At 45.3% G+C, this 72,089-nt stretch overlaps 2 pseudogenes; one reads left to right on the top strand and one right to left on the bottom strand.

Annotated features, from left to right (window-relative positions):
* The first annotated feature begins 9,112 nt into the window (after positions 1–9,112).
* Positions 9,113–10,189, top strand: LOC114589421 (HUWE1-associated protein modifying stress responses 1 pseudogene; annotated as a pseudogene).
* A 48,296-nt stretch (positions 10,190–58,485) lies between these two features.
* On the bottom strand, positions 58,486–59,123 carry LOC144326212 (uncharacterized; annotated as a pseudogene).
* Positions 59,124–72,089: the final 12,966 nt, after the last annotated feature.

The following is a 72,089-nucleotide window of genomic DNA, read 5'->3' as shown; positions in this document are numbered from 1 at the left end:
TGCTGGGTTTTGTTTTTTTTGTTTTGTGTCTTTGATCTTGTGATTTACATTGAAATTGTTCAGTTTGGTTTTGTATTTTTGAATGTTTTATTTATTGTTTACCGAGCCTCTTGGGCTTGCTGATCAGAAGGTCAGAGGTTCGAATCCCCGTGACTGAGTGAGCTCCCATTGCTCGGTCCCTGCTCCTGCCAACCTAGCAGTTTGAAAGCACGTCAAAGTGCAAGTAGATAAATAGGTACCGCTCTGGCAGGAAGGTAAACGGTGTTTCCGTGCATTGCTCTGGTTCGCCAGAAGCGGCTTAGTCATGCTGGCCACACGACCCAGAAGCTGTACACCGGCTCCCTCGGCCAATAAAGTGAGATGAGCGCCGCAACCCCAGAGTCGTCCGTGACTGGACTTAACTGCCAGGGGTCCTTTACCTTTACCTTTTTTACTGTTATTATGGATTTTTTAAATGTTGTAAGCCACCTTGAGCATGCTTTTAACTGTGGAAACGTGGAATAAAAATAAAATTATGCATGCATGTATATCCAAAATCCCACTGCTTTTCAGAGCCCCAGATTGCTAAAACTTACAGAGAGTAACTTTACTCAGTGGAAAAGATTGGAAGTGACTCTCAGAATGAGAGGGGTTATCACTTGCATTAAACAAGATAAACCTACAGATGATGCAGCATTAATAAGCAGATGGGATCAGCAGGATGATGTAGCACTATCTATTATTATGGATTGTTATTATCAGACTCTCAGCTGGTTAATGCTAAGGGAAGCATGCAAATTAAAGATTGAGTCCAAGAAGAAGTGTAACAGTCATGTGACACAGTTTCTAGCTTTTATCGAGAAGTTGGAACTAGCAAAATTTCAATCGAACTAAAAGTTTGTTATTTTTGGGGGGGGGTCACCAAAAGTTTGAGACATTTGCCACTCTCATGGATGACAAGCTAAAGTCAACTCTACTTGATGTCATTAGTCATTTGAGAGAGGAATGTGCTGAAAGCAGAGCAGTCTTTCCACCAGGACTGATGAACCCAATGGCTCAAACTATGTGCACCACCCTTCAGAGAAGAGTCAAGGCTCCATTTTAAAGAGTTACTTGGTAAGGCAGAGAGACGCAGCTGAAAGTCACACCCAGTGAACTTCATGGCTAAGAAGGGGATATGAAGGCTGGTCTTTCTCAGGTCCTAGTCCAACACTCTAAACTACTCTCAGTACAGTGGTACCTCAGGTTACATACGCTTCAGGTTACATACTCCGCTAACCCAGAAATAGTGCTTCAGGTTAAGAACTTTGCTTCAGGTTGAGAACAGAAATCGTGCTCCAGCGGTGTGGCAGCAGCAGGAGGCCCCATTAGCTAAAGTGGTGCTTCAGGTTAAGAACAGTTTCAGGTTAAGAACAGACCTCCGGAACGAATTACGTACTTAACCCGAGGTACCACTGTACACGACTCTCTTGTTTTCAATATGGTCTCTTATCTCATTTCCTCTCTTTTTTCTCTTAGTGAAAACAAATGGTTAAACACAACACTTTGTCTTCTTCACCTGACCCTCTTTTTGTGAACCAGATCTTCACTGGCATAAAAAGTGTTGATATTGCATGGATGGAAGTTTGCCTACAGGGACTACTGAGCTTTTTATTCTTCTTTTTTAGAAATGCAAATAAGAAATTTAAAAGCGATAAGAGGAGAGATGGAGAATAAGAAGCTCCACAGAAAGTATTTACTGCATCTGATATTAAAGCTGTCCTCTCAACACCACTTGAGAAATTAGAGGACAGATACTTTTTTAAAAAAAACCAAACCAAACCAACAACAACCCTAGAGCATAAGATTATAAGGGTGATTGAAGAAAAATGGAAAGAAAGTGAAAACAGACTAGGCAAATTGATAAAGGGGTGGTGGGGGAAAACTGGTGAATTAAAGGAGACAGCAAAAAAAATATTTATTTCTTTTAAAGGAAACAGAATGTTCTGAAATGGAAACATAAATCCAAACTACTGTAATGTCTTAAAAACATTAGAAAAACAATAGAAAAGTATAGCCACACGGAAGAAGAATAGAACAGCATGAGCACTGAGAAGATATAAATAATATCAAGGACAAAGTGGAAGTTTTAGATTTTGCCAGAAGGACCTGTGGTTTCAAATTGCATAGTACAGCTGAAGGGGCTGACGGAGAGGGTTTGACAGGCTGTCTGCAGTTGCTCCTCCAAGACGGTGCAGGACAGGATCAAGAGTGTGGTGCTGGAACAGAAGACGCTTTTGGAATACATCCCAGATACACTCAAAGAAATGAACTCTCTAGAGATAGTGGAACAGACTCCCTTGGAAAATGGTGGACTCTCCTTCCCTGGAAGTTTTTAAGCAGAGGTCAGATGACTGTGATTCTTGCATTGCAGGGGGGTTGGACTAGATGACCCTTGGGGGATCCTTTCAACCAATTTGATAATTCTTGCTGCAGCCAACATCTATGTCAAAAGCTCTTTAGAGCACAAGTTTCATGCTGTCCATCCACATTTTCAACAATGACAGTGGTGAGGAGGCCTGAATAGGTGATTTAATTATTTTGGACATTTTTTGGGATACCTGGGATACCATAATCCTTAAAAGGGTTCTTTTCCTCCATAAAAATAAGGAGCTGCCACTTCTGCAAGGGTTCCAATCCTGGCTGCCATGTTTATGTGTGTGGATTGCTCAGTTCTGGTCCTGCCTCATTCTGGCCCCACTCCCTTTCAGTGCCAAAAATGGCACGTGGATGTGCACTCGCACATGACTCAAACATTATTAAAGATTATTATGTGGCTATGTTAGATATTTGAGAGAATGGATACAAAGTCCAGAAATAGCTCCAAAGCTAGAATTATCAGACTATGATACATTTAGTGGGACTGTAATCGCAAAGGCTGATCAATTATCTAAAGCAACTCATGCATTAGCAACAATTTTAACGCGGAATTTTTTAATATAACAATACATTAAGTCCTGACTTTTCATCCCTGATAGCTGTCTAGTACAGGGGTTGGCAAACTATGGCCCAGGGGCCGGATGCGGCCCTCAGCTCATAAATCCGGCCAACAGAACCTGCAGCCCGCTTGGTCAGTCCCTGCTCACTGTGGATGCATTGCCGTGCGGGGACTGACTTCCGCGATGCTGACATGGCTTCTGGGTGGGTGGCGATGGTGGTGTGGCTTTTTATTGGCTGCAGGAAGCTCCTGCAGCCAATCTGAAGCTGTGACATTTGGATTTGCGCGCAGGGGAGGTGACGGCGTGGAGCAGAGCGGAGGCAGCGCTGCTGCCCCCAGCACCTGAGCGGTGCTTTCCCCATGGCGACAGTGTGCGCTTGGCAAGGGCCCCTGGCTTCCCCTTGGCTTCCTCTTCCTCCAACGCCTCTTCTTCCTCCTCTGCCATTGCTGCTCCTGCTGCTGCTTCTCCTCCTCCTCCCTGACACTGCTGTACCGGCCGTGGCCCCTTTCCGGGCAGGCGGGATATGAGGAAGAAAGAGATGCTGCCACCATGCAGGCTTGGGCCTCAGGTGGGGGGCTGTTCTCAGTCTCCCCACAGCAAAGTGGAGCATGAAAAGCAAAGGCGATGATCATTGCAAGAAGATTTGTGTGGCGCTTGCATGGAGCCTGCCATTATACACGCACACCGAGACCTTGCCACAATATTGCTGGGACCGTTGCATGGTGCACACTTACCCATGAGTTGTTGCGCTGGTGGGATGTGATGTCAACTTAACTTTTACGCAGAGGGCAGGACCGCTGGAATGAATGGACCTGGGTTAGGCATGGCCACTCATGTCAATGGGTTTACAGGGGAGCGACTTCCGTGTAAATACGCATTTTTAAAAAACTAAAGTCCAGCCCCTGACAGTGTTTGAGGGACAGTGAACCAGCCCCCTGTTTAAAAAGTTTGAGGACCCCTGGTCTAGTATAATAAAGAATTTGATAATACAAAATTGCTAAGAAATATGCAATAATGGGAGCAATATGGACTGACTGAAATTAGACCATTACTGAACAAAGGTATTGTAAAAACGAATTACCATATTAAAAATGAAATGGAAAACAGACAAATTACCATTTCTGCAGTACCTTCATATGTGACATATTAATAGCCAATTGTTGAGAAAGTACTGTATGCATTTCTTAGTAATTCCCCCAAAGTTGAAATTTTAAGCGCTGATAAAGCCACAAGGAGTTCCAGGAGAAATATACAAGCAACAGCCGATTTATGCATCTCCAGCTGATGCATGATTGAGCACAGTACCAAACCTGGAAGTAACCTGAAAAAGTCACTAAAAGGGTGGAATGGGGTAGAATGAAATTCTTTATGCGGGCCCTGCTGACGCATGTGGGGAACATAACAAGGATTGCCTGTATACCATTGTGAGTTTGGGGGTGGGTAGGCTGTATGCCTGAATCTCCTCTAATTCCTGGACTGAACACAGTTGCTGGAATAGCCAGACAAGTTCATTGGTATTGGCCCCCTAGGTATGGGTCATACAAGTAATGAAAGAAGCATGGGCCACCCTCCCTCAATTGTCTGGCAGTTAGAAAGATAAATGCCAGAGCTGAGGTGTGTGAGCTAGAATCTAGAAGTAGGCGGAAGCCAAATTTCTTCTGAGATCCAACACTGTGGCCATGAGAGAAGCAAGACCCTCTTGGGGTGTTAATGCCGTGAGCCCCTCCATTGTAGGCCCAGGTTGTACATATGTGTAAATAATCAATATATCTGAAAGACACCACTGTCTCTGCTGTGCCTCTGAGGAAACCGAACTCAGGCTAAGCACCTGGAGCTCTGGAATCACAACCTTCTTGGCTGTGAGTCTTGGGAGACCTGCTCCCCGACTTCCAGGGCTCTTCCTCAAGGCCTAGGAGGCAGGGCCCTGACTGACTGCAGCTCTGAAAGCTGAGGCAGCTGAACAGACTTTTGGGCTGGGGTATTGTTTAGCTGTTTTGAATTATGGTGCTGGAGGAGACTCTTGAGAGTCCCATGGACTGCAAGAAGATCAAACCTCTCCATTCTGAAGGAAATCAGCCCTGAGTGCTCACTGGAAGGACAGATCCTGAAGCTGAGGCTCCAATACTTTGGCCACCTCATGAGAAGAGAAGACTCCCTGGAGAAGACACTGATGTTGGGAAAGATGGAGGGCACAAGGAGAAGGGGACGACAGAGGACGAGATGGTTGGACAGTGTTCTCGAAGCTACCAGCATGAGTTTGACTAAACTGCGGGAAGCAGTGGAAGACAGGAGTGCCTGGCGTGCTCTGGTCCATGGGGTCATGAAGAGTCGGACACAACTAAACGACTAAACAACATTGTTTAGCTGGTTTGGGTGTTGTTGTTTTTTTTTTAATTATGACCTCAATTGTCTTAAATGTTTTAAAATGTTTTTAACATGTATGTTTCTAAATTTGGGGTTTTTGTGGGAAGTGCCTGGGAAGAGAGGAGTTGGGGAGAGCTGAGACCCCCTGATCACAGTGATTCATGGTAGTGTGAGGTATGGCGTGGGAGGTGGGGCTGGCCAGGTAAGAAGCACGCGGCTCAGGCAGTTGGTGACTGTGCTGTATGCCAGCTCCTCCTTGAACCAAAGGAATTACAGTTGTCCTATCGGTCAGCTTTCAGGTCTGCTGCGGTTGTTGCTGAATGCCAGGTTGACTCTGAGTGAGACCTCCCTCATGCATGATCTCATTGTGGAAGAAGAGGCCAATCTCATCTGTATCACTGAGGCCTGGGTGTTGGGATAACAACAACAACAGCAGCAGCAACAACAGCAATTTATGTGGGCAACATCCACACTTAATGACAGTACAGTGTGATTGCAACTTGCATAGGAAGCACACATATGTAAAATTGTGCATAGCCCAGTTTCCTGCTGGAAGGTGGGGGGACTGTATCTCTGCTGGTGGAGGATGAAGAAATCTGGCTCCCTAGGCTGCAAAATGAGCAGGTAAGTGGTGGAGGCAGACAGAAGAAGAATAAACCTGGTTCCCTTGGCTGCAGAAGGGAGGAAAGAGGCAGGCAGAAGCTGCAGCTCCTTTCCAGCTTTTTTCTTTTGCCTGCATCTCTCTCTCACTCGCTCCACCTGCCTCTGATGCCTCTCCATTCAACTTGCGGGCTTCCTCTGTCTGCCTCCCTCCTCCCTTCTGCCTTAGTCTCTCCCCCTTGTTCTCTGAAAACATCGCTGGAAAGCTGGTGGTGCTACCGGAGCTGAGCACGTATAATTGAATTTGTGAAAGTAAAATACACCTAAGGCGCAAACATACTGCATTTTACACATTCCCTGGCCATGGCCCCCAATCAAATCATGTTGGGACCAAATCCGAATAGAAATCAGGAAAGCCATGGAGTATGAACTGCCAACAGACTCTTCAGTAATATTATTTGGTTGATTTGAAGATCCAGCACCAGAGGATGATCAAAAAATGTTTAGTCACCTTCTTACAGTCACTTATCCAAGTATGCATTATGCTTGGGAAAATGCTGAACTCTCCGAAATTAGCAGACGAGGATCTTTCACAGGTGATGAAATGAATACACATGATTAGTTTTAGGGAAAGTGAGAAACAAGATGATGATAGATTCCAATGAAAAATGGAGTCATGGTTTCAAATTCTGATTGAAGTTTATTGTTACGACTTGTTTTAATTAATAATTTTTTTTTAAAAGGTGCAAAGAAAATGGAGTCAGTCATACTATCGGAATGAAATGATGCAAGAGGCATTTTGTAATTATCAGTCTTATATAAGATTGCCACTGAGTTTTGTATCACAACAAACATTATTTGAAAACCAACAGGCGAATTTAATATGTATTTCAAACAGTTATTCTTCCTCTTTTGTACATATTAGTAAACAGCAACAACAAAAAGAGTGTGTCTCTTGATTTCTGCAGTGCTCTTACTGTCAGAAAGTTCTTTCTAAGCTTAGTCAGGATTTCCTTTCTTGTAATATGAATCTGCCGGCTTGCTGGCTCCACCCCCTGGAGTGGCAGAAAACAAGATTGCTCTATCTTCCATGGGATGGTGAAGCACTGTCCTGTCCCACAGGAACTGGGCTGCAAAAGCACCATAGCCAATGTCAAAGTTTGTCTCAGTTTTGCCCCCTTCTCATGTACAGGAACATTTTCGCTTTGTGTCGACCTAAAGTTTGTAGTACAGTGGTACCTCGGGTTACATACGCTTCAGGTTACATATGCTTCAGGTTACAGACTCTGCTAACCCAGAAATAGTACCTCGGGTTAAGAACTTTGCTTCAGGATGAGAACAGAAATCGTGCAGCGGTGACACAGCGGCAGCGGGAGGCCCCATTAGCTAAAGTGGTGCTTCAGGTTAAGAACAGTTTCAGGTTAAGAACGGACCTCCAGAACGAATTAAGTACTTAAGCTGAGGTACCCTGTGTAGTAATGCAGCAAAAGTCCAGCTTGCTTCCATGCCCACCTGCAAGGCCACACCAGCTGCTTTGCTTATTTGTGCTCCAGTAAACAAACAACCATTCACACACAAGCACAAAGAGATTTGATACATGTTTGCAAAAGCTTCAGTGTCTCCAGTAAACATTAACTTACTAGGTTGCCAAATTTACAAGTTGGCCCCAATGCTTCTGCCTGTTAGAGTTGCCAGCTTACCAAAATCATGTTAAAAATTCAAACTGCATTTTAACTCTGACAATTCGGCAGTGTATGGTAGCTGCCCCTACCTTTCATAAATAGTATCTGTTCCTACCTTTCCTTTATGATCACCACCTGCCCAAAATGGGTTTGGGAGGGGTGATACATCAGACAGTCGTTTTATTTATTGTCTTTCTAATCTTAATGCTTATTAATCTTTCCAATCATCTATTGCAACAATGATATATGAGAGTGCTGTAACTATTGCTATTTTTTTATTTCACTGAAATTTGCAAAATAAAAATTGTATTAATCTCCCCCCCCCCCCCATGCTCCAATTTTTTTAGGAGAGTGCTTTGAGCAGGCCTCATTGGTGGTTATTAAGCAGAGATTGAAAGTCAGCATTAGCAATCCGAAGCTGTAGGTTCAAAGTGAGAAGCAAATAGGCACTCATGGGGTAGTTGTGCATGCTCAATTAAAAAATACAAGAGAGGACAGGTGTGGGCTTTTCATTTTGTTTTGAGAAGATAAAGACAAGGCTTTGAGCACAACTCTTCCATCCTGTGGTTTCCAGCTTGACTGCCTCTAGAAGAGTTTGGATTTGGATTTGATATCCCGCTTTATCACTCCCCTTCAGGAGTCTCAAAGCGGCTAACATTCTCCTTTCCCTTCCTCCCCCACAACAAACACTCTGTGAGATGAGGGGGCTGAGAGACTTCAAAGAAGTGTGACTGGCCCAAGGTCACCCAGCAGCTGCAGGGAAGCGAACCCGGTTCACCAGATTACGAGACTACCGCTCTTAACCACTACACCACACTAGCTGTGGAGGCACAGCATAACCACCATGGATCAATCCTGGAAAAGGAGAATAACCATCTCCATATTCATTTATTGCTGCACTTTGCTACTGGCTTGCAACCCAGGGTCAACTGCCATCAGCAGTGGCTACCATCTATATTGGTTTGGTGCCAAGCCACGCAACCACTTTCCATTCCTCAGGTTTATCTCTTCCATTTGCATAAAGCTAACAACAACCTTTCCCTGTGCCAGAGCAAATAAATCTTCTTTCGTGCCTTTCTTGTTCACCTGCTGCTGACATTCATAATCCAGGAGCTGCAGCCGCCTTGAAGAGCTCGCCTGAGGTTGCCTAAGGTGAAGAACAAGGCGGAACCCCACCCCATTCTATGTCGATAAGAACGTCAAGTTCATAAGAACATCAGAAAAGCCTGCTGCATCAGCATGGAGTTTGCATAGTGGCCAACCAGGTGCCCGTGGGAAACCTGCAAGCAGGGTTGAGCACAAGAGCCGCCTCTCCTCCTGTGGTTTCCAGCAGCTGGTATAGAGTGTGGTCAGGGGCAGCAGAGCAGCTAGATGCTCCTTGGCCTGGTTATTATGGGTTGCTAATGCCGTTGTCAGTGGTAGCAGACGTGGGAGGCACTGGATGTAGGTAGCTGAGCGGGACATGCAACTGAACCAGAGAGACATGTGGGCAGTTGAGATGAGGAGACGATGGAGAAGAAGGGGACCAAGGAGGAAGGAGATGCAGAGATCCAGGACCTGCATGGGCCCAAAAGCTGGTTCAGCAAGTGGCAGTGGCAGTACTTGGCCAAATCTGAGGCTGAGACTGAGCAGGTTGATGGGGCAGGGCCACTCAGGCTGCAGGACGGCAGTGAGACTGCTGCTGCCGCCACCCAAGACCAAGCAGTAGAAACTCTTGCACCTCTTGCAGAACTCTGCCACAGCCCTACCAGGACTGTGTGTGACAGCAGCCAGGCCCTGTGGGTCCCATTCCAGCGCCAACTTGCCCTCCACACTGAGGGGGCCCAGTGTTGTGTGACGTCATATGCACAACATGCACAATCTTGGGGGAGTGTGTGTGCAAACCAGAGACTCCTGCAGAGATCCCCATTGTACACTGCCAGCAGTGAGAAGATCACCCTCTGTGCTTCCCTTCCCCATTGTACACTGCCAACAGGAGAGCGCTGGCGCATGGGTGGCGGGGGATGGGGAGTACAGGCTGCATGTTTGCAGGTGGGAGGCCTACCTTTTTGGGGCCGCCTCAATATCGGGGGGCTTGGCCGCCTGCCCACAAATATTGAGGGGTCCAAAGCCCTTCCCACCCCCTATAGTTGGCATCCCTGTCCAGAATGCAGCCACTGCTGTCACCAATCTCTACAAAGAAAGTATGGATGTTCATCAGTGGAATTTCGATGTAGGGATCCATATTAGGTTAATATGTCAAGGATGTGTTGGCTTGGGTTAAAAAGTGCAGAAGAACTATTCACAGAGAATACTTAATTAAGTATTCCTATGAGGGAAGGTGTCCCCTCGACAAAACTCCAGAACTCCCCCAAGACTGGCTGTAGTATTCCCTAAGTGAGTTAATTCTGCTGTGCATATGGACTGGCATCCTCTCTGAGCTCCTCTGTGGAGATGGACTTGCAGCTTCTCTGAGAAGCCATAGCTCTCCATGGTATTAATAGTGCAATGACAAGTATAAGTATTTGCATGAGTACCCCAAACTCTCCCACTCAGCAACTGGTATCCAGAAGCATTGCTGCCTCCAACTATGTAGGCAGAGCATAGCCATTGTGGCTAGTAGCTATCAATAGCTCTCCTCCATGAATTTGTCCAATCCCTTTTTAAAGCCATCCAGGTTGGAGGTCATCACTGCCTCCTATGAGAGTGAGTTCTACACTTTGTGCTGTGTGAAGAAGGCCTTTATTTTATCTGCCCTGAATCTTCCCACATTCAGCTCCATTGGACATCCATGACTTCTTAGCGTCATGAGAGAAGGGAGGAAAGCTTTTCTCTACCTACTTTCTCCAGGCCATGCATAATTTTATAAAATTCTGCTATGCTGCCTCTTTGCTCTTTGGGCATTGAAATGGAGCCTTCAACTCAAGGACCAGTGCGCCAAGAAGCTTCAGGATGCCCCAGGGAAGGCCAAAGGCGGATTCTGCACCACATAGTTGCAGGTGATGGGGCTGGATCCAAACAGCTGAGAGGGCGACATGGCCAGCAGGAAGAGGCTCCAAGTGTTTCAAGACAGATGTTGGCAGGGCTGCTGATTGGGAGGGAGGAGGTGAGTCATAGTTATCCTGTGACCCATAAATCCTCTCAGTAGGCACTACTGCGGTTTGGTCAAACATGGGTGTGCTGCAAAACAGTTTCATCATAACGACACTTGGCAAACACCCACCAAAATGGGTGGGTAGTTGTAGTTATCCTCCAACATTTCTGGAGTTATTTCAATGATTGGGACATACATGATATGTAATCCATCATGCTATCACATTCACCAGCCCTAGGCATCTCAGCACCAAGCTTGAATCTGCCAGGTTTGCAAACACCTGGGAAGAAGCTTCTTTATTTGATTCTGCCTACCACTTTGCCAAACACAGAACATGGAGGCTCGCTTTGATGTGCACATCTTAGGTGGGGCAAATTTGCTACTGGAGATTTTCCTATTTAAGAACATAAGAACACAAGAATAAGCCTGCTGGATTAGGCCAATGGCCCAGCATCCTCTACTCATAGTGACCAGATAGATGTCCCAATGGGAGATCTGCAAGCTGGATTCAAGCACAAGGACCCTCTCCAGTCCTGAATTTTCCAGTAACTGGTATTCAGAAGCATTGCAGCTTCTGACCACAGAGGCAGATAATAGCCATCCTGGCTAGTAGCCATAGGTAGTCCTCTCCTCCTCCATGAATTTGTCCAGTCATATTTTAAAGCCATCTAGGTTGGTGGCCAGTGGCCTGTGGGAAACCTGCAAGCAAGATTCAAGCAAAATATCACTCTCCTCTCCTGTGGTTTTCTTAAGGCCATGAGCAGAACCTGCTGGATCAGGTCAGTGGCCCATGTAGTCCACCATCCTGTTCTCACAGTGGCCAACTAGATGCCTGTAGGAAACCAACAAGCAGGATCCAAGCACAAGAGCAACTCTCTCCTCCTACAGTTTCCAAAAACTAGTATCAGGGAATATTGCTGCCTCTCACTGCAACAGCAAAGCATACAGTAACTTTATCCTCCATGAATTTACCCAATCCTCTTTTAAAGCCATCTAGGTTGGTGGACATCACTGCCTCTCATGGGAGCGAGTTCCCAAGTTTATTGTTGTTTAGTCATTTAGTTGTGTCCGACTCTTTTTGACCCCATGGACCAGAGCACGCCAGGCACTCCTGTCTTCCACTGCCTCCCGCTGTTTGGTCAAACTCATGCTGGTAGCTTCGAGAACACTATCCAACCATCTCATCTTCTGTCGTCCCCTTCTCCTTGTGCCCTCCATCTTTCCCAACATCAGGGTCTTTTCCAGGGAGTCTTCTCTTCTCATGAGGTGGCCAAAGTATTGGAGCCTCAGCTTCAGCATCTGTCCTTCCAGTGAGCACTCAGGGCTGATTTCCTTAAAAATGGAGAGGTTTGATCTTCTTGCAATCCATGGGACTCTCAAGAGTCTCCTCCAGCACCATAATTCAAAAGTATCAATTCTTTGGCGATCAGCCTTCTTTATGGTCCAGCTCTCACTTCCATACATCACGACTGGGAAAACCATGGCTTTAACTATACGGACCTTTGTTGGCAAGGTGATGTCTCTGCTTTTTAAGATGCTGTCTAGGTTTGTCATCACTTTTCTCCCAAGAAGCAGGCGCTTTTTAATTTCGTGACTGCTGTCATGAAATTAAAGTTTAACTACATGCTTTATGAAGAAGGGCTGCCTCTTATCTGTTCCAAACCTTCCAACATTCAGCTTCACTGGACATCCACAATTTCTAGCCTTATGAGAGAGGGGAAAAAACTTTTCCCAATCCACTTTCTCAATGCCAGGCATCATTCTATAAGCTTCAATCAGTTGCACAAAGACACAAAACTTTAAAAATACACTTTAAAAATCAACAGTGGCAGAGATAACAGGGGGAAAATTAACTATCCCATCTGTCAATCAGGGTCCTTGTAGACACACCTGGGTGCATAGGAGCTAACTCCTAGGGGGCTGAGGTTCCTTCAGCCCCCTAATAAAATATATGAGGGGGCTGGGGCCCCCCAAGTTGATGGGCCTTGCCATTCCAATGGTGTGCACATACCTCATCATGCAGGGCAGGGCTTACCTGCTCTCCACCAATATTTTATTCAAATTGGCACCCTGCCTGGGTGGCAAGAGGTCCCAGGTAAAGGGTCTGGATTAATTTGTTCGTCTTTTTGTTTTGATATCAAAAGAAAACATCTAATTAACACCTGAATCAATTTTTTTAAACTTTCTTTCCCATTTCAAGGTGCAGGGGTAACAGAATTAAAAACTCTATGAAGATGGATAGAACTCAAACTACTGTTCTGGTTCAATGGAACGAAGGGGTCTGGCTTTGTAGCCCTTGGCAGTGAAGTTTCTTGGAAGGAGGACCACGTCATGTACAGGAACCCTACACTTTTTGCAGGGTCACAATAACAGGCAAACTTGCCTCTTTGGGGTACTTCAAGCCACCCCCCCCCTCGTAGATCCACCACCTGCTATTTTTTTCCAGTTACAGAGGCCCTCTGCCCCTGCCCATGGGGCAAACATTATAAACACTGCTCCTGTCAGGTGTTGCAAGAATGGCTGATGCAGAAGGCCAACTTGCCTCAATGCCAAGAAGACAATGTCCTTTAATTTCATACGTCTTGGAGACAAAGTGGGCATTTCTGTTTGAACTAAAGAGACGTTGTGATTTAATTACCCTCCCTGTAAACAAAGGGTTTTTAATACACTGGAGGAAATTGACTTAGCCTGAGCCATTGGCAGATTTATGGGTTTTAATGGAATGCTAGGAGGTTGCTGGCACTTGGGGAATCCTGGTTTGTTATTTCATAATCACTTATTTATGATTTCCACGCTGGGCTGTGCCCCTCTTGTGGTTCGTTCTTTCAGGTCTATTAAGTTGTTACTCCTGTGTGTGTGGTGTTTTTTTCTTCCCTGTTCTCCAAGCCATTGTGAGCCAGACTTCACCCTCACCACTCAGCTTATCCCATCATTGCCACCAGGGGCCTAACCACGGCCCCTATTATTCTATAGACATAAGCGTACCTCCCCTGGGGTTGGGGGAATTATATAGGGGACTTGTTCTAAGCTTTATTGGAACAAGGATTGAGAACAGCTTGTGGGAAGAATTATCATCATCATCATTATTCATGAGAGAGAAAATAAAGGACCTTTTCATGCAGCACAACATTAAAGTGGAACTCAATCTCACAGGAGGCAGCGATGGCCATCAACTTAGATGGCTTTTAAAAAGGATTGGACAAATTCATGGAGGAGAAAGCTATTGATGGCTGCTAGGGTAGCGTGAATGGTTTGGTTGCGGGGGTGCCAGGCTGCAGGAGGCACCACAACAATACTGTTGAACTGAGTGCTAGAGGTGGAGGGGACACACACACCGAATTTTAGCGTTGCACAGAGTACTGCTGAAATTTGAGAGCACCAATTATGTTCTACCTCCACAGTTGGAGGCAGCAATGCTTCTGAATACCAGTTGTTGGAAACCAGAGGAGTGAAGTGTGCTGCTCTTGTTCTCGGGTTCTGCTTGCGGGTTTCTTTTAGGAAACGTGGGCATCCACTGTGAGAAGAGGGTGCTGGACTAGATGGGGCACAGGCCTGATTTAGCAGGTTCTTCATAGAATCATATCATAGTATTGTAGTTGGAAGTGACCCTTAGGGTCATCTACTCCAAACCCCTGCAACGCACAAATTGCAGTTCAAGAATCCCCAACAAGTGGCCATCCAACCTGTGCTTAAAAATCTCCAAGGAAGGTGAAGTGTAGGTGGGATCCTATGAGGCAAGATGCAGTGATAACAGCAAGAACCTTTATTGAACTAAATAACTGGGAAACAGGGGCAAAGCAACTGCTTATATACATTTCTGGAAGCCTGGGCCACTCTCACTCCCAAAATGTTTGGCTGTCTAAACGTCCAAGCTGTGAATCACCACTCAGAGTTCAAGGGCCAATGGCAGAGGCCCAAATCCTGAAATGTTCTGTGATTGGACATCATGTATCGAATCGGAAAACAGAAGCACAGAATTCTTAGTCCAGACTCAAGCTCAGGCCAACACAGACCACTGAATATATAACAGAAGGAGAGTTCACCACCTTCCAAGGGAGTCCCTTCTACAGTTGAACAGCTCTTACTGTCAGGCAGTTCTTCCTGGTGTACAGTTAGAATCTCCTTTATTGTACCTTGAAGCCATTGGTTTGGGTCCTACCCTCCAGAGCAGGAGAAAACAAGCATGCTACATCTTCCATGTGACAGCCCTTCAGACATTTCAGGAATGCAGATGGTGCTGTGGTCCAAACCACCGAGCCATTTGGGCTTGCAAATCATAAGGTCGGCGGTTCGAATCAGCATGATGGGGTGAGTTCCCATTGCTTTGTATCTGTGTGAGTAGATAAATAGGTACCACTGCAGCAGGGAGGTAAATAGCATTTATGTGTGCTCTGACACTCGTCATGGTGTTCCATGCACCAGAAGTGGTTTAGTCATGCTTGCCACATGACCCCAAAAAAAGCTGTTTGTGGACAAATGCCGACTCCCTCAGCCTGAAAGTGGAGACAAATGCCACATTCCATATTCAAATTTGACAGGACTTAAACACCCAGGGGTCCTTTACCTTTTCCTTACCTTCAGATATTTGAAGATGGCTATCATATCTCCTCTCAGTCTCATTTTTTGCAGGCTCAACAGTTCTCCAATCTGTTCTTATGTATGGCTGGATCAAAATGACTTGGAGACTTTAACAAATAGTTTGGGTGGTAAAGAAACACACCCACCCCTTTTGATTATTTTTCAGAACTCCTTGGGGAAAAAGAAAGTCCATATATGGGCAGAAGGTAGCCCGCAGCAGACGCCAGCATAAGAAGATCATGCTGGATTAGGCCAATGGCCAACTAGCCCAGCATCCTGTTCTCATAAGAGTCAACCAAATGCCTGTGGGAAACTTGCAAGCAGGACCCAAGAACAAGAGCACCCTCCTCTCCTGTGGTTTCCAGCAACTGGTATTCAGAAGCATTTGCGGCCTCCAACTGTGTAGACAGGGCAAAGCCATCATGCCTAGTAGCCATGGATAGCTTTCTCCTCCCTGAACTTGTATTTTAAAGCCGCCCAGGTTAGTGACCATCACTCCTGCAGGAGGGAGTTCCACAGTTTAACTCTGCTGCATGGAGAAGTCCTTCCTTTTACCTGTCCTGAATGTTCCAACATCCAGCTTCATGGGATGCCTACAAATTCTAGTGTTTGTGAGCAGAAGAAAAAGCTTTCCTCTATCCACTTTCTCCATGCCATGCATAATTTTGAAACTTTTGCCATTGGTAATGTGCCAACCAGAGTCAGACTGGTTCTGATGGAGATGAGATTTCTTCACAGTGCTCTGATCTTGCACACTCAGGGCTCGCCTCTTCTTGCCCTTTGTTCATCATCCAATCCCATCCAGCCACGGCTGAGCAGCAATCGGTTCCAATCCTGGCTCACAACCTCCCCATCAGCTGCCTTTCCCATGACAAGGCTTCCCATACATCTCATGGTGTTGCTGCCACAATCGCTCCTCCCTCTTTCATTGTTATGCAACTGTTTTTGCTCAGATTTCCCGACCACCATGAAACACTCGCCTGGGAACATTTAGTGCTGTGTCCTCTGATGCTGGCTGTGATGAAGTGGGGGGGGGCACCCAAGAGAACCTCTCATACCCCCTTCATTGCTCAAATGCAATAGCCCTGCAGAGCTGCCAGTGGGTCTTACTCCCCAGAAGCTGCTACCACCACTTACTCTTGTACCTCCAGATGGGAGAGAACCTGGGATGCACCAAAACAATTACTTTTCAAGCTGCATGAAGGCAGCCCACCCTCTTTCCAGGCACATGGGGAATCTAAAGCCTGGCAGTTTGCAATCTTATACGCTTCTGATAAGGGTTGCCACATGTCCTCTTTTTCCAGGAAACGTCCTCTTTTTCATGGGTATGTAAAATGAAAGTTGTCATAGCGATCCTTAGTTAAAAGTAGAAGTCGGCAAATGTGTCCTCTTTTTTGCTCTTCAAAATACCTGTATGGCAACTCTGCTTATTAGAAATAAAAGGTAGAGGGAAAGCAGACAGAGTGTTGAAACAGAACACAAAATAAACCAGAGGTCCGAGGCTCTAAAACTGGATTAGTCCTAGACTAGCCACCACAATATCAGGATTCCAATTTGCTTACAAGTTCACGGAGGAAACCAGATCCCTGAAGTTGGATGGCATCTCAGTTTCTCTCCACCCCACCCATGGGAAGGGTGACCCCTTGTTCTTACTGACCAATGGGCTTCAGAGTTCATTGGTCAGGTAGGCATTCTATGTACCCTTTTTGCATATGAAGGGGCTTGGCAGGAATCATGGAATTGGAATTGTAGTGTTGGAAGGGGCCCCAAGGTCATCCAGTCCAACCCCCTGCAATGCACAAATCACTGCTCAAGAATTCCTGGCAGGTGGCCATCTAGCCTCTGCTTAAAGAAGATACCCGACAGACTGGCTTAGCAAAATCGTGTGGCAGATCAGGGCTTTTATTCATAACAACAATTTCTCTGGCTTTGTTGCAGCTCAGAGACACTCACATTACCATAATTTATGGCCTCTCAGTCAATTTCTGCCCTTTGTCAGCAAGTAGCTCCTGTCATAACACTGCACTTACTAAAAACTATCAGCGATACAGAACTGAATTATTTCCCCCACTCCCCAGAGGATGCACACTGTAGGGCCATGTTCAAGACCCATTCATTACAATTAGAGGGAGATCAAATCATGGCTGAACCATAGAAGAGAATCGCTTAGAGATTCATTCAATAAAGTGTGACAAGGTAAACAGCAGAGTCTTCTGTTAGCCTGCATCTCCACACATCCGAGAGGTGAGGAAAACAGCTTTCGGAAATTTATTTTCCCCAGGTCACTTAAAGAGCCACAATTACTCACACTTATTACACACATCGCAGTCACCGCGTGACAATATTTTAATTGTTATCGCAAAGCCTCGCACTTAAGAGCTCCTAATCAAGGCTATCGGGAGATGGAACAACAGATCCCTGTCCTTAGTCACATTTTCTTCATACTGGAATGATGTATGGCATAGTGGTTAGAGTCTTGGACCAAGACCAGGACCTAGGAGACTAGGGTTCAAATCCCTACTTGGTCACAAAGCTCCCTGACTGTGATCTTGGGCACCAGCCACTGTCTCTCAGCTTAACCTACTTTGCAGGGTTTGTTGTGAGAATAAAATGGGAAGGGGAACTATGTATGCCGCCTTGAGCTTCTCAGAGAAAAGGTGGGAAATAAAGGTAATATATAAATAAAAAATAGTGAAGACAATACCTTATGTATTGTGTCTCCAGGTGCAGCGGATGAACTGTGCGTTCTCCTCTTAAATAAAGCTTAACTTGCAAACGTCTTTCACCACTTTATCTCCTCTTAGAGAATCCTGCTCACAAGCTTCCACTTAGGCTGTTTATAAAGGTTATTTAATAAGCAAATTTACTCAACAAGCAAAGCTTTCTTCCTTTCTTCAGAACACTACCCTGTTTCCCCAAAAATAAGATAGTATCTTATATTAATTTTTCTCCCAAAGATGCGCTAGGTCTTATTTTCCAGGGATGTCTTATTTTTCCATGAAGAAGAATGGTACACATTTATTGCCTAATTGTGAGTCAGCCAGACTCCATCAGGGCAGAGCGAGCAGCAGGCGGCAGCTTATTTTGGCGGCGGCGCGGGCTCTCTGATTTAAAGAGACCTCACACTGCCTGAACAGCTCCGACTGTGCTGCGGCCAATCAGTGAGCTGCGCAATGGCACCCGCCGTTACGGTCCAGAGGAGTCAGACGCCTTATGGTAGCTTCAGGGGCCTTATATTCCTGGGAGGCCTTATGTTTGGGGGATGCCTTATATAACAGTGAGAGGCAAAACTGGAAGTAGGTCTTATTTTCGGGTGATGTCTTACTTTCGGGGAAAGATGGTAGAACTTGCGGACATCCAATAAAGCTGAATGTCGGAAGTGTCAGGGCAGATAAAGGAGAATCCTACTTCACGCTGCACAATGTTAAACTATGGAACTCACTTCCACAGGAGGAGATGATGGCCACCAACTTGGATGGCTTTAAATGAGGACCATATAAATTAATGGAGGCTACTGGTGGCTACTAACCCTGATGGTTATGCTCTGCCTCCATGGTCAGACAGAGTAATGCTTCTGAATACCAGTTGCCACAGGAGGGGAGAGGGCTGCTATTGTGCTTGGATCCTACTTGTGGGTATCCCATGGTGAGAAAAGAATGCTTGACAAGATAGGCCATTGGCCTGATTGGCCATTGTGTTCTTGTGTTCTTATTATCAAAATGTGCACCAGAGCAATTATCAATATTACCGTATTTTTCGCTCTATAAGACGCACCAGACCACAAGACGCACCTAGTTTTTGCAGGAGGAAAACAAGAAAAAAAATAATATTCTGAATCTCAGAAGCCAGAACAGCAAAAGGGATCGCTGTGCAGTGAAAGCAGCAATCCCTCTTGCTGTTCTGACTTCTGGGATAGCTGCGCAGCCTTTATTCACTCCATAAAACGCACACACATTTTCCCTTACTTTTTAGGAGGGAGAAAGTGAGTCTTATAGAGCAAAAAATATGGTATTTTGTTACGTCCCCCCCCCCCCCTATTTAAGAGAGCAACCTCCAGGAATGATTGGAGCCCAGAGTCTTTGAAACGCCCCCCCCCCAATTATCTGATGCTTCTCTCTAATCCTATTGGCCCACCATGAGGTATCTGTATTCACCATCCATCTTTATGTCTCTAATTTAACACTGTCACTAGAGGCTCAGGTAGTCTCTGTGGCTTGGAGAACTTTTTATTCAGCCTTGGCTGCTTTGCCAGCTACAACCCCTTTTAGACAGGGGCAACTTGGCCACTGAACTCCATGCTCTGAACTTCCAGACTGGATTACTGCAATGCGCTCTACATGGAGGTGCCCTTGAAGACAACTTGGAAACCTCAGTTAGCCCAAAATGCAGCAACCAGATTACTGGATGGGTTCCATTTACAATTCCTATAACCCCGGCTTTAAAACATGGTTGCCAGTTCTGGACCCAGTTCAAGGTGCTCATGTTGGTGTTCAAAGCCTTAAATGGCTCAGGCCCCAAATACCCCAAAAGCTGCCTCCCTCCCTGCAGACCGTCCCAGGCACTGAGATCAGCAGAGGGCACCTTCTGGGTAGCCCCCAACCACTTTGAGGCTTGGACGGTAGCCCAGGGGGAGGGTGCATTCTCTGCAGTGGACTCTAAGCTGGGAACTCCCTCCCCAGAGAAGAACACCTGGCACCTTCATTGCACAGCTTTTGGAGGATATTGAAGATGCACTGCTTTGCCCTGGCTTTTGACACTTGGGATGTTTCTCGTTAGGACCCACTTCATTTTTGTGACTGTTAACAACAACAACTTTATTATTTATATGCCACCCATCTGACTGGGCCGCCCTAGCCACTCTGGGAGGCTCCCAACAAAATAGTAAAAACACAATGAAACACCAGCCATTAAAAACTTCCCTATACACGGTTGCCTTCAGTTGTCTTCTAAAAGTCAAATAGTTGTTTATTTCCTTGGCATCCGATGGGAGGGCATTCCACAAGGCAGCCACCACTACTGAGAAGGCCTTCTACGCAGTGGCGTAGCGTGGGTTGTCAGCACTCGGGGCAAGCTCTGAGAGAGAGTGAGTGAGCCAGGTAGGGGCAGAGAGCTGCGAGTGCGAGTGCGCCCCCCAGATGTTGCGCCCGGTGCGGCCGGCCCCCCCTGCACCCCCCACGCTACACCACTGCCTCTACCTGGTTCCCTGTAACTTCACTTCTAATAATAATTTTATTATTTATCATATAATCAGCAACTTATTGGAGATAAGTTATAACAGAACCAAAGAATTGTAGGGTTGGAAGGGTCGACTAGTCCATTCCCCTGCAATGCAGGAATCGTTGCTGAAGAATCTGTAACAGGTGGCCATCCGACCTCTGTTTAAAAACCTCCAAGGAAGGAGAGTCCTCCACCTTCCTAGGTAGTCTGTTCTACTGCTGAATGGTTTTTGCCATCAGAAAGTTCTGCCTAAAGTTGTTTTTAAACTGTTTTAAATATTGTGTTTGATGGGGCTTTTTTTCAAGGGGAACTTGCTGGGACTCAGTTCCAGCACCTTTCAGGTGGGTTCCGGCACCTCTCAGGTGGATGCCATTGTCATTCTAAGAGAACGAGGGAGATGTTCATTGTGAGCTCTGGCACCTTTTTTCCTATAAAAATAGCACTGGTTTGAGTGTTGTGACCCACCCCAGGGACCTTAGGGTGAAGGTTGGTGTGGTCTGGAGAAGTCACTACTCCCTCCCGTCTGTTAGTTCCTAGAAAGTAGGAAGCACTGCTATCATTATCTCAATTTGCTGGACTGTCTCTGCCCGGAATGAACTTGACTCTCATAACAGCAGGGGGATGGCATGAACTACCGTTTATCTTGTGCCCTTTGGACTGGGGCATAGATTTCATAACCCATGAGCTGATGGACCATAAGAGGCTGAATCTCTGGCTCTAAAGCTTTCATAGAGCTGTGTGCTTAGCTGGAGTCTGTGCTAGCTGTAGATTATACAAGAAAACGCAGAAACAGGATTGGACAAAATGGAGGAGGAGAAGGCTATTGATGGCTGCTAGCCACAATGGCTATTCTCTGCCTCCACAGATGGAGGCAGCAATGTGTCTGAATCCCAGTTACTGCAAACTGCAAGAGGGGAGATGGGAGCTGCTCTTGTGCACAAATCCTGCTGCTGGTTAACTGCGAGCATCTGGTTGCCCACTGTGGGAAGAGGATACTGGACTGGGTAGGGCATTGGCCTGATCCAGTGGGCTCTTTTTACATCATTATGAGTAAAACAGGAAAACAATGAAAACAGTCAAATGCATCTTAATCTGAATTATTCCCACCACAACAAATTTTTCTGCACTCTCCCTTCAGTGTCATTGTCCTTCTCAGGCAGATGGCATTGGCAGCTTGTAGTGTTCAGAACTCTTGGTCCTGGGTCCTGGTGGAGGTGCTGTTGGAGACAGAATTGTTGTTGCCTCTCCATCTCTGTTGTTTCAGCTGTAGCCTCTACCCAGCCTGATTTTCATATGATGCTGATTGCCTCCTGGTTATGTAAATCAAGCACTGGGTAGGTAAAGGTGTTAAGCAACCAATTTTCCTCCATTCCCCCCCCTCCAAACCAAAGGCCATAAGAATATAAGACCATAAGAAAATCTTACTGGATCAGGCCAATGACCAATCTAGTCCAGCATCCTCTTCTCACAGCAGCTGGACAGATGCCCCAATGGGAAGCCCACGGGCAGGACCTGAGCAAACAGCCCTCTCCCTTCCTGTGGTTTGCGGCATCTGGTATTCAGAAGCATTGTTGCTGCCAATTGTGAAGGCAGAGCATAGCCATCATGCCTAGTAGCAATTGATAGCCTTCTCCTCCACGAATTTGTCTAATCCTCTTTTAAAGCCATCCAAATTGGTAGCCATCACTGCCTCCTGTGGAAGTGAGTTCCACAGTGTAACTAGCTCCTTTGGGCTCTGTTCTTACATGCATTTGCACATGATGTAGTTGTACCCTCAAAGGCTTATTAAACACCAAGAAGTCTGAGTCCAACAAATTAAACTTCAGCTCACTTGCTTAGGTGACAGTATATTTCAAAATCTAATTTTCTTCTCCTTATTTGTGGAAATCCTTTGTTAAGTTCCTTACTTTGGTGGTTGGAGAGGGAATCTCTGTTTAACACCCTTTGTTAGCTATTGTTTTTATCTTGGCCTCATAGATTCATATACTTGTTGAAGTGTAGGTGGATTCCCACAAGGCAAGACACAGTGATAGTAGCAACAACTTTTATTGAACTAACAGAACTGGACAACAGGGGCAAAGCAACTGCTTATATACATTTCTGAAGACCTCCAAAGCTGCAAATCATAACTTAGAGTTTAACAGCCAATGGCAGTGGTCCAAATCCTGAAATGTTCTGTGATTGGATATCATGTATTGAAAAAGGACACAGGGGCTTGGAATCCTTAGTTCAGACTCAAGCTCAGGCAAACACAAACCACTGAATACATAGCTATTGTAGAGTTGAACGGGATCCAAAGGGTCATCTATTTCAACCCCCAGAAATGCAGGAATTACAGTTAAAGAATCCTTACTGTGGCATCTAATGTTTCAGAGATGAAAACAGTGACATGCTTTGTAACACTCCCTTGTATACTATTAAATATTACTGAAGGCTCTTTACTGTTCCCTGGTTGGAGGCTGACCTAATTTATCCTGACCTGTCCTTGACTGAACTTAAAGGCCAAACGGGGGCATCTAATATTGTTTGAACAGAAGGAATCCTTGAAAAGTAATATATTATCTAGGTACGTGTACTCAGTATCCTATGTATGTTCACTCTGGGAAAAGCCTGTAAGGCTTACACAGTGAGAGCAAGGACTCGTCCACACTTTCTCTTGACCCATGGTTTGATTTTATCGTTGCACACCACCTCAATATCTGAGCAGTGAGATTCTCCAGGCATCCCAGGTGCTTACCCAGAGTTCAGTTTCCTCAGAATGAAGGTCAACAGAGACTGTGGTGACTTTAGGGTATGCAATTTTATTTACACACATATAGAACCTGAGCATAAACTTCACAGCATTAACACCCCAAAAGACCTGACTTCTCTACTACTCACCGCATTGGATCCAGTACAGAGCATGCAGGTCTCTGTGTCTAGCTCAACTCTCTCACATCACCCTGGCTCTTGTTCTCCAGTCTAGCAGCTAGGTGAGGTGTTTGTGTGTTGTGTGTGTGTGGAGGAAATACCCACCCATTAACCTAGAGATCACTATCCCTTAGCCATATCTCTTGTAACCCATCTCATTCTTTTGGGATGTTGATGAGGACACTTAAGTGGCCAACCAAGGCTGCTGTCTTACAAAAGAAACCCATCGGACTAGTTCAGCAAACTCCTATTGGCTGATTCTAGCCTCACTGGATACAGGACCACAATAATTAGAAGAGGTTCAGGGCACCATCCAGATTGATATGCCTCAAACCTAAAATAGCACTTTTGTCCTTCCAGGCTGTGACTTAGGAGGCCAGCAAAGGTCATAGTCTTACAACTGCCTAGGCCAGCAATAGAATCCTACACCAGATTTTACCCCTTACTTGGTATAGGACCTCAATAATTGGGAGGGACCCAGGGCATCATCCAGACTGATTCCCCAAACCTGCAACATTAAAAAACCAGGGGAGATCTAGCCAATCAGGCAGCATGATCACAGTGATCACTGGGCCATACTCCCTCCACCCCCTCCTGCCCTGGAAGTGTGTGATCAAGCACCAGGCCAGAAGAGATTAGGGTTGTTCAGGAGACCCTCCTCAAAGTATTAGCTGGGCTGCATTCCACATCTGCATTCAGGTCTGCCTGCCCTGACTGCTGTCATGTTCCTGGATCACTGTCTCTGTTGCCCTTTATGGAGGGTAGCAGCTGTTTCATTTTGAGGGCTTGTCTGAGAGCATGGACTGGTCTGGCCATCTTCCCAAGGACTTTTTTGTGTGTGATAGACTGCACTCACAATTATTTTGAGTCAGTTTTAACTGGCTCAGAATCCTGTGCCTGAAAAGATCTTATCGGGATGAGGAATGTACATTGCCTGAGACCTGTGATCCTCCCAGCAAGGAGTTCAACAAATGTTTTTTCTGGCTGCTCAGTGCTTCATTTCTGAACCAAAAAGGTTCAGGGACCCAAGGCTGCTTTGAAGCCCTTTTCCAGCCCCATAAAGGGTCTGGAAAGCAAAGTTTATGAGGAAGGGGTGAGGGAGATGGGGGATGACTAGCCTGAAAAAGAGGAGAATGAGAGGTGACTTGATGGCCACCTTCAAATATCTGAAGGGCTGCCACATGGAATATGCAGCAAACTTATTTTCATGTAGCTCCAGGGGAGAGGACTAATGGACTAGTAGTTCAGGACTAATAGCTTTCAAGTTACAAGAAAGGAGATTCTGACTAAACATTAGGAATAATTTTCTGACATTAAGAGCAACTCGACAAAGGAACGGACTCCCTCTGAAGGTGATGGACTAGAGGTTCCTTGGAGGTTTCTAAGCAGAGGTTGGATGGCCATTTGTCAGTGATTCTTTGGTTGTGAGTCCTGCATTAGTTGGACGAGATGCCCCTTGGGTATCTTTCCAAACACTACAGTTCTATGATTTTATAATTCTAAGTAATTGACTTGATTCTTTGGCAGAGAAACTAGTACAGTGGTACCTCGGGTTAAGTACTTAATTCGTTCCGGAGGTCTGTTCTTAACCTGAAACTGTTCTTAACCTGAGGTACCACTTTAGCTAATGGGGCCTCCTGCTGCCACCGCACCGCCACCGCACAATTTCTGTTCTCATCCTGAAGCAAAGTTCTTAACCCGAGGTACTATTTCTGGGTTAGTGGAGTCTGTAACTTGAAGCATCTGTAACCTGAGGTACTACTGTACTGTTACATTTTTATCTCCTCCTTCCTCCAAGATGCTTATGTCAACCATATGCTGTTGATCTCAATGTTTATTTATTCCATTTATATACCACTAAGTAAGGTATTGCATTTCTATTCCTCTCCGCTAAGGCATGCACGGTGGTCCACCACTTAAAACCCTAAGACACAACATCAATAAATAAGTGAAATTAAGCAAAACAACGGAACAGCAGTGCCGTCTCATGCTATTAGAGGTCTCTAAAGGAACTGATGGCATGTGCTCCTTGGCCCAGCTTCTCTCAGCACAATGAGGCTGATGCTGAGGGGAAAAATGAAGTCAGAGAAAATGTATTTAAAAGATTAGAGACAGCGGGCTAATGGATTAAGAAGGAACTATCAGAGCCCCTGTCCATATGTTTTTAACAGATACCATCCCAGACACTATGGTAATAACCGCTTTCACTTCCAGATGCTGTAGCTGCTTTTCAGAGAAATACCAATTTCAACCTGACAGTGTTTGTTTAAGGAAGGCTTCTTTCACTGGGTGCCCTCCAGCTGTCTTGGACTAAAACTCCCATCCACTCCAGCATCATAGGCCATCATGCCTGGGGTTGGTGGGTGTTGTAGCTCAGTGGTAGAGCATCTACCTTGCATGCAAAAAGTCTCAAGTCTGATCCCTGGAATCTCTAGGAGAGAGCCCAGCCTGAAACCCTGGACAGCCACTGCCAACCAGTGTAGACATCACTGAGGTCTGACATAGTATAAGGCAGCTTACTAATATTTGCATCTGTTTTTTGTTCAGAACCATGAGGACTGGTGTCTTTATAAGGAAGGGCCATAGCTAAACCAGCTGTCTCTAATCCTACTTGCAGCTCAGTGGAAGAGCACCTGCCGTGTCTGTAGAAGGTCCCATGTTCTATTCCTGGCATCTGCAGGGAGGGTTGGGAGAGACCCCCTGCCTCAAACCCTGGGTAGCCACATTGGCAACCACCCTAGACCAGCAGCTCCCTAAGTGGGTGGTAGTGCTCCCTGGGAGCAGTGGGGGCACTAAGGGGCAAGGGGGCAACAGGAAGATGCTGGAGGTGTAAATGAGTATCAGACTTTGAAAAGCTGCTATCACTGAATCAAGTTAATCAATTTTCTTGAATTACCGGTAATTGAAGTAAATAGTTTTCACTGGATTTTGAATAGATAAGAGCCACAGAATTGTAGAGTTGGAAGGGACCCTGAGGACCATCAAGTTCAACCCCCTGAAATTCAAGAATAAGCAGCTGTCCCTTACAGGGATCGAACCTGCAACCTTGGCATTATCAGCACCATGCTCTAACCAACCGAGCTACCTGTGCCACTAATTGTTCCTGCTTTGAATGTTATGGTTTTATGGGTCACGAAAACAACAACAACAACAACAACAACAACAACAACAACAACAACAACAATAATGATTTATTTATACCCTGCCCATCTGGCTGGGCCTCCCCAGCCACTCTGGGTGGCTTCCAACAGAATATTAAAAACACAATAAAACATAAAACATCAAACATTAAAAACTTCCCTAAACAGATGTCTTCTAAAATTCGAACAGTTGTTTATTTCCTTGAGGTCTGGAAAGGAATTCTATACTGAATGATGCTTTTTGTGGGTTGTGAGCCTCTGGGGATGAGTTTGTGGAACTAGGTGGCAGTGACCTGAAAAAGTTTGGGAACCACTGGCATAGACCAAGGATCTGTCTCATAATAAGGCAGCATCCTGTATCCTTAACATACTGAAAGCAGCATCCCATATACGTAAAGAGTAGCAGCTGGCAGAAGTCTTATGGTTGGAGGACTTAACTGTCTTAGTCATTTTCTTCCCCTTTCTTCCCCCTCTAAAACATAAGGCAGGGAACTTTCGTTTTAAGCTCTCCTCTCTCCTGGCCTCACTGGTGGCAAGACGTGGGTCTAATCGTTTTAATGTCAGGGAGACGTTTTTACTGCACTGAGTAATATCCCATAAAATGAAGAGCATTGTGTTTCAAGTATTTTTATTGATTCTCAATTGCTGTGCACCCATCTATGCTTTTCTTCTTCTTCATGTTTTAATACAATGGCTGGCCGCGCACCGTTTTCTGAGAGATAGAGGCTCCATGTGTAAGTCGCTCTCCTTTACTGCCATTAAGTTCTCTCTTTGCTTTTGTGGGAGCCTCACAAAGGCATCTGTGACTGTGCAGCTAGTTAATTAACGTGACCCTAAGAGACTTTTAACACCTGGAGACTTCATCATATGACTGGGGAAGAGTTTTTTCCAGAAATTCTGGCAGTACTCAGAACAGCACAAATGTGGAGTGGATAGAAACTTGCAGCAAAAGACGATAAGGAAGACAAAATAAGGACCCACCCCCCTTTCAGTGGTTCCTGTGCTGCCTCCTTCTAATGGGGATTATGTGAGCTCTGTCAATTTCAGTTTCCGTGTTTCCAGTTTTTCCAGTCTCAAATTCAGTTCGCCCTGCACCTAGGCCAGAAAAAACAGTTGCACAAATATAGAATGGGGGACACCTGGCTTGAGAGTTGCACATGTGAAAAGGTCTTTGGGTCTTAGTAGAACACAAGCTTTAGTTTAAGTGACTAAAAATTATTATTATTAACAACAGTAGCAGCAACAACAGTTTGAAAGGGAGGGTTCCGATTCACACAGAAAGAGCTATCCAGAAATACAGTGGACTCTTGGGTTGTGAATGTGATCCGTGCGGGAGGCCCGTTCGCAACCCACAGCACTGTGTCTGCGCACGCACAGGTCACGATTCGGCGCTTATGCGTGAGCGCCAAAACCTGGAAGTAACCCATTCCGGTACTTCTGGGTTCGGCGTGGTGCACAACCCAAAAACGCGCAAGCTGAAGAGTCTGTAACCCAAGGTATGACTGTACACATCAGTAACAGTGCACACAGGTCCCACATTTGCAAATTCAGTTATCCATACTAGGGGTGCTACATGTCCCTAGAAAAACATGGACGTCCTTTTTTGGTGGGGAGAAAAGTATCCCTTGTCTTGTTTGGACTTCAGGTGGGATGCCTTTTTTCATGTATTTGAGCAGGCAGAGGGTTGGTCCAGTGAGAGGAGGAGAGTGAGAGCTGAGTGGGAGTTTGTGCAGGCAGAGGGTGAGTTCATGAGGAAGAGAGCTGAGAGCGAGAGCAAGAGTTATCACGGGATGTGGGCAGAGGGTAGTGTGGGGACGGGAGGAGAAGTTTGAGAGAGTTTTGTGCTTCCTTCAACTTTACAGTTTTGTGTGGGCAGAGGGTAGGTCACAAAGAGCGAGAGAGAGGGTGTGCACGGGCCTGGGCCATCCGATGAAGAGTGGGGGGGGGGGGCAGAGGTGGGGGGGGGTCCAAAGAGAGAGGGGTGTGCACTTTCCACAGGCCTGGTCCATCCAGTCTGGTGGAGAGTTTGCACAGGCAGAGAGGAAGAAGGGCGTCTGGCTAAAGGGCAATATTGGAAGAAAAAGAAATCAGTGAAACCATGTGAAACTATGTGTGCCATTGTAATGGATTGCTCTGAAATTATTTCTGCACCAGGTTAAGTAATTTTTAGCTCCCCAATTCCCCCCCGACCTGCCCCATATTTCCCCCGACTTGTCCTTTATTTTGCCCGACCACAGGTGGCAACCCTGAAGCATACATAAACAACTATACTCAAACCCCACTATACACACAGCAGATTCAGATACTTGACTCTGCCCACTTCCTTGCTTGTTAGTCGGCAGAAGCCGTTTGCAGGCAGAACCCACAAGGAGGGAGGGAGCAAGATCGGGTGAATCAGGGAGCAGGAGAGCTAAGGCAAATCAGTTTTTCAGTTTTGTGCTGTTTTCGCTAATATATATATATTCTTGCACACCTGCCTCTAACATTTTTGGACATATTTTCTTGCTTGAAGAACTGGACTGAACCTAAGAACCTAAGACGAACCTGTTGGATCAGGCCAATGGCCCAGAGCTAGTCCAGCTTCTTGCTCTCACAGTGGGCAGCCAGATGCTTGAAGGAAAGCTTCAAGGAGGACCTGAGTGTGACAGCAACTTTCCCCACCTCCAGATCCCAGTAACTGGTATTCAGGAGAATGGAAGTCAAGCAAAGCTACTCCTCTCCTCCATTAATTTGTCTAATCCTCTTTTAAAGCCACCCAGGTCACTGACCATCAATGCCTTCTGTGGGAGCGAGTGCCAAAGTTTTACTGGAAGCTGCATGAAGAAGTCCTTCTTTTTCTCTGTCCTGAATCCTTCAATATTCAGCTTCATTGGATGTCCACGAGTTCTAGAAAGAGAAAAAGCTTTTTTCTCCATCCACTTTCTCCACACTGTGCATGATTTTTAAAAACTTTTAAACTTCTGTTCTTATGCTCTAATGTATTTGTCCTGTGGCTACTGCACAGAAGCGTTTATTCCTAAAAACACCATTAACAAATCTCCTCAAATGCTTTCCCCTTTCCTTTTTTTAAGGGGTAAAAAGGAAGACTTTCTTTCTCTTTACTGAGAACAGCTGAAGAAAAAGGTAGCTATCTGCAAGGTGGTGAAATTGTAGAGATAAGCATCTTTGATATTGTCAAGTGAATTCAGATTCTTTGGAATGTGCTCCTTTCTGGCTGAGATTCTGCGGGATCCCTGCACCTTTCTTGCCATCCCTTTCCCCAGCTGGAGAAATTTAATTTTCTCTTTAACACTCCTGTCAATGCCTTAAGGAAAATAATCAGAAAGTTAATGGATAATCGAGAACTCCCCAGCCTTTCACAAGCAGGTGAAAATAAAATACCAGTTATTCCTGTCTACAAAAGGGGGAAAGAGACGGACTCTTAACCATTTGAATGATTGTAACTGGCAACTGAGAGAGAGAGAGAGAGAGAGAGAGAGAGAGAGAGACACGCAGGCACGACAAAGGACCCCACTTAAGTGCAGGAGTAAATCAAACTGTAAGAAGCCGGTGCAAAAATATCAGGACAATGAACTATAATCTAAGTGAGGTGTATAAAATGCTAGGAAAGAAACATGATGAAAAATCACCGGCTATTTGGGCCACACTCCATCACAGATAATGAAAGCTTTTCCAGTGCTTGAAGCTGAAATTTACTTTGATAGCTCTGACTATCAGAGAATATATATATATATATATATATATATATATATATATATATATATGAGAGAGAGATTTTCTTTCTTTCAAGCTCCCTCCTTGGAGACAAAAGTGGTATAAATCCTGTCATCGTAGGCCCTTAAAATCTTTCCTGGGCATTAATTGAACCTCATGAAAGTGAAGAAGGCCATATCCATTTCATAGAAGGGAAAGGAGACATGCATAAAAGATTAACTATCTAGTCCAGTGGTTCCCAAACTTTTTTGGGCCATTGCCTTGTTGGTTCCATAAAATCATCCCCAGTGCCCCCTTCCCTAACCTAGAAAAAGCATTATTGAGAACAGTAGTTGCACAACCCACTAAGGAAGGTAATAGCACAATAAAATCCACTGCATTAAAAAAAATTTTTTTATGCGTCCTTACTAACTAAAATGTAAAGTTGAAGGAAGCACAAAATATTTATATGTAACTACTGAAAAAACCTTCGCCTACCACAGACACACAGTAACTAATTTATGAGAAACCCCAATAGCTATTACCAATAATTGGCTACCTTGTGGCAACCCAGAATCGTAAATACAAACAGATGTGACCAAAGAAAACAGCTTTGAAAGCAATAAGAGCAAATACAAAGTGAGGAAGGCGTTTTGATCTAGCCTCTAGCCTGCACAATTATAAATAAGTGAGCAATGCACTTGGAGTGGCCCACCTCCATAGTCCTCCCGTCACTGTCACTCCTTTGCCTCTTAGTGCCCCATAGGTAATGCCTCCCCCCCCCACAGGGCAGTACCACCCACTTTGGGAACCACTGATATAGTCCATAGCCTGGTTCAACCTTTGATTTGAAGTGGGCATGTTGTAAAACTAGCTGAAGAAATCTCACTCTAAAGCTACAATTTCTGATCTTGAGAAAGATGTTTACACAAGGATCTGGCTTCAGTTTGAATTCTAGCACACTTTGATTCCTTGCTATCAACTCGTGTTTTCAAATAGCGTTTCTTTTCCTTATTGCACAGCATCATGGATTTTGTATTCCACAGTTATGTATTTTGTCCAGGAGAACATAGGTTTTGTAGCCTCAAGAAAAATTCTCATGCAACTGTGTTTTGCTCGCAAACATGCTGGTGGCTCAAGTTTGGTTGAAATTGCTGAAACAGCAAAAAGTGAGAATGCAGGTGTTGTGGTAATGCAAAATGCTAATTGCCTGTAAAAATCAGTAGGGTGTAATGGGTAGAGTGTTGGACTAGGAGCTGGGAGTCCAGGGTTCAAATCCCCAGTCAGATATGAAGTTTATTGGTGACTTTGGGTAAGTCACCATTTCTCAGCCTAACCTACCTCACAGGGATGCTGTGAGCATTAAATGAGGAGGGGGAGATCCAAGTATACCGCCCTGAACTCCTTGGGGGGGGGGGAATGTGAGATATAAATACAATAAAATAAAAATAATACCAGATTTTTTTGCATCAGGATTTGGAGTTGACAGAGCTGCCATGTTGTGTTTGAATTTTTCTTCCAAATGATGGGTCCAGTTAAGTTAATATCCTTTGGCTTCATGACTCCATCTTGGACAATGATAGAAAATACAGTAGGTGTAAGCTGGGACCAGTTCCCAGAACTTCTAGAGTTGTGGGAGCTGGTCAGTTTTTTTGTTTGGTTTGGTTTTTAACAGGAGTGGTTAGCTACCCTTTTATTTTATTTTTTTGCTTGAAAAAGCTATGTACTATGACTTTCAAGGTTCCAGAGCAGAGGTTCCCAAACTATTTTAGGCCACTTCCCTCCAGGTTCCATAAACTCATCCTCAGTGCCCCTTACCCTATAAAAAGCATTATTCAGAAGAGTGGTTTTCACTTAGGCAGATGAAAGCACAACCACATTCAAAACAGTGGTGATTAACTGCATATTTATTCAAAATCCAATGCAAACCATTAAGTTTAATTAATTCAGCAAAACTGATGAACTTAATGAATTGATGCCAGCTTCTCAAGGTCTGACAGTTGTTTATCCCTCCAGCACCCCCCCCTGCTATTTCCTTGCCTCTCAGTACCCCCCCCCCCAGGGAATCCCACTGTGGCTTGAACTGCCCACTTTGGGAACCGCTGCTCTAACCAATGCACTGCTCTAACCACTGCCTCTCAACAATCCTGTGCATAATTAGGAACATAAGACAAAGATGTTGGCTGCTGTTATTTTGTTCTAATCTTTTGTCATCTCATTGCTCTACCCTTACATGTTTCTGATTTCAATAGCATGCATTTGCTGTGGCATTTTCGTGTTATTATTTTCCTGTGTCCACAAAAGACTGGTTTTTATTATTCAAACTAAGAAGCATCCTCTTGAGGGCTTTTCTTCCCTGTGAATGCAGAGTGCTTAATGCTTGTGCATGGAGAATTGGGGAGGGGGGAGAGAGAAGAAAGAAAGGTATATCATTCAGGTACATGGGGGGAAATGGTTAATTCCCCTGCCAACTTTGGAATCTCAGAAATAAATTGTTGCAATTGGAGTTTAAACCCTACCTATGAATCCTATTCATTGCACGGAAGTGGAATGTGATTTAGTAGTGCTTAGAATATGATGAAGAATGATTTACAGATGCTGGTTTAAATCTTCTTGTCCTGACATTTGCATCTTTCATCCAGTTCTGGAGGTTTCTGTACAGTGACTGATGACAGAAAGTGTTAAATGCGTTTGGAGGCCCCTTTGTGACATCCTGGGTTTTTATTTGGACTAGGTGTCCTGTAACTGTTGTTTGATTCGCCCACCTCTGCCCAGTGCAAGTTGGAAGGGCATGCCCTTTTTTTCTTCCTGGAGCAATTTAGGCTTTGCTAAGAGTGCATTGCAAACTGTCATGGGCTGGCTGAGTCCAGATGATGCAGCTTGGAGGGCTGGCCAAGGACCTGGGGGAGGGCTCCAGAGCTATAAAACCATAAGAACATAAGAATAGCCTGCTGGATCAGGCCAATGGCCCATCTAGTCCAGCATTCTGTTCTCAGTGCCCCAGTGGGAAACCCACAAGCAGCACATGAACACAAGAACCCTCTCCTCTCCTATCCAGCAACTGGTATCAGAAGCAGGGGCAGCATACCCTATTTCACCGCCTAATGCGGAACGGGACAGTGCTGCCCTGTCTCCCTGCTGCTGAAGCCTCCCTTACCTGGGTCACGCAGCGCCACCTGAGGAGGCTGCTGCAGCTTGCCTTATGGGTGGGCTGGCCCTGTTCAGAAGCATTGCTGCCTCCAACTGTGGAGGGAGAACATACCATCAAGGTTGGTAGCCATCAATAGCCCTCTCTTCCATGGAATAAAGCAATAATGAAACACTTCAGAGCAAATTTGGGGAGGGAGCATAAAAAGAAAGCCTGCAGATTGCTTCCATTTTTACCAGGCGTATGTCTGACAGAATCCAACTTTTCTTGGGTGCAAGTGGGGTGGCATGAATCCATCACCCCAAACTGGTTTATTAGCACCCTCCTAGTTAGGATATGGGGGGGAGGGGAAGGGGAGGATACGGGTGATCTCCTTCACTGCTCTTTGCCACACTGTGCCAAGACCCTGTCTCCAAAGATGTTATTCTGACACTCTTATGGAGTGAGTGAGGCAGGAAAGAAACATTTTCAAATTAGGGAACTGTTCAAGCTATTTTCGATGCTGACAGAAAGACTTCTTTGCACGCAAACTTCTGCCAACCCTGCCAGAGAGGTCCCGCTCAACAAGGCTGAGCTGTCATTCCTACATTGCTGGGCAGGTTGTACCTCCCAACTCTATGATTCTGTGATTCTGCAGTTCTTTAGCTGTGACTTCTGTTGTGCTAGATGGCCACTGGGGTCCCTTCAAACTGGAAGATTAGGGCAGAAGCAGCTATTCATCAGTTATTCATTAAGTTTGCACAACTCAGCCAGAACCTCAGCCCCCTCAGCTGCCATTCTGAGCTTCAAAGGCAGTGGCAGATTTATTAGCCATGCCTTTCCCACAGTTCACCTCCAGCAGGTTATTAGATCTCTTTTTCTTTTCACCTTTCAGAATGGCTATGAGACAGGACAGAACAATTCAGGACTGGGGTGCCAACAGGTTTGAAGAAAGGCCCTGAATACTTTGGGGGTGGGGTTTGCAAAAGAATTTGGTATTACAACACGTTTTCTTTAATTGAAACCACCACCATGGTTATAAAAGAGGCTAGCTCAGTGTGGAAAGGCTGTTCGTAAGTTCCTGCTTTAATCCTCTCTTGGAAGAATTGAGATCCACTTGGCAAAAGCACCAGCATTCTCCATGCACTTAGAGGCCTGTGCCAAAATAATTAGATGGACAAATACAGGACAAGGGATGCCTGGCTTGACAGTAGCACATGTCAAAAGGATCTAGAAGGTCTTAGAAGACTACTAGCTTAACCTGAGGCCACAGTGTGATGCAGCAGCAAAAATTTTTTTATGCGAATATAGGCTGCATCAAGAGAAACCTAGATCAAGGGATGTAATACTACCACTCTCTTCTGCCTTGGTCAGACCGTACCTGGACTACTGCATCCAGTTCTGGGCATCACAGGATATTTGTGACAAGATGATTAAGGGTCTGGAAACCAAGATTTATGTGGTATGATTGAGGGAGTTGAGGATGTTTAGCTTGAAGAGGAGATTGAAAAGTGACATGAGAGCCACATGGGCGCAGCCAAGGGGGGGAGGCAGGGGGGCGGTTATTACCATAGTGAAGGGATCATTCCCTCTCACCTGCTTAGGCAGCCTAAGTAGGGATGGTGCTGTAACTTTTGTCAAAAAAAGAAATTAGATTCGTCTGGCATGACTTGTTTTTGAGAAACCCATGTTGGGTCTTAGGAACCACAGCATCATTTTCTAAGTGCTTGCAGACTGACTGTCTACTTATCTGTTCTATAGCCTTTGTTGGTATTGACGTCAAGCTGACTACCTGGATCTTCTTTTCTTCCCTTTTTGAAGATGAGGACATTTGCCCACCTATAGTCTGCAGGGATTCTCAAAGATTACAGACAGAGGCTCAGATTTACACCTGCAAGCTTCTTTAATACCTTTAGGCGGAGCTGATCAGGCATTGCAGACTTAATTTAAAGTAGCTAAGTGCCCCTTACTGCCTTTTCCCTATCTTGGGCTGCATCTCCTCCTTGCATCATTTATTGTGCTATCACCTGGTTGGGTACTGCTTTACTTTTGGGTGAAGACAGAGGCAAAGTAGGTGTTGAGTAGTTCCGTCTTCTCTTTTGTCACCCAATAGCATTTCTCTGTCTTCTCCATGCAGAGGACCTACCACTTGCTTGTTCTTCCTCCTGCTTCAAACATAGCCAAAGAAACCTTTTAAAAATTAATTTCAACCTCTCTTGCAAGCCTGAGCTCATTCTGAGCTTTGGCCTGACATTTACCCTGCGACTGTTTACCACTCGTGTATACTCCTCCTTTGTGATTTCCCCTTTCTTCCATTTCTTATACATGCTATTCTTAATAATTGTATGCCTTGCCATGTAGAGTCCCTTGTTCCTAGGAAGGGGGAAGACTGGAGCTCATTTTTGTTTTAATTTGCACTCCCACATGGATTTTGCTTTGCATCATGCCTGGACACAATGGAGATGAATTGGGCGTTTGCTCTTTTCTAAATCATCAATCTTGGAAGAGAGTCTACAATGTGCTTCTCCCTCCTCCATCTCATCACCATCTCACACTTGGCTGGAAGGCCAAGGGAACTATCACTTGAAATCTCACTGCAGCGGGAACACACTGGCGTGCATTTAAGGAACTTGAAACAACATAGGAAGATCAGAAGAGCCTGGCTGGGTCAGGACAGTGGTTTTCCAGGTCCAGCATCCTGTTCTCACAGTGGCCAACCAGGTTTCTTTGCGAAACCTGCAAGCAGGATTCGAGCACAAAGCACTTTCCTCTCCTTTGGTTTCCAGAAGCATTGCTGCCTCCAATAGTCAGTGGCAGGCCTTGAGGTCTCAAATTTCAGTGGCACCCTGTGTGGCACCAAAATGTAATTCCTGCATTGCAGGGGGTTGCACTAGATGACACTCATGGCCCCTTCCAACTCTACAATTCTATGATTTTAGGCTGGCGCCCTCTGTCGTCTAGGAGAGGTACTCCATCTCCTTTCTCATTTTGATTGCCCTTTTCAGCAGCTTTTCCTGTTCAACAATCTTGTTTTTTATGATTGTAGTAACCAGAACTGTACATAGCTTCACAAGTTTGTGTAAGAGCATTACAATGCTGGCAGCATTATCTTCCTAATATTTTCCAGCTGCCACACACTGAGCCAATGTTTTTGTTTATGACCACTACCCCGAAACATTTTATTTTATTTTATTTTATTTTTGCAAGTGTCAGTGTGGCACCACTAGGGCAATGGGTAGAAATGGATGGGAATGAGGAAGGCAAAGACTTGGCTGGAAACAGGGATGATCCCGTTTGCATTTAAAGGGAAACATGCCTATTTTGCACTTTCTAAAACAATTTGAGAAGAGCCCCATCCTTCAAAATTCGGACTTACCCAAAGTTTGCAGTGCACCCAGCAAAGTTTGTAAAAGCAATTTCCCCTAATTGCTTGCAAAAAGAAAAGTGCATAATTGCCTAAAACTGCATACAATAGTTGGTTCATTAACACAAAGTCACAATAAAGGCCTTTGGGAACAAGTTTTTAAAGGTTTTTTAAGGAAAGGGCTTTTAATAGTGCTGGTTGTTTTCCCCCTCTATCTGCCTTTTAATAGATTTGTATTGTTTTAATCTATTAGAGTTTAATTAACTTTTAACGATTATCTTGTTTTTTTGAATTTGTATAAGATGCCTTCAGACCTGGCATGAGTGGGGTATAAACAAACATTGTGTTTGTTTGAATTTTCATTCGCTCTTGCGCTTGAATCCTGTTTGCAAGTTTCTTGCAGGCACCTGGTCCACTTCTGTGAGACTAGATGAGCCATTGGCCTGATCCTGCAGGGCTGTTCTTACGTTCTTATCATTTCAGCTAAAATTCATACACTGCTGTGAAAATGGAGAGCTGAAGCCCCTGGCTGGAAATCATAGCCATCTTTTTGCTTCTGCAAACATGACATGATACCAACAGAGGAGGTGGCTGCAGGCTAAACCACTCTTGTAGAAGTCAACATACAGTCCAAAACGGCTGCATACCCACTGCCACATACAAGGATAGGGCCTTGCTTATCTCCTTTGCTGCTAATCTTGAACCAGCCATCACATCTGGTTTCGTGGAGAGACAGTGGAAAGTCTGATGATAAGAACTGTGGTTAAAGTCTGTTATGCAAAATGGGTGGAGAAGTATCTGCAGAAAGGGACCGAAGGGGGTGCGGTCTACCCCAGGTGTCACCACTTAGGGGAGTGACAAAATGCCAGGCGGCACTCACCGTGGGGCCTGCAGCGAGCCACCTGTCTCTCATGGGGGAGACGTGGTGGCTTGGGCGCGTGCAGGCTCCGCACTGCCCATACGGTCCGCCCGCTGCCTCCCCCTCAGCTGTAGAGTGGCTGAGTGGGAGGAGGCAGGCAGACTCTGGAGGCCCCATGGTGCACCCCACCCCTATAGGTGGCACGCTCCACCCCTAGGAGCAGCACCCCAGGCGCCCGAGCAGCTTCCTCCACCACTGGCTGTTGGCTCTTGCAAGATCTCAGTGGAACCAGAAACTGTAGCTGCATGACCCTGGTAAACTAGGCTTTGGTGGCAAGCAAGGCTGCATGGTGCACAGAGAACAACACCTTCTCTTCACCCCAGGCAGTGAAGATACCCCTGCCAACAGGTATCTGGTTGGCTACTGCGAGAAGAGGATGCTGGCCTAGATGAGCCACTGGTCTAATCCAGTTGTGCTCTTCTGATGCTCTTATGGAAACTCCAGGCCCAGAGGCAGTCTCCATAGGTTCCTAGGCTGTTTGGGGCATTTGGCCACTATGAGGATGCTGGGCAAAATAGGACATTGGCCTGATCCAGCAGGGCTCTTCTTATTAATTATACAAACGTAGAGTTGGAAAGGACCACATCCAGTCCAACCTTCTGCAATGTAGGGTTTTTTGCCTAGTGTGGGGCTTGAACCCACAACTTTGACATTAAGAGTCTCGTGCTCTACTGACTGAACTTTCCTGCAGGTTATTTCCATATGTTCACCTGTGCTGAGAAGTGCCTGCAACTAGGTCTGAGTACCACCACCCTGTACCGAAGGTGTGACCTGTAGTCTCCTAAACTACCATATAAAATCAAAGCACAGATAGTCTGTGTAATCACTTTGGTCACTTAATAAAATACAAAACTAGAATTCTAACGGTCAGACCTAGAATTTTATACAACGTTGGGGAGATTGTGTGTATAGATGCAGTCACTGTTCATCTGCACTATTCCGCTTAATGGGCCTAAATGGTGGTTTTGAATTTAATACAGCAGGAAATTTTTTATTATTTTAGTTTTATTGAGTTTTTGAAATTAAAGACAATGATGTTTAATGTGACTCTTAGAATAATACAAATTTAACTACAAAAAGAACGCTAAGCCCTAAGTGTTATTAAAATGAGCTTTTCAACCAAAAAAGGAGAATAAAATTAAGACCTCAAACTACATCGCTGATAGGCTGATAAAGTAATAAAGTTGCAACAAGTTACAGTCTTATCCATAAACAAAACAAAATTAAAATTAAAAATGATGCCAAGACCCGGTTACTACATTGGCTTCAATACTAAGTTTTCCACTAGTTCTCTTGAACAGTTAGGTGAGAATTTGTCTGAATAATATTTTTGCTTTTTGTTATATCACAGGTAAGAGGAGTAGTTTGTGTGGAGGTCTGGGGAAGCAATATGACTAGCCAGATTGTGCTATACACTGTTGGCGCATATTGCCGATGTTCTGGGATGCTGGCAAACATTATAAAGTCAAAACAAACCAGAGTAAATTTGCCAACGCAACCTTCTGTCAGTCTTTCCAGTAAGGCTGCCTCCTAGACTGTTTTCTACCAGTTGCTCACCTTTAAACAATAACAAAAAAAAATCCAATGCCAGATTATGACACGTCTTACTGCCTGTAAGAGATGAGTGATAAATTCCTTACTACGTAAAATTAGATTAGTATCTATCAACATGTTCTGGAGAACTATTCTTCTGTTGGCTTGTAATTTTATTAATTTCACCAAGCCTCCTTCACTAAGAAGTTATTACTTGATTTGAATTTAACTCATACCACAGGTATAAAATAGGGTGATATAATCAGCAGATTGACAGTAGTAGGTGCAAGTTTGGGCTGTCCTGCCAGCTTAGCAAGCCCAGGTAGATCAGGTTGCACCCCTTGCTCACCAGCCTGGGATTTCAGGCCAAGGCATCCAGTGACATTTAGCGTCAGTCTTCACTAAACACAGCGAAGAAAATATTTTATATATATTAAAAAAAGAATGATGTTTTGATTTGGAGACCCAAACTAAACCACATTTCCAGTCTTCTTCCCTCTCAATTCTTCAGGAGCATGAAGAGGATATTAAACCAGGCCAATGGCACACCTAGTCCAGCATCCTGTTCTCACAGTGGCCAAAACAATGCCCATTATGAGAAGTGCACAAGCAGGGCATGAGCACAAAAGCACCTTCCCCTCCTTTGACTTCCAGCAACGATGGAGGGAAGAGCATAGCCACTATGGCCAGCAGCCATTGAAAGCCCTCTTCTCCTCCAGGAATTTGTCTGATCATTTTTTTAAAAAACCATCCAGGTTGGAGGCCATCACTGCCTCTTGCAGGAATGAGTTTCCTAGTTTAACTCTGCACTGTGTGAAGAAGGACTTTCATTTATCACCTTTTCTCTTTAATTTAGAGGAAAGGCATTGTTGTGGGAATCTTGCTGAATCAGAACCATGTGGAGAAACGATGGCTTCTTTGGGGCTTCGTACAGCTTGCAGGCAAAAGGTACCTAGAGAGGACCAGGTGGACTTCCTTAGAGCACAGGACCAGACAGGATTGGGAAAGGGAAGAAAGAAGAAATTATTACTGTTGGCATCTGTCTTTCTTGGGAGGCAATGGAGGAGTGTGTCTTTCGGGGGGGGGGGGGGGTTTGAAGCCAAACCGCTGGAGAGTTACAGCACCTGCTGAGACTATAGAGACCAATATAGGAGAGACATGTTTTGTTGCAGCTGGGCCAGATGAAGGCGTCTGGTTGTGCTGCTGCTGCTATTACTCCTCCTCCTCCTCTATTTATTTATATTCTGGTTTTTCCCCAGCCCGGGACTCAATTCAGCTTAAAGATAAAATAGAAAAAGCTAAAAATAATAGAAACAAATAAACATGGAAAGGTAATTAAACACTAACAGAATTTATGTCTATATATTAGCTCTATTAAAAATACAGTTAATGACAATGAAAACATCACAGAACCAGCCCTTTCCTCAAAACCAGCCCATTCCCTAAAGCCTGTTTGAATAAGATTCTTTTCACCAGCTGGTGGAAGGACAGCAAGGAGGGAGACAGTTTACCCTCATCAGGAAAGGAGTTTCAGAGCCTGGGAGCAACTACCCTCCCATTCCTCTCCCCGGCATGCAAGAAAGAGCTTGGAAATCTGAATTTAATTTTTTAATAAATAAATAAATAAATAAATAAATAAATAAATAAATAAATAAATAATAAATAAATCCTTCCTTCCAGTAGCACCTTAGATACCAATTAAGTTAGTTATTGGTATGAGCTTTCGTGCCCATGCACACTTCTTCAGATACACTGAAACAGAAGTCACCAGACCCTTATATATAGTGAGAGGGTGGGGAGGGGTATTACTCAGAAGGGTGGTGGGAATGGGTGATTGGCTGATAGGTGTGGTAAACCTGTTGATGACTGTTAACGACTGCAATTGGTCTTACAGCAAGGGGTGAGATGGCTAAAAATAGCTTTACCATATATAATGAGATAAGAATCCAATGTCTCTATTCAGACCAAGTCTCTCCATACCAAACTTAAAACCATAGTACATAGTTTAAGTATAACTTAATGAAAAATACAGAAGCTTTTCTACTTGGAATAACGGACACAGGAATAGCAAGAGAAGATCAGAAAATATTCCTCTATGCCACAGGAGCGGCAAGGATCCTAATTGCTAAAAACTGGGGGGGGGGGGGGGGGAACAGTGCCAACAAAAATGGAATGGCAAGACAAACTGTTAGAGTATATTGAACTGGCTAGATTAACAGAGGCAATTAGAGATCACACTAGACAAGAGTTTCAAAAATCATGGGGGAAATGCAGAGAATACTTCACAAAACAGTGCCCTAAAATACATACCTTGACTTGTTTTGATTAATTTCTGCAGGAGACTTTGTGGATATTTAAGTTATAATTAGAAAAATCTTAATAATTATTCATAAAGGAAACAGCTTATAAGAAGTAAGGCCAGATACAGAATAAAGAAAGTCTTTTATTTGGTTGTTTGCATTGTTGTATGTTATGCTCATTGTATGTTATGTTCACGTTTAATGAGGGTGGATTTCCGTATTGGGGGGGGGGTTATGTTATGTTGTAAATAAAATTTCCAATAAAAATTTATTAAAATAAAATAAAAAGAGAACAAAGGAAAGGGGGCTCTGGGCCAGATGACGATTGGGTGGGATCCCTCTCTCAACAGACAAAGCCAGCCCTACTCTAGAGTGTTGAGTTTGCAGTAATGTGACCTAGAATGTTTGATTTCTGATGGAATCCAAGGCTGCAGTTATGGGAGAAACAGGACCCTCCATCATAGGCTCAGCTTGTAAATATGTGTAAATAAACTATATATCATAGAGACACCACAATCTCCACTGTGCCTCATTTCCAAAAGGAAACAAGAAACCTGGTTAAGTGACTGGAACGCTTGGAATCTCACACTGCTCAGAGATTGATTTGTTTGTTTGTTAATACACACCCACTAGCCTCTGCTCTAGCGGCTACTTCTGAAAAGTCTTGAGGGAAATAGGAAAATGGGACACTTATTTTAGAGGTAGGCGAAGCTCCAGGGCTCTCCTCTTGCTTGGAATCTCACACTGCTTAGAGATTGATTTGTTTGTTTGTTAGTTAATACACACCCACTAGCCTCTGCTCTAGCGGCTGCTTCTGAAAAGTCTCGAGGCTCAGGGAAATAGGGAAATGGGACACTTATTTTAGAGGTGGGCAAAGCTCCAGGGATCTCCTCTTGCCGGCTGACTTTCCCTCACCCACCTTGGCTGATCTCCTGAGCTCAGCCCCACTCCCTGCCAGCCAGCCCCCCCCAGCCCCCAGCCCCCTGCCTCCTCTCCACTTCCATTTCTCTTTTCTGGTGGTTATGGCAGCAAGTGGAGAGCATAAAGTTCCTCTCTTCTCCTTCCCTGTGCTGCTGATGTGCTGCAGAGCCACATGCCAGGGGTTGAAAAGAGAAGTGACTCCTTGGAAGCTTTGGTCCACCCAAGTGCTACCAAAAAAGACTTAAAGCTACAGGGGGAAACCACCCATAAGAACACAATGAGAGCCTGCTGGATCAGGCCAATAGTCCATCTCGTCCAGCATCCTGTTCTCACATGGGTCAACCAGATGCCTCAGTGGATATCCAATGAAGCTGAATGCTGGAAGATTCAGGACAAATAAAATAAAGTGCACAAGGAGAAGGGGATGACAGAGGACGAGATGGTTGGACAGTGTTCTCGAAGCTACCAGCATGAGTTTGACCAAACTGCGGGAGGCAGTAGAAGACAGGAGTGCCTGGTGTGCTCTGGTCCATGGGGTCACGAAGAGTCGGACACAACTAGACAACAACAACAAAAGAAAGGGCAAAGTTAAACTAAACCTCCCACAGGAGGCAGCGGTGGCCACCAACTTGGATGGCTTCAAAAGAGGGTTGGACAAATTCATGGAGGAGAGGGCTGTCGATGGCTACTAGCCACAGTGGCTATGCTCTGCCTCCATGGTCTGAAGCAACAATGTTTCTGACTACCAATTGATGTAAACTACAGGAAGGGACAGGGCTCTTTGCTCATATCCTGCTTGCCAGTTTCTCAGAGGCATTTGTTCATCCTCTGTAAGAAGAGGATCCTGGGCTAGATGGACTTCCTTTGCCAGGAGGACTCTTTTCATGCTCTTATTGGTTTACCTCCTCCCTTGCTTTTGTTTGATCCCTTCCTTTCTTCTTCCCCATCCCTCTGTTCTTTTTACCACCTAAACCTGTGACCCACAAACATCCCCACACGTGGCCCACATCAGATAACAACACATTAGCTCTTAAACAGGGAATAATTTCTTTCCAGACACAGTATGCTCAGATCCAGGCACATGTCTGAGTTCAACCAGGGCTCCTTGGTAAGACCTAAACTGTCTCTGGCCTGAAAGGAAGAGTGTGCTGGTCCCGGGGGTAAGGTACCTTGGGTGTAGCAGAGTCCACACGAAGAGGGGCGAGGTCCGAGGCAGAGAGCCGGGCGGGGAACAGGAACGCTGGAACAGGAGGCTGTGCAGGGAACAGGAACACCGGATGGTCGGGAACAGGAAGCCGAGCAGGGAACAGGAGTACCGGATAGTCAGGAACAGGAGGCCGAGCAGGGATCAGGAACGCAGGAAGGTCCGAAGCCAACAACGACGTTGCTCCCGCAACCTGGGGCCCGGCTGACTGGGCTTTTATCCTCTTCTAAGGCCAGGGGCGGTCCCGGCCCCCAGGAGCCCCGCCTCCTCTGGCCTTAAGGCGAGCACTCCTCCTGGGGGCAACCAGTTCCCTTCGCCTCTCTGCTCTAAGCCTCTGCAGATCAGGAGAGGCCGAAGGGTTACTGGGCCCTGGAGGAGGCTCACCTGTGGCCACTGAGTCGTCAAGCCTCTCTGGGGCCAGAAGGGCTTCACCTGGGGCCAGCTCCTGATGCACTGCCACAGGTGCAGGCTCTTCAGCATCTAGGCCTTGCCCCAGTTCAGCCGGCCCTGGAGGCGGGGACTCCTGTGCAGGCTGGGATTCCTCTGTTTCATCCTCCGAATCGGAATCCCAGGCCATCACACCATCCCCCCTCCCAGGCCCCCCCCTCAACCGAGGGTCCGGACCCGGCTTGCTGGGGTACGTCGCATGGAACTCTCGGAGGCAGGCAGGTGCGTGGACGTTGGCCGCTGGTTCCCAGGAACGGTCCTCCGGTCCGTACCCCTTCCAGTCAATGAGATACTGCAGCATTCCCCTGCGGTATCGGGAGTCCAGGATGCGTTCCACCTCGTACTCAGGCTCTCCCCGAACCAACACTGGCTGTGGTCGGGGACGGTTCGGGTGAAACTCGTCGGGTGGGGCCACCGGACTCAAAAGGGACCTGTGGAAGACCGGGTGAACCTTCAGGGTTGCGGGTAACCGGAGACGAAATGCCACAGGAGAGACTTGGTCTACGATAGGGAACGGGCCGGTGAAGCGGGCGTCCAACTTCCGCGAAGGTCGAGAAGGGTGGAGGTGGCGAGTGGAGAGCCAAACCAGATCACCGACGCGAAGTTCCGGCCCCACCTGGCGGTGGCGGTCGGCCTGGGCTTTGTACGCTTCCTTGGCCTGGTGCAGTTGCTCCACCAAAAGCTGTTGCTGGGACTGGAGCTCTTGAAGCCACTCCGTCACCGCCGGGACCGCGGATGTCGGCAGCACCTCTGGAAACAGCCGTGGATGATAACCATAACTGGCCTGGAACGGGGTCTGCTGGGTGGACGCATTCACCGCGTTATTGTAGGCGAACTCTGCCAATGCCAGGTGGTCGACCCAGTCATCCTGCTGGTAGCTGCAGTAACACCGGAGGTACTGCTCCAGCACCGCGTTCGCCCGTTCCGTCTGGCCATCGGTCTGTGGGTGGTAGGCTGACGAGAGGCAGACCTCCGTCCCGAGGGTCTGGTGTAGTGCTCGCCAGAACCGGGATGTGAACTGAACGCCCCGGTCGGACACCACGCGCTCAGGTAGTCCATGCAGGCGGAAGACATGCTGAAGGTACAGCTGAGCAGTTTCCTTGGCTGTGGGTACCGATGGACAGGGAGCGCAGTGCACCATCTTGGTGAAATGGTCGGAGAAAACCAGAAGGCAGGTACAGCCACGAGACGAGGGTAAGTCCACTACAAAGTCCAACGAAACCGTGTGCCAAGGGCGCGGTGGAACTGGCAATGGCTGAAGTAGGCCGGGGGGTCGCCCGGTAGGTCCCTTGGCGCGCCGGCATACATCACAACCAGCAACGTAGCGAGCCACGTCAGCCTTCAGGCGGGGCCACCAAAACTCTCGACTGACCAGATGGGTGGTCCGATACCGTCCAAAGTGCCCCGCTGCTGGGGCATCATGGGCCATCCGAAGAACCTCCAGCCGTAGTGGCCCTGGCGGGATGTACAGACGACCGTGGTGCAGCAGAAGGCCCTGATGCAGGACCAGCCCCGGATACTGTGGGCTGGACCCTTCAGCCAGCTCCCGGAGTCGTTCCTGGGCCCAAGCGTCGACCCGCTGCTGTTCCTGCACCCGAACCTGCAGTGGCTGCGCCTCCTGGGTGGCCAGGAATGCAGCCGGAGGTAGGATCGTGGTGGGTTCTGCTTGCTGTACCGTGTCTGCGTTGTCTTCAGGTTTCCGGGACAGGGCATCCGCCTTCTGATTCTGAGAGCTAGGGATGTAGCGGATCCGGAACTGGAACCGGGAAAAGAACAACGCCCACCGGATCTGTCTTTGGTTCAGCTTGCGGGTGGTCTGGAGGTACTCCAGGTTCCGGTGGTCAGTTCTCACCTCCACCGGATGTCGTGCCCCCTCAAGATGGTGGCGCCAGACCTCAAAGGCTACCTTGATGGCCAGTAGTTCCCGCTCCCACACAGTATAGTTACGCTCCGCTGGTAGGAGCTGGCGGGAATAGAAGGCACAGGGTAAGAGTGGCGCTTCAGGACCAATCTGTTGAGACAAGACGGCACCGAGAGCCGTACTGGAAGCGTCGGTCTCCACCACAAAGGGTCGAGAGGGGTCCGGATGTTGTAAGATTGGTGCCCTCTGGAAACAGGCCTTCAACCCCTGAAACGCCTCCTCTGCCTCCTTGTCCCAGGAAAACGGCGTCTTTGGGCGCAGTAGCCGGGTCAACGGGGTGGTGCGATGAGCATAATCAGCGATGAAGGTCCGGTAGTAATTGGCGAACCCCAGGAAACGCTGTAGGTCCTTGCGGTTCCGGGGTGCCGCCCATTCTTGAACCGCTGTCACCTTCCCCGGGTCCATTTGCACCCCATCTGGAGAGAGCCGGTGACCAAGGAAGTCCACAGTCCGCTGATGGAACTCGCACTTGCTGAGCTTTGCGTACAAACGGTGCTCACGCAAGCGCTGCAGCACGGTCCGGACATGTCCCTCATGGCGAGCCGGGTCACGGGAGTAAATCAATATGTCATCCAAATACACCACCACGTACTTGTCTAACAAGTCCTGAAACACGTGGTTGATGTAGCGTTGAAACACAGCAGGCGCGTTGCACAAACCGAAAGGCATAACCAAATATTCGAACTGCCCGTACCGGGTACCAAACGCTGTCTTCCACTCATCCCCGGCTCGGATCCGAATCAAGTTGTAGGCCCCCCGGAGGTCCAGCTTGGTGAACACCTGTGCCCCTTGCACCCGCTCCAGCAGCTCCGAGATAAGGGGCAAGGGGTACCGGTCTGGGACGGTAATTTTGTTCAGGGCTCGGTAATCATGGCAAGGGCGGAGTTCCCCACATTTCTTCTTAACAAAAAGCACTGGTGCCGCTGTAGGCGAGGTGGAAGGCCTAATGAACCCACGCTCCAGGTTCTTGCGCAAGAAGTCCTGCAAAGCCTCGCGCTCTGGCTCTGTTAGGGAATATAAGCGACTCACTGGTAAAGGCGCTCCGGGTTGGAGGTCTATGCCGCAGTCAAAAGGCCGATGCGGCGGCAGCTGGTCTGCCCCCCGTTCCTCGAACACGTCCTGGTAGTCCTGGTACACGGCTGGGAGCGTGGGTGCTGCCTCCTCTGAGGGCGCGGCCGCCAGCGTTCCGGATTGAGCATGGGAACATGGGTCTGGGAAGTGCACGGTCCGTTTGACCCAGTCAATCTGAACGTTGTGGGCTTCCAGCCAGTCCATCCCGAGCACCAGGGGGAAGCGGGGCATAGAGGCAATGTCCAAAGTTCGCAACTCCCGGTGCTGCTGGAGACACAGGAGCAGGGGCTGGGTCTCCTGAGTAACGGCACCTGAACGCAGAAGTCGACCGTCAATCGCTTCCACCTGGACCGGTACTGGCTTGTTCCGAAGTGGCACCTGATGATGGGCGGCAAAAGCAGCGTCCATATAGGAGCGGGTTGCCCCTGAATCTACCAAAGCCTGGGTGAGGATCCAGGGCCCACCTGGAGGGTATAAACGTACCGAAACCATAAGATGTTGCAAGTCCATTGGTGCGGGCCCATTCTGTACGGTTTGGGACCCCCGGTAGCTAGGGCCATCAGCTACTGGGGTTGTCGGTTTCTCAGGGCAGGACCGAGCGAAGTGTCCACTTCCGCCACAGTAAAGACAGAGATTTCCCTCCCGACGCCGCGCCTTCTCTGCGGGGGAAAGGCGTGGCCGCACTGCCCCCAGCTGCATAGGCTCCTCCGTTAAATCAGTCGTGACCGTGGGGCTGCCGGAAAAAGCTGGTGCCGTGAACTGGAAGTGTCGGCGACCCCGGGCCTGACGACGATCCTCCAACCGGTCGTCTATTTGTAGACTCCGTTGAATGAGAGTGTCTAGCGTGGTGGGGCGTTCCATTGTGGCCAACTGGTCCAGTACCTCGTCCGAAAGCCCTTCGAGATACTGGTCCCGCAGTGCCGAGTCATTCCAGGTCAAGTCCTGTGCCAACAGCCGAAACTCCGTGGTATATGCGGCCACCGTGGACTTGCCCTGTTTCAAACGCCGAATCGCCCGGTTGGCTTGACTCCCTTTCTGGGGGTTACCGAACGCGGCCTCCAAACGATTGCAAAACCCCGTATAGTCTGCCAGCAAGGGGGAGTCTTGCCTGAGTAGCGGCAACGCCCACTTGGCCGCCTGGTCCTTTAACAAACTAATCAAAAAGTGCACCTTGGTGCGGTCATCAGGAAAGTTCCGGGCTCGCCCCTGAATATACAGCTTGGCCTGGGCCAGGAACATGGGAAAGCTGGCCGGGGCTCCATCAAATTTCTCAGGCAAAGCCACTGGGTACTTGCCCGGAGCCGGGGCGTCGGCCCCAGGAGCCGGTAGGGCTTCCAAGCGTTGCTGAAGTGCCACAACCGCGTCACTGAGCTGCTGCACGGTGTGAGTCAAGGCCTGGTTCTCCTGGGCCAAAGCCACCAGTGCAGCCGCCTGTTCAGCCATGGCCTCTGGCTCTTCCCGAACGCACCCCTACGAAGGGGGAGTGCGGGTGTGGCGGGAGCAAACTGTGCTGGTCCCGGGGGTAAGGTACCTTGGGTGTAGCAGAGTCCACACGAAGAGGGGCGAGGTCCGAGGCAGAGAGCCGGGCGGGGAACAGGAACGCTGGAACAGGAGGCTGTGCAGGGAACAGGAACACCGGATGGTCGGGAACAGGAAGCCGAGCAGGGAACAGGAGTACCGGATAGTCAGGAACAGGAGGCCGAGCAGGGATCAGGAACGCAGGAAGGTCCGAAGCCAACAACGACGTTGCTCCCGCAACCTGGGGCCCGGCTGACTGGGCTTTTATCCTCTTCTAAGGCCAGGGGCGGTCCCGGCCCCCAGGAGCCCCGCCTCCTCTGGCCTTAAGGCGAGCACTCCTCCTGGGGGCAACCAGTTCCCTTCGCCTCTCTGCTCTAAGCCTCTGCAGATCAGGAGAGGCCGAAGGGTTACTGGGCCCTGGAGGAGGCTCACCTGTGGCCACTGAGTCGTCAAGCCTCTCTGGGGCCAGAAGGGCTTCACCTGGGGCCAGCTCCTGATGCACTGCCACAGGTGCAGGCTCTTCAGCATCTAGGCCTTGCCCCAGTTCAGCCGGCCCTGGAGGCGGGGACTCCTGTGCAGGCTGGGATTCCTCTGTTTCATCCTCCGAATCGGAATCCCAGGCCATCACAAAGAGAAGCAGCTGGAAAAGTCTAATGTTGTTTCCATAAACAGCCTTCAAAATATGAAGTGGAATAAACAGAACTCAGAATACGGAATAAGGTTATTTTCTGTCCAGAATTACATTAAAGGATGATTGAGAGGCTGGTTGCTTTCTTTTGGTTTATTAGATTTTTACTTATTTTAGGTGCTTCTAGACTTCTGTCACCTCTTAGGGCAAAAAGCTTTTCCCCCCAAGGCAGCTGATATAAAGGCATAAATAATGTTATTACATACCACCTTTCCTCCATGGAGCCCAAGGTGAATAGTTCCCCTTTCCCCCATTTCATCCTCACATCAAGCCTGTGGGGTTGCTTAGGCTGAGAGGGAGTGACTGCCACCCCCCAAGATCACCCAGTGGGCTTCATGGCCAAGTGGGGATTTCAACCCTGGTCTCCCAGGTCCTAGTTCGACACTCCAACCACTACACCACACTGGGCATTAAAAATGTCCAGCGAAATGATCCCTAGAATGAACTAAATGTCTAAAATACAATTTAAAACTCGTGATCCCCCCAGCACATGGAATTCAGACGGGCAGGATGCCATCATGAGCCTCTTCCTCCCCTCTGAATTTATTCTTACATCCTGCTGTCACAAATTCCCAAAGAAGGTAAGATAATTCTTGCTGGATCAGACCCATCTTGGCGAGCTTTCTGCTTCCCACAGTGGCCAGCCAGTTGCCTGTGCGAAGCCCTTGACCGAAAGACATTTCGTCTGAAAGCATTTTAAAAGAAAGAGATCTTCCAAGCCTATTTGAAAGCTGGCACAGATGCAGCCAGACATACACTAATTTATTTATTGCATTCAGAGCCGATCTTTCCTTCCAAGTTACTTGGCATACCTAGTCCTCCTCAACTATCGTGAGAGGAAGGTTGGGCTGAGAGGCAGTAGAATTAGTAGGTATTTCCACTGATCTGTTAATAGGACTTAACCTTACATGGGAGAAAGACCTGTTCATACAAACAAAGGATTCTCAGTGGTATATGTGCTATGGTAATCTCAAACCATATATGTCAGTCTCAGCTTAGAATCATAGAATTGTAGAGATGGAGAACCCAAGCCATCTAGTTCAACCCCCTGCAATGCAGGAAACTTATGTGAGAGAGTGTTCTATGGAAATCCTACACAGATGACACAGCACACCAGTGAAGATTACCCGTATGGCATCACAACCTTTTTGCACTAATGGTGGGGCTACCCATAGGGATTCAAATTCTGGAAAACAGTTTGTCAAGAAACTAGTGAAATGCTCAAACCTCCCATTCTGATATTGACAGGCTAGAACATGTGCAGAGAAGGGTGACCAGGATGATGAAGGGTCTGGAAACCAAGCCTTATGATGAACAGTTGAGGGAGTTGGGTATGTTTAGCCTGGAAAAGAGGAAACAGGGAGGAGATATGTCATCCATCCTCAAATATCAAAAGTGCTATCCCATGGAAGATCGTAGAATCATAGAACTGTAGAGTTGAAAGGGACCTCTAGTGTCATCAAGTCCAACCCCCTGCATCACCCCCTCAACTAAAGCATCCATAACAGATGGCCATCCAACCTCTGCTTAGAAATCTCCAAGGAAGGAGAGTCCACAACTTCCTGAGGGAGACAGTTTCACTGCCAAACAGTTCTTACTGTCAGAAAGTTATTCCTGATGTTCAGTCTGAATCTTCTTTGAAGCCATTGGTTTCAGTCCTACCTTCCAGAGCACAAGAAAACAAGCTTGCCCCAACAGAAGTATGGTGTCCAGATCAATGGAAGTGATAGTCCCACTCTATTCTGTCTTGATCAAACCACACCTGGAATATTGTGTCCAGTCATGGGCACCACAATTTAAGAAGGATGTTGACAAGCTGAAATTTGTGCAGAGGAAGACAACCAAGATGGTAAAGGGTCTGGAAATTAAGCCTTATGAAGAATGGTTGAAGGAGCTGGAAAAGAGGAGACCGAGAAGAGATATGATAGCCATCTTCAAATATCTGAAGGGCTGTCACATGAAAGATAGAGCAAGCTCTCCTTTCTTGGAAGTTTTTAAGCAGAGGTCGGATGACCATCTGTCATAGATGCTTTAGATGCTTGCATTGCAAGGAGGTGGACTAGATTGCTCTCAAGGTCCCTCCTACTGAACAATTCTATGAATCTATAACCCTGAAAAATTATACGCTGTTTGTTGGGTTATATCTTACCTACAGCAAATGCTGAAACAAAGGACTCCCTCTCTGCAGCACAACATGAAACTGGGCTTTCCTGATAGTCTTAAATACTCCACCAATCCAGTTATAAGTCTCTTCTGCATATGAGGCTTTTTTCATACTTCTATTAATTTTATTAAATCAATTAGTTTGATTTACTTCAATATATTTTTTTTAATATGCAACTGGAACTTCTTTCTGCAAACCCTTTCATCTTTAATCTTCATTAAAAAACAAAAACGAATGTGTAGTGCTATTACATCCATTGTATCCTATTATTAAAAACGTGTTCTTGTTATCTTCGGGCATTTTTACTGAAGGATTAAAAATAAATCATGGTCCTAAATAGAGAAGCATCATTATGATAATTTCTGCAGCCCTGTAATAAAGGTAGCAACTGGTGCCAACCATTGTGCAATGCAAGTCCACACAAGCCTACTAATAGCTGCCCTTGTGCGAAAGGGTAACTTTAGGATGCATGTGGAGATGGTGGCTGCTGCTGAAGATTTTCAGGATGCTGCAGTTCATCTCACTGAGGGCGATATTTTCCAGCTGTCGAGAGATTTTTACAAAATGTTGCTCATAGGTTAAAAAAGCAGTTTCACATTCTGGCACAGAGATAGCTTCTGTTCTTTAAAAAGCACTAGTCAGTGGAGAACCTTCTATTGGTCAAAGTAATGTGTGTCCCTCCCAAGCTTCTGAACAACCTGTCCCCCCCCAACACCCCCTCCAAAGCCACAGTCCAGACTTTCTCTCATCACCCACAGTAATAAATCTCGATGGTCAACTAGATTACCATGAGAAGCCCACAAGCAGGACGTGAACACAACAGCAGTTCTGAATTTGCCATGACACCAATGTACACAGCCAACCAGCCTTAGACATAATCCCCTATAAAATCAGAGGAACATAAGAAGAGCCTGCAGGATCAGGCCAATGGCCCATCAAATCCAGCTCTTCTCACAGCGGCCAACCAGATGCCTCCATGGGAAATCGGCAAGCAGGGCTTAAGCACAAGAGCACTCCCTCCTTCTGACGTTTCAAGCGACAGTTATTCAGAAGCATTGCTGCCTGTAACCATAGAGGCAGAGTAAAGACATCACGGCTAGTAGCCATTGATAGCTCCATGAATTTGTCCAATCTTCTGTTAAAGCTATCCAGGTGGGTGGTGGTCATCACTGCCTCCTGTAAGAGTGAGTTCCATGGTTTAACTGCACTGCATAGAAGAAGTTCCATGTCCTGAATCTTTCACCACTCAGACTTGCTGGATGTACCTGAGTTCCAGAGTCAGGGAGGGCGGAAAACTTTTCTCTATCTATGCATGCCATGCATCATTTTATAATCACCTCTTACTCTCCTTTTCTCTAAATGAAAAGCTGCAAATGCTGCAACCCTTCCTCATAATAGAGAGTCACTCCATCCCTTTGATCATTTGGGCTGTGCTTTTGTGAACCCTCCAAATCTCAATCCATCCAAGTTGGTTGCTGATACTGCATCAGGTGGTAGCAGCTTCAATAGCTCAGCAAGCACTGTGTCCAGAAGCCATCTCACACCAGAAAAACATGGACCTTCCCCCTGCAAAGCTCACAAAGCCAGCGCAATGGGTAGTCAGTCATTTATCTCCCACAGATTGCCATGGCAGCAGAACTGTTGCTACTGGGCTTCTGCTTTTCCACCAGCCCTGAGTTTCCTGCTCTCTGCCGCAGACTCTGATGAAGACTGATATGATTTTGTTCAACAACTGAATTGATAAATGGCTCCCATTCTGTTTTTAGCCAAAGCATTATTTAATCAGCTGATAAGAGGCAGAATGCTTCTCTGTCTGGAATGAAATTGACGTGGTCAAATTCTTTCAACAAGCACAGTATGGCTAGTTTGCAGAATCTCAGTGCTGACATGCACGGAACATACAAATAAATAAGCTGGCCATTCCAAGAAAGTAGCATGGGACCAGGGTGTGAGCATCTGCTTTGCATGCAGAAAGCACAGGCTCAATCCCTGTGGCCTCTCTAGATACAGCTGGGAGAGACTCCTGCCTCTGAAGCCTTTGAAAACCACCACAAATCACTCTAGACAATACTGAGTGGGTTGGGCTGGCGATCTGATTTGGTATAAGACAGCCTCTTGTGTTCCTGAGATAACCCAAGGCAGCGGCAGGCTGTATCTGTGATGGGTGAGTTCACACATTACACTTGTTGTCCACATGAGTTTATCATACCCTCCAATATTCCTTGGATGAGGAACATTTCTCACTCTACCCCCAACTGACCTTCTTCAACCCATTTATCTGTGATCCCCCTCCATAGCATTTCCTATCAGAAGGGCAAGTGCCATTACCACTACACCCATGGGACATATCACACACGTCTTCCACTGTCATGAGAGAAATCCCAAATGCCAATTTTATTTTATTCTTTGGCAAATTTACAAAAAGAAAAACACTAATAAATGAATTTTAGAAAGGGACAATATTGGACATGCACACACAATTTTTTTTAAAAAAAAATCAAGACTCCCTGTGTTGCGCTATTCTTCCCTATGCAGGGCTGCCTTCAGATCTCTTCTAAAGGTTGTATGGTTACGTATCTCTTTGGCTCGGGGGGGTCACATAACTCCATACCCTCCAAAGTTTCTCTGATGAAAATACAGGCACCCTACCATATCCTCCCAACATTTCTCCAATGAAAATGGAACGTCTTAAGGAAAAGCGGGATATTCCTGTATTGCAAGGGGTTGGGCTAACTGACCCTGGGTGTCATTTCTAACCCAACATGATTCTGTGATTCTAATCTTTTCCTTACTGTCTCAGCATGCGTGGAGAGAAAAAACCACACAACTGATGGCCCTCTGTTTTTTTTTTACTTAGGGTAAAAGCTTAACAGCAAGCCCTAATGATGTGTTAAGGGACTGTGTTCACCTGGCAGGGTGTATGTTGATATTTGGCATTGGGGTGGAAGAATCAAGTAAGCAGTTACTATGTGCTCTCAGCAGAAGACTGCATGCTTCATATAGCCATGACTAGTGCCTGGCGTGCTCTGGTCCATGGGGTCACAAAGAGTCAGACACGACTAAATGATTAAACAACAACAACAGTCTGCAAACTTGACTGTGTAGCAATGACTTTTTGCTAATAGGCTCAGGGATCTTGGAGATTTCTGAAATCAATGAAATCCAAACCTTGGGAAAATTAGGACAATAGACTGAGCTAATTGGGCATCAAACCCTTATTTCAGTCTCTTGGCCCTTTAATGCATTTACACTGATTTCCCAGTGTTTTCCCCATCAGTCACTTGGGATGTATGTAAAGGTAAAGGTAAAGGTACCCCTGCCCGTACGGGCCAGTCTTGCCAGACTCTAGGGTTGTGCGCCCATCTCACTCAAGAGGCCGGGGGCCAGCGCTGTCCGGAGACACTTCCGGGTCATGTGGCCAGAGTGACAAAGCTGCATCTGGCGAGCCAGCACAGCACACGGAACGCCGTTTACCTTCCCGCTAGTAAGCGGTCCCTATTTATCTACTTGCACCTGGGGGTGCTTTCGAACTGCTAGGTTGGCAGACGCTGGGACCGAGCAACGGGAGCGCACCCCGCCGCGGGGATTCGAACCGCCGACCTTTCGATCGGCAAGCCCAAGGCGCTGAGGCTTTTACCCACAGCGCCACCCGCGTCCCTGGGATGTATGTAGCACACAGTAAATTCAAAGGAATGTTTGTCAACTTCCGAATTATACAGATGCTCTTAGTCATTTCTGCACCTAAAATATGTTGCCATTTTCATGAGAGGAAGCAGGTCATTTGTTTTCTTTCTTTTTGATTCTATTTTATTAACTTTCAACATTTTAAACATATGCAGTCATAATTTCGTCTTTTCCTCTTATGTTTGTTGACTTTCCACCCCTTTCCCCATGGAGTTGTTTCTTTCTCCCCTTCTGCCACAGCTTATCCAGGTCCTTCGTTTTCCTGGATTTTCATAGATGCCTAGGCTTTCAGTCCAGGCTGTGTAGTTTTCCAATCCTTCCTGTTGCTGTGAGGGCAACTATATAATATAATTAGTGGGTCTGTGCCCTGGGTAGACATTGTAGTCAATGCATCTGATCTGAGCAGGTTCCTTGAAGGCTACACCTCTATACAGTAACCAAGCTGAGGTCCCAGCTTCCGTGTTAAGAGGCAATATGTTAGAAGTGTATAAAATACGCACAGTATGGGGAAAGTGAATAGAGAAAAATTTCCCTCCCTCTCTCCTAACACTTGAAGTCATGGACGAAGCTGAGTGTTGGAACAATTAGGGAGGATCTAAGAAAGTCCCTCTTTACACAGTGAAACTATGGAATTTGCTCCTGCAAAGAGGCAGTGATGACTACTAAGTTGCATTGCTTTAAAAGAGAATTAGACAAATTCCTGGAGGAGAGGGCTACTGATGGCTACTAGCCACAATGGCTATGCTGTTCAGAGGCAGCAATGTTTCTGAATGTTGCTGGAAACCACAGGAGGGCAGAGTGCTCTTGTGCTTGATTCCTGCTTGCTCGTTTTCCACAGGCTACTCTGAGAACAGGATACTGGACTATATTGGTCCCTTTTGGCCTGATCCAGCAGGCTGTTCTTATGTGCAGCCTCACAGTCTGTTTTCTTTTATCCCACACTAGGGAGTCTGGTTTGCAAAAAAACACAAAAAACCTTTTTCTTTTCTTTTTCATCTTCTTTCTTATACCATATTTTTACTGGCTGGGCAGGACTTAAATTATTATTTTTCAAAAACGTGTCTGTCACATTTCCTGTAGCAGCTTGCCCTCATAAAAAAAAAGCTGTGGTTCCTTCACTGCAGGGGGCTGGACTAGATGACCCTTGGCCCTCTCAACTCCACAATTCTATGAAGCTGATGGAAAATGCACCCCAGTTCTCTGAGCAGAGAGAAATAAACTCGTATGCTAGGAGATCACAGGGGAGCTATGGCCTTTTGTACTGTCAATTTACAGATATACAGATTGAGCACAGGTAGACATCCTAATAGATGTCCCACAATTCACTGCTCCTGTCAGATTTCTAGGGGAACCATCACCACTATCAGAGTCTTACAGAGCACAACTATGCTTTCCATCCTCTTCTTGCAGCCTCAGTCTCCGATTCAGACTGCCAGTCTCACCCTTAGGTTCCCTGCTTACACACAGATCTGGATTACCATATTCCTTAGCTAGGAGGAGGCTTCTCATTCTGAGACAGTGGTACCTCAGGTTACATACGCTTCAGGTTACATACGCTTCAGGTTACAGACTCTGCTAACCCAGAAATAGTACCGGGTTAAGAACTTAGCTTCAAGATGAGAACAGAAATTGTGCTCCAGTGGCGCAGCGGCAGTGGGAGGCCCCATTAGCTAAAGTGGTGCTTCAGGTTAAGAACAGTTTCAGGTTAAGAACGGACCTCCGGAATGAATTAAGTACTTAACCTGAGGTACCACTGTACTTGGTTACTATTAAGGCAATCAGACTTCAGTTTCCTTAACAGTTTTCTGGACATCCAGTAAAGTTGAATGTTGGATGATCCAGGGCAGAGTAAAGACAGGACTTCTTCATGCAGTGCAGGAGGCAGTGAAAAGAGGATGAGACAAATGCAAGGAGCAGGAGAGGGCTAGCGATGGCTACTAGTCTGAATAGCAGTTGCTGGAAAACACACAAAGGGAGAGTGTGCTTGTGTTTCAATCCTTCTCTGCAGGTTTCCCATAATAAGCAATTGATTTCCCACTGCAAGAACAAGGTGCTGGACTAGATGGGTCATTGGCCTGATCCAGCAGGCTCTTCCTTGTTTGTCATTGATTGCCAGAAGAGAATTGACTGCTCTGTGCTAGTTGGGAAACCATGCAGATTAAGGGCAAGGTGAACGATGCTGTGTGATTGGTTTTGGAAAGAAAAGCAACAGTAGGCATCTATCACAAGACCCTAGGGTTTACAGCTCATAGAATCATACAATTCTAGAGTTGGGAAGCACTGCCAAGGATCATCAAGCCCAGCCTTTCTCAACCTGTGGGTCCCCAGACTACAATTCCCATCATCCCTGAGCTCTGGCCTTGCTAGCTAGGGGTGATGGGAGCTGTAGTTTAACAACATTTGGGGACCCACAGGTTGAGAAAGGCTGATTTGTCTAACCCCCTGCAATGCAATAATACTTAGTGCTTCCTACAGTTTTGTCCCCCCCCAAACCATTTGCAACATATTGACTCTACGCACTTCTACCAGAAGCGACTTGGTCTAGATAAAATGGGTTTTCCACTCCATCCAACTATCGCCCAGGTGTCTTCTCTCATGCCAGAATTATGGTATGATAGATACCTTGGGATTTCTGTTTCATGTGCTCTGAAATTAATTATGGTTTATTAAAGGAGAGCCCAGGGCCTTCTGAAAGAGAGCCAGATGGCAGAAGCATCTTATTGTAATTGTTGAAATGAGAATAATTAATGTAATCAGAATTTAGCCATGTTGGGCAACATACACCCACCAACATGTATACAAAGGATGAGTGGAGAAATCAGAGGTATAATACCGAGAGATGTCTGGGAAAAGCTGTTTCTTGGAAGCTCATTTCGCAAGCCTTTTACTAGCTACGTCTGGCTTGCAAACGATAGCCATTCCTGGACACAGACAATCTGGTCACTATAGTTCATGCATTGGGAACCTCAAGACTGGATTACTGTATGGGGCTGCCCCTGGGCCTGGTTTGGAAGCTCCAAATGGAGCATAATGTTGCAGCCAGATTGCTGATAGACAACAAGCAACACGTTGGCTAAAAAATATATTGACAATATATTTATAACACTATACTGTTTCAAAATTCATAAACAGAAGGCATTCAAATACAATTCAGAGATTTAAATGACAGGCCTGCACATAAACAACCAGCAATAAATATATACCAAATTAATTGTCCCCAAAGGTACAATTGGCCATGGATCAGCGATCACTTAAAAGTGTAGTAAGCTGATAGTGTTGGCAGAGCCCTAGTAGCATTATAAAGGTTATCCACAGGTCCAATGAATTACATAAAATTTCAGGAAATTTAAAGGTACAGTATCCAAAATCTAGCAAAGAGAATACAAACAGTAGCCACCTTGTCAGAAAACTTAAATAAAACAATTGAAATCTAATTCAGTATTCAAACCCCCCGGGTGCAGGGATTTAAATAGGTACATCAGTCTGGTTTCTTGTTGGTGCAGTAATTTGACATGATCTCTCCTCATCCCAAATTTTCTCTGATTAACCCATAGGACCGTGTAAAGTAGCTCTGTGTCTGCATGATGGTGTTTTACAAAGTGCTGAACTAGAGTTGCCTCCACGACTTGATTCCTAATGCAGAATCGATGCTCTCCTATACGGACACCGACAGCCCATGTGGTCAATCCAATGTAAAGCAGATTGCAAGGGCATCTTATTAGGTATACCACATCTTTGGTCTGACATGTACTGAAATGACAGACGGTAAATCTAAAATTAGAATGAGCATAGATCTCTTTCATCTGTAACACAGAAGGGCAAGATACACATTTACCGCATTTATGATGACCCATCAGGATGGAACTAGTGGGAGAATGTGTCAATGTAAGGTCAGAGTGGACCAATATGTCTGAGTTTTTCTAAAGCCGATAAGTGGAAAATCAGAGCAGCCTTGGACATTCCACAAGATATGCCAGTGTTTTCTTATGATCCTTATGGGAAATTCCAATGATCCCGTGATCCGTGTATTGGACGATGTTGATGGCATTGGGGGGAAAAGTGGTGAGCGACCCTTAGCTAAGGATCTTTGTTTCGCCAGATTAATCACTCGCTTTGGATATTTTCTGGAAAGTAAAGAATTGGACAGAGTGTCATCTCTACTTAAAAAAATCATTCTGTAATGAGGAATTCCTCTTAATTCTCAATAGTTGACCGTACAGTAAGTTATCCTTAAAATGCCTGGGATGGAAGGAGGAATAATGCAATAAAGAATTACAATCAGTGGGTTTCCTGAAAGGCTTCACAACCACCTCAGAAATGTACAAGAATTAGTACTACGATGTCCTGAAAAAGATAAAGCCGGCTGTATTGAATTAATCTAAGTGGAGAACTGCAGAAAATCATATTCATTACTAAACAGAAAAAAATAAATCACCAATGTACCTGCAGTAGTGTAGTAGAAATGCAGATTATGGATTATTGTTCAAGATGTGAGCTCTTCCAAAGAAATTCATGAAGATATTCACTACCGAGGGAGCTAAGGGTGAGCCCATCGCCACACCCTGAGATTGAAAATAAAACTGATCAAAAAAACGAAAATAGTTCTTTTCAAAAACTATATCCAGTAAATCTAATAAGAATTCAGAAGGGGGTGGTGGTGAGGGTCCTGTCTGAACTCCCACAGTTGAGAAATGATGTGGCATACGTCTTCCAAAGGGATGTTAGTATAGAGTGACGCTACATCCAAAGATGCTAAAACAGTGGTATCCGAAACCTTCCTCCGTCCCACTTGTCGAATAAAGTGTGCAGTATCTTGTAAGTACCTGTATGCTTGGCAGGGTCCTTGGCAAAAGGTTGTAAGAAAGAATCTAAATATTTGGCAATGGGTTCCAGGATGGAACCAGAACCCGAAACTATCAGTCTACCTGGGAGAGAACATACAGTCTTATGAATCTTAGGTAAGCAATAAAAAATAGGTACGCGGGAGAAATTCAAATGTGTGTTTATCAATAAAACCCATGGTGTAGGCATGCTGCAATACTGTTTTGAGAAGGGTGGTAATAGAGTCCGTAGGGTCTTTGGCTATTTTAACATAAAATTGGGAATCAGAAAGTTGGCGAGTAGCCTCATCTATGTAATCCTGTCTATTCATGAAGACAATTCCCCCTCCATTATCAGCTGGTTTTATGATAATGTTAGTAGCATTGGATAAGTCATTAAGGCAGGCACATTGGGACTTAGTTAAATTGTTCTGGGTCCCAGGGCCCCTTTTTTCAAGTTTTTCCAAATCATGGATCACCAATTGATGAAACAAAGTGATGGAAGTATTAGAACTGGACGGGGGAAAAAGATGATTTAGGTCTAAATTGCTGTGGCTGTTGATCTCTGATACCAAACATGTCACGTAATTTAATATTACACACAAATTTATGTAAATCTACCCTGGTGCAAAAAGCATTATAGCAAGGCTTAGGAACAAAACCGAGTCCCAATTGTAGGACCTGCTTTTCTTCTGTTGTTAAGGAATGTGAAGAATTGTTTACTATTAGTATTTCTTCCTTTGCATCTGTCCATCCGAAAATCCCCTCTATCATGCATGGCACCCTGCCTGTGTGGGAGGGAGCATAAAGTAGAATGTCATTCATCGACATCCGACTGGGATGAAATACTAGACTCGCTTGTGAACCTGGTGACATTCGAAGGATTAAATCTAGAGTCAGACTGGTTGTAATTAGATGGTGGCTTATCAAACCATGGATAAACTTAATCAAATTCATAGTCCTGTAAGTCATGATTGAATTTACGTGATTTCAACACATGAATTGATTCAGAATATTCCTTCAGTTGTTTGTCCATAATCTCAATTTGTTTGTTAACAATAGTGCTATCAATAGTTTTCTGTATTTGGTCTCTAATGTTGCAGACTTCATTTTGTACAGTCAAAATTTCTGCCTTAGATCTTTGAATCAATAACAACATCAAATCAAATGAGCATTTAGTTACTTAAAGAGGAGGCATGGAATTCATATCAAACCTTATGTTTCCGTGCATTAAAAAGTTGGGTAAAAGCCATAGCTGATAAGTTCTTATCAAGATTAAAAGCAGGTATGTCACTCAATATTTCATGAGAATCTAAATCAGAGAAAGCTAAAGTTTGTGCCCATCTAGCCATGGTACAAAATTACACACAAAAGAAAATCCCCTGTGTTGCAAAACAGAACACTCTGAATAACAACAAGCAACACGTCGGCTAGTAATATACTAACAATATTTTTATAGCACTAGACTGTTTCAAAATTCATAAACAGAAGACATTCAAATACAATACAGAGATTGAAATGGCAGGCCTGCATATAAACAACCAATAATAAATACATACCAAATTAATTGTCCCCAAAGGTACATCAATAGCCATGGATCAATGATCACTTAAAAGTGTAGTAAGCTGATACTGTTGGCAGAACCCTAGTAGCATTATAAAGGTCACCCATAGGTGCAATGAATTACATCAGATTTCAGGAAATTTTAAGGTACAGTATCCAAAATCTAGCAAAGAGAATACAAACAGCAGCCACCTTGTCAGAAAACTTAAATAAAATAATTGAAATCTACTTCAACATTCAACCCCCCCCCCCCCCGGTGCACTAACAAGAAATCAGACTGATTTACTTGTTTAAATCCCTGCACCCGGGACAATAAAAATATTGCCAGTATATTATTAGCCAACGTCTTGCTTGTTGTTCAGAGTGTTCTGTTTTGCAACACAGGGGGTTTTCTTTGGTGTATAGATTGCTGATAGAAGCATCCGCCCAAGAACCCATCATCACACCATTGCTAAACTAGATGCACTGCCTGCCCATCTACTACCAAGCCAAGTTCAAAGTCCTTGTAGTCCTTGTGGTAAGTTGCAAAGCCCTGAACAACTTGGGTCCAGGGTACTTCATATCCTAGCTTGATCACTGAGATCACCCGCAGGAGCATCACTTGTTGATCCCCAAGTTGGTGAAGCTCATCTGACAACAACAAAAAACCAAGCCGTCGGGGTCATGGTCCCAGTCCTGTGCAACCCTGCCACTGGAAGTTCAGCAGGCACCTGCTGTGCCAACTTTTAAATGACTCCTGAAGACTTTTCTATTCCATCAGGCCTATGCAGGCAGTTAAGAGTTCATCCTTCCACAATTATCTGATACTTGTTTTAACACTTCTATTGTATGGGGTTCCCTCCCTCTTTTTAATGTTGTGAACCACTTTGATAGGTTTTTTTATGATTTAGCAGAATGTAAACATCTAAATAAGTAAATAAGTAAATAAATAAATAAATAAATAAATAAATAAATAAATAAATGAGTAAATGAGTCTTTCCTGCTCTGGAAAATGCTGGTGTTAACTGTTGAATACTGTCCAACACGGAGCTAAAACTACCAAAATACTAGCAGCAGTTATTGAAATCAGATTTCATCCGGCTGCTCAGGACATCGATCTTGGAGCCATTTCCAAGCACAGATAAATGAGTTTTTAAAGATTATTAGGAGCCTGATGGGAGCAAGATGGTTTCAGCTCAAGCTCAAATAAATTAGATCCTGGTGGAAACAGCTAAACTTTCTTGTCCACAGAAGCATCCAAGGGCTGCTATTTCATTTTTATAAAAGTTTTCTCTGCAACATACACAATGTGGTATACCATTTGCTGCCTTTTACAGTGGTACCTCGGGTTAAGTACTTAATTCGTTCCGGAGGTCCGTTCTTAACTTGAAACTGTTCTTAACCTGAAGCACCACTTTAGCTAATGGGGCCTCCCGCTGCTGTCGTGCCGCTGGAGCACAATTTCTGTTCTCATCCTGAAGCAAAGTTCTTAACCCGAGGTACTATTTCTGGGTTAGCGGAGTCTGTAACCTGAAGTGTATGTAACCCGAGGTACCACTGTATAGGGTTCTACAAGACTAAAGAAAAAAAAGAAAGGTCTTCCTCACATTAAGAACATAAGAGGAATCTGTTGATTCAGGCCAAAGGGGGCTCATATAGTTCAGCATTCCATCTATTGAAAGTGGTGCAATTTGCTTTGATTTTATTCGAAGACAGGGAATCTTTTCTTAAATAATAATTAATAAAAAATATTTGGATGCTAGCTAAAGAACCAAACCCCTGACCTTCTTCTTCTCTGGGCAAATACATCTGTCAGCTTGTCTCAGCTCTGGATCTTTAGCTTTAAACAGAAGTGATTTGATGCTCCAAGAGCTGATAGTAACATCTAAGAGCTTCCATTGATGTTCTCAAGTCTCCAAGTGGGTCATTCATGGCCTGTGATTAATCTGGGCCACATTGTGCAAACCACAGTAAAATGAGAAGTGAGTGATATTCTCAGCCAAATTTTCTTTTTTTTACAGTTTCTACTTTAAAGAGGGACTTCGGCTACACAAAGGGTGTTTTTTCTGACAACAGAAACCAGTGATCCAGTACCTATTCATCAACACACAGAGGCTTACTTTTTCATAACCTAACCTGTCCTTGCTTGACTTTAATTGCTGGTGGCCTTGCACCAAACTATAATTGCTTTGGTGCAATTATGCTATAAATTTATTTGCTCTGAGTCCAGTTTTGCCTTGCTAACTTTTCTGGAATTGCGTAGGAAAAATGAGGGATAGAGAACCAAAGCCTTGGGTCCATTTCTGTCATCTCATGGAAGTGCCAGGATATCAGGCAGCATCTCTTACCATTTTTGTTTCTAGATGTGTGGAAGAGCCACCAGATCAACCCCTGGCCTCTGGTGAAATGCATGAAAAATATAGAAACCTCTCTCTCTGAAAATATTCACTTTCAAATTTGAAGAAACATAGAATTATAGAGTTGGAAGGGACCCTGAGCGTCAGCTGGTCCAACTCCCTGCAATGCAGGAATCTCAAATAAAGCACCCATGATAGATGGCCACCCAGCCTCTGCTTATAAACCTCCACCACCTCTCATGAGAGTCTGCTTCACTGTCAAACAGCTCTGACTGTCAGAAAGTTCTTCCTGGTGTTTAGTTGGAATCTCCTTTCTCATCATTTGAGCAGCAGAAAGCCCATTCTGTGTTCTGAGAAGTGATATGATAGCCATCTTCTAATATCTGAAGGGTTGTCACATGGAAAGTGGAGCAGGCTTGTTTCCTGCTGGTCTGGAGGAGGACAACCCAAACCAGTGTATTCAAATGTCAAATAAGTAAATTCTGACTGACCATTAGGAACAACTTTCTGATGGTAAGAGGTGTTTGACAATGGAACAGACTCCCATGGAAGGTGATGGACTCTCCTTCATTGCAGGTTTCTAAGCAAAGGTTGGACGACCATTCGTCAGGGCTTCTTTCGCTGTGATTACTGCATTGCAGGGTTGGACTACATGATGCTTGGGTGTCCCTCTCAACTCCACCATTCCAGGGTTCTATTACTCCAAGTTTGAATTGATTTAGGGGGCTGCCAGTGCTTTAGAATGAGGAGCACGGTGCCAACTGTCACAAAATAATACTCATTTGATCGGGAACAATGATTTAGATCCACTCTGAGAAACTTACCTCTACCCTTTACAAATGATAGAATGTGGGCTACATACCTGGTCTGTCGTTGGATAATTTAAGGGACCTGTCAGCTATTGTTCCAACCTGAATAAACAGCACCTTTGGATGTCTTCCACCAGGCAACTGGTCCCAACGAGTAAGCAGATTCTACCTTTGCACATTTCTTTCAAATAAATCAAAGTCAAAGCTCCTGAAAAATTATTTTAGTGCATTGGCTTCTAAATTTATGCTTGCTTAATCTGAAACTCACAAGCTCCAGCTGGCAGACCCAGACGCGAAGGTTGGTGCTCTCAGCTGGGGTTTAGGAGCTATATATTTTCTCTACTGGCAGATTCCAAGCAATGGTATGTGATGCCATTGTATGAAACAATTCTGGAGCCCTTGCCAGGATCACCCTCCCCACCTTGGAAAGTGTAGGTTTGTAGGTTTAAATTATGGGCAAGATTATCCTGATTTTGTGTACTCTGTGCTGCTGATATCCCCTAGCCTTTAGAATTCTGCAGCAGCAAAAACAGTGATACCTCGGGTTACAAATGCTTTGGGTTACAAACACTTTGGGTTACAAACTCCACCAACCCAGAAGTAGTACCTTGGGTTGAGAACTTTGCCCCAGGATGAGAACGGAAATCACGCACCATTGCATGGCAGCAGCAGGAGGTCCCATTAGTGAAAGCGTGCCTCAGGTTAAGAATGGTTTCGGGTTAAGAACGGATCTCCAGAATGAATTAAGTAAAGGTTACCAGATGTCCCCATTTCCTTGGGACAGTCCCCGGATTTACAAATCAGTCCCCTAACAAAATCCATCTATTTAGTAGGAAGTAACCTGAGGTACCACTGTAATGTGATGCAGTAGCAGAAAAAAAGACAATGCAATTCTATGTTGCATTAACAGGTCTGGTGTCATCACAACATGTAAGAACTGAAGAAGAAAGACAGCATCACAATACCTTTTTAAAAACATTGGCAAATGTTTCTTAATTATTGGAAAAGAAATGTATCTATCATCTATCTATCTATCTATCTATCTATCTATCATCTATCTATCTATCATCTATCATCTATCTATCATCTATCTATATCTATCTATCTATCATCTATCTATCTATCTATCTATCTATCTATCTATCTATCTATCTATCATCTATCTATCTATCTATCATCAATCTATCTATCATCTATTTATTTATTTATTTATGAATGAATGATTGATATGAATATGAGTCAACAGTGTGATGCAGTAGCAGAAAAGGCTAATGCAATTCTAGGCTGACTCTGCAGAAATTAAGTATCCAGATCAAGGGAAGTCATAGTATCACTTTTATTTTGCCTCGGTCAGGACCCACCTGGAGTTCTTTGTCCGGTTCTAGGCACCCCAGCTGAAGAAGGATGTGGACAAGCTGGAAGGTGTGCAGAGGAGGGTAACCAAGATAATCAAGAGTCTGGAAAAGCAAAATCCTACTTTGGATTTTCTGCACTTCCAATAATATCCAATTCAGTGGGTAAGACCAGATTTTCATAACAAGAAAACCTCTTGGATCTGAGGGAATTAATAGGTACACAAAATGATCAGAATATGGGTCAAGCAAAAGTGTGGATGAGACCTTTGTCTTCACAAGAAGATGGTCCAGACTTTTTCAGTTTTGAGCAGTCAGTTGCCAGGCTGCTTTGAGAAAGAATGTAATCATTTCTTTGTACTATATAAATATTTTTGTTCTTCATGAAATGCAGACAATAAAAAAACTGGTAGTGTGCACTGGACCACTTGGTGTGAGATGAGACTTACCTCCATAAAACCTTCTTACCAAAATCGCTGAACCACATTACATTTCCACCACTCATGGTTTGCAGTTCCACATTCAGTGCATCCTCTCAACTCAGGGAAGAGGCCAGGGCTGTCTTAAGCATATCCAGCGCTATGGTGCAAAGATCCTTCCAGCGTGCCCCCTGGCAACTCCAAAACAAGGGACAGTAGAAAATGTCCTCTGCCTCTGCCACCGCCCCGATTCCTGGCGTGGTGGCAGCGATCAAGCAGGAAAACGTGCTGGCAGACATACTCTCCAGTGTTGGGGTGTCCGAGAAGGCAGCCTGGGAAGGCTGCGCGCCACCTTTCTCCAGGAAGCAGGAGGGTGACAATGACTGGGAGCAGGGCCGTCTTTAGCAGATGCAGAGGCTTCATCCTAAGCCTCTGGGGGGGGGGGGGGATTGCTCTCCTCCTGTGGAGGCTTGGGAAGGAAGCTGCACGCCCGCCAGCCATATAGTTGGTGGGGTGCAGCTGGTGGGCGTGCAGGAGAAGGGGAGGCTGCCAGCCAAGCTGCGCAGTTCCCCCACTCACTAGGGCGCCCCTGGGAGGCCGGTGCCCTGGCGCAAAGAACCATTAACACCAATGGGAAAGACAGCTCTGGAAGAGGCTGCCAGGTTGATCTGGTGATGATGTTGCTGAATTAAGTGCAATCAGAGGTTGAGCAAATTAAAAGTGTTCGGTCTGATTTGTGTTGAGGCAGGTAAAACTGCTGAAAGTCCAATAGTGATGTTTGCTTTTCATGATGTTTTTTGGGCCCATCACAGCTGTAATGTGTTACTTCAAGACTGAATTAGTGCAATGCTCTCTTCTTGGGGCTTCCCTTGTGCTTGATCTGGAAGCTGCAGTCCATAGGAACCAACTCCATGGTGTGTGTGTGTGTGTGTGTGTGTGTGTGCGCACGCGCACACTGTGCCATATGATTGATTATATGGAGTGGGGCTCACCTGGGCTGCTCACATTATTGTATTCAAGTTGGCAGCCCATTGCTGACAGGAGAGAGGCCTTGTCAGCATAAAACTCCCATGCTCAGAGATCTGCACTGGTTGCCCATTTGCTACTGGACCAAGTTCAAGGTGCTATTATTAATACGCAAAACCCTTAGTAACTTTGAACCAACTTAACTGTGATATTACCTTACCCAATATATGCCCACATTACTGCTTCAATCTGTGAAACTGGCTCTGTTCCAGGGGCCACATAACAACTCTTCTCCCCACCCCTTGGATTATTTTTTTAATTCAGAAAACCTGTCCCACATTTGCAAGAACCAAACAAGCACCTTTCAGGGCCTGCAAAAAACATCTTTGTTGGAGAAAGCCCATTCAGATGCTTAGAATGCCAATGTGTGCTTAATTTACGTATAGTCTTTTTAAAAATGTTTTAATTGTTTTTACTAATAATCTGAGTGTTTTGTTCCGTTTATAAACCACTTTCATAGAATCACACAATTGCAGAGTTGGAAGATGCCCCCAAGGGCCATCCAGTTCAACCCCTTGCAATGCAGGAATTGCAGTTCAAGAATCCCTGACAGGTGACCATCCAACCTCTGCTTAAAAACCTCCAAGGAAGGAGAGTCCACCCCTCTTGTGGGAGTCTGTTCCACTGCCAAGCAGCTCTTACCACCAGAAATTTCTTCCTGGTGTTTAGTTGGAATCTCATTTCTTGTAATTTGAAGCCATTGGTTCACACTCTTCCAGGTTAGGTTTTTTTGTTTTTGTTTTGGCACTCAAGCAGTCTTTCATTTTTACAAAAATAATAATAATGAATAATGTGTTCACTGAAATCTCTTCTCTGTCTGCTGAATGCAGGTCACAGCTGACTTATAACTATGAGCTTATTGCTTTTTGACTAAAGGGCAATGTCTCTATCTGATAGTTTGGTACCCACAGATTGATCCTGGTCAGCAGCTGGAGTGTTGGTCCATTTCTTTTAAGAATATAAAGGAATATATAGAATATATAGTTTTGATAAAACTATCTTTATGGCTGAAGTGTAGGACGGTTCCCACAAAGCAAGACATAGTGACAACAGCAAGAAACTTTATTGAACTAACAGACCTGGACAACAGAGGCAAAGCAACTGCTTATATACATTTTTGAAGGCCTGTGCCACACCTACTCCTAACATGATTGGCTGTCTAAACTTCCAAGCTGCAAATTTTAACTCATTGTTTAAGGGCCAATGGCAGTAGTCCAAATCCTGAAATGTTCTGTGACTGGATATCATATATCAAATCAGAACACAGCGAGATGTGGATAACAGGAGTACTAAGCATCTCAAGGTTACAGGAAAGAGGAATCATTTTAAACTATTCTGCAAAATGTCATGAATTATAGTGATCCTTAAAGTCTAGGGCCTGCAACTGGATTAGTGGAAACTGCTCCATACTCTCAGGTGATGTTCATAGCTCTTCTGTGTGACAAATCTGTCAGCTGTGGTGTTCCATTCAGAATTAACACCATCAAAGTGGGGGAAAAAATCTTATTCTAATTTGTATTACTTAAATCCCCCCCGGTGCCTTTTAAGATGAGTCAACCACTCAGACTTGTGTTAGTTTCCTTTGGAGACTTGGAAAAGCTGGAAAGGGAGAGAAAGTGAGATATATTTTTTTTAATGACAAGAAAAGGCTTTTGTTCGAAGATGAGGGATTTAAAACTTTGCATCTTATGCAAGTGTTTAAAACTCAGCATGAATGGGTAATACAAACCCAAATTCTGAAGAAAATGCTGCATTTCAAATGCGACCATACCAAGTCAACAGCTAAAGAAGACTTTGCAGAGTCTAGTCAATAAGCTTTAAATTGATAAAGAGATTGATTCTGGTTCCATTGAATTGTTCAAAGTTTAAATGGCAAGGAGAAAACAAATCAATACAGTAACTAACACGAAGACTTGTTCTCATGCTCCCTTTGTACCTCAAATAAAGATCCACTGAGATGTACCATATTTAATGGATTATGGCCACTGAAGGCTAGCATACCCCATTTCGCTGCTTGAGGCAAAATGGGAAGTTGCTCCATCCCCTTGGACATTTTGACTGCTGTTTTCCAAAACTTTTCCAGCTCTACAATATCCTTTTAGAGGTGAGGCATACAAACATATGGAATTGAAATTTCCCGTCTCTAATCTTAAACATGGTCTCAGGAAAGATCAGGAAGCGGAGGTGATCCCTGTTAAAATATGGACCAATAATTTTGCTTTCAACCCAAGTAGAAAAACATTTCACTTTCCATATTCAACTACAGTAACGTGATCTTGGATGAAGTAACTGTGATCTTGCTAAATCTGTTCCAGGCCTGCTAAGTTTCATGGTGGCCCCATCCCATTTTTACCCTGCCAAACCACTACAGAGAATTTGTCTTTATTTATTGAGAGATGGGCTGATTTCCAAGATCCAGAAAGCAAACACTCCATTTATGTTGCTTGGACAAGACCACAATTTTCCCCATCTTTCCAGTTCCATCTTTGATTTATCTTTCTATAATTCCATGGTTTTACTGAATCCACATATGAGCAAAACTCTCCCCACCCCCATGCCCATCTGGACAAGCAAACAAAGGTCTTCCAGGCAGCACTAAAGGAAAATAAAATTAAAGAAAGCATTTTAAACTATAAGGATTTATCATGACCATCTCAGGGCCTTTGCCTACTGCTGATGAGGAGTTAGAAACTAACAGATGACACCAAACTGGTGTTGTTGCAAGGAAATAGGTACTGTATGTAAAAAGAGAATTTCTGGATGCCAAGTTCCAAGTTTGGGGCAAGTACTCTTTGATGAGACAACCCCAGCAGAGATTTAAAATAACAAAACATGCAGTCAAGTAAAGCATGGAAACATAGGCCTTTAAAATATGACTTTCCACTATTGAGTTCCACAATAGTCCCTTCTTTCCTCAGCATAGGAAAAGACCATATATTTGGTAAGCTTAAAAAATGCTTTATTTACAAACTCAGATTCATGTGCTTCATAATAGGCTGCACAGGCAGCAAAACTTTGTGGTGAAAGTTCCTAAATTATAGGTACTGTACTCAAGAATGGCTTGTGAGAGCCATGTGGTTTGAGCTTGGAGCAATCACACAGCTTCCCAGGCAGACTGCAGGAGAACAAAGACTTGATTACCTACTCTAGGCATAGGCAAACTCGGCCCTCCAGATGTTTTAAGACTACAATTCCCATCATCCCTGACCGCTGGTCCTGTTAGCTAGGGATGATGGGAGTTGTAGTCCCAACACATCTGGAGGGCCGAGTTTGACTATGCCTGACCTGCTCCCTCACAAGGTGAGCTAAGCTAAGCCTAGCATTAATTAGACTTAAGCATGTTGGTCATATGAGGCTGGTGACAAGAAAAGGGGAAAGGGAAGAACCTGGTACTGGGGATAAAAGTTTCAGTGATGCACAGGAAACTGAGGAGGTGCAACAAAACCTGCTAAAGGGCAGGAAACCACAAGAAGGAAACAGATGGAAGGAATGACTTGTGGTTTCAATTGTCTCTATACTAATGCATGGAGTAAGATAAAGGTAGAAGTAAAGAACCACTGGATGGTTAAGTCCATTCAAAGGTGACTATGGCATGTGGCACTCATCTCGCTTCAGGCCGAGGGAGCTGGTGTTTGTCCACAGACAGCTTTCCAGGTCATCTGACCAGCATGACTAAACTGTTTCTGGTGCAATGGAACACTGTGATGGAAACCAGAGCCCACAGAAATGTCGTTTATCTTCCTGTCATAGCGGTACCTATTTATCTACTTGTACTGGCATGCTTTTGAACTGCTAGGTTGGCAGAAGCTAGGACAGAGCAATAGGAGCTCACCCCATTGCGAGGATTCAGACCACCAACCTTCTATCAGCAAGCCCAAGAGGCTCAGTGGTTTAGACCACAGCACCACCCATGTCCCACAATGTACGGAGTATGGGAAACGAGCAAGACAAATTTGAGCTCTTTATACAAGATGGCAAATATGATCTATTAGGCATTACTGAAACCTTGTGGGATGAGATTTATGACCAGAATGTAGAAATTGAGGGATCAAACCTATTCAATAGACCAAAGAGGAAGGGAGGAGGAATAGCATTCTAAGACTGTGTACACAGGTGAAAAGATCCATGACCTGTTTTGTTTCTGTTTTTTGCCCTGAGCTTTACCCTTGAAAATCCATTCGTCAAAGCTGAAGCGAAACAAACGGCAATTCAGGTTTTCTGTGGATTGATGTTTGCTCCAATTGAGCATTAAATAACAAGTTTTCACAGGGAAAGCTCTGGGAGGGGAAAAAGGGCATTCAGACATGGAGCTTTAAAATGTGTACTGTGCCTGGAATAATTGGAGGAAGGGTAGTTGTGGATAAGCCTTTAATTCCAATGAGTCTACGTTGTGTTGGACTAACACTGGATAGAACCCAATGATTCTTTGTGGCAACTTTTCAAAACACTGCACCCTCACATGTCCCAGTTCAAAAAGACTTACCTTTCCACTTATTGCTCATTTGCAGGTTTTTAAAAACACATAATTACAACTGTGACCCACATACAGCACTTTTTATATTTTTCAGTACCTTTAGCAAAGGTAAATTACTTTATCCCTATTTGCAAAGTCAAAGTAATATTGAAGTGAGAGGGAATTTCTTCAGTACATATGGGTTTGGGGACAAAGACTTACCTGAAGCAACCTAG

This window comes from Podarcis muralis, chromosome Z (genome assembly GCF_964188315.1).
Source record: "Podarcis muralis chromosome Z, rPodMur119.hap1.1, whole genome shotgun sequence".
Classification (NCBI taxonomy): Eukaryota; Metazoa; Chordata; class Lepidosauria; order Squamata; family Lacertidae; genus Podarcis; species Podarcis muralis.
Note: the sequence above shows the minus strand (reverse complement) of the source record. Positions and strands in the feature narration are given on the sequence as shown.